The 72089-nt window shown below is 37.6% G+C and overlaps 1 protein-coding gene across 2 annotated transcripts; it reads right to left on the minus strand.

Annotated features, from left to right (window-relative positions):
- Positions 1 to 6501: 6501 nt before the first annotated feature.
- Positions 6502 to 58506, minus strand: LOC117972808 (protocadherin-17-like). Of its 2 annotated transcripts, none has more exons than XM_059030278.1 (5): positions 57966 to 58506; positions 54336 to 57155; positions 38913 to 38971; positions 38614 to 38783; positions 6502 to 8380 (listed from the first exon to the last, which is right to left on the minus strand). In XM_059030278.1, the coding sequence occupies exons 2-5, from the start codon at positions 56817 to 56819 to the stop codon at positions 7716 to 7718; spliced, it is 3378 nt and encodes a 1125-aa protein (XP_058886261.1). In that variant the 5' UTR covers positions 56820 to 57155; positions 57966 to 58506; the 3' UTR covers positions 6502 to 7715. The 2 variants fall into 2 exon arrangements, with proteins under 2 accessions (XP_058886261.1, XP_058886260.1); XM_059030277.1 differs by having other exon boundaries at positions 38614 to 38786.
- Positions 58507 to 72089: the final 13583 nt, after the last annotated feature.

Genomic DNA, 72089 nt, shown 5'->3' on the forward strand with positions numbered 1-72089 from the left:
TCACTCCCAGCTGACACGTAGTATTACACCAAAGGTAACTCGCTTAAGGACTGATTCCACACTCCTCAAAGAGGTCTCTGAACAAAGGAATCATCCTGTATGTGGCAACGCACATCTGTGATATTGTGAACTACTGGGAGACTGAAGCCTTTAGCAAGAAGTGCAAATTATTTATTTTGATATGTTTGCAGCACTCCACTGCATTTTCTTTTCATCCCACTTTGTGATCCTTTATAGGCATCAAGTTTACAAGCTTACTTGTTCTTTAATCTAAAGATGTTAACATGCCTAGTTAAGAAAGACTGGGTTTTCAGGGAGAAATGCATGCCACTCAAATCCCTTACCTGTTAACACCAAAAATGCAGATCAACCTTACACTATATAGCAGTCCTGAAAGATGTATGTACCTTTTAGCTTGTTATTTAATATGCATTATTTTCATTTGTTCAAGGTTGTACCTTATGTCTGTGCATTGTATTCTTTTCAGTTGCCTTTGCCTGCTATCTTGAGACTCTCTTGAAAATGAGATATTGTAGGTTTATCCCAAAAGATCTGTCCTGAAAACAACATTTTCACGTAAATAAATAAACAAACACACTCCTTTTTACCCAGGTGGCCTGGGCTTACTTTCAGCAGACATGAGCTTGTCTTTAGTTATGGTCCACTGATGTCAATGGATATTAAAAACACAGATTTTGAAATGTAGCTTCCATGATATAGTGCTCTTTAAGATGAATCAGTGTTTATTACTAAACACTGTAAATTCAGTTTTGGAAATAACACTGAGCATAGAATGTCAGGGGTGAAAACCCGGGGTATTAAACATCCAGTACCATAGTCTAACCTTCATAGTGTTGTAAAACCATTCTCTCTCTATTATAAACAATGTCACCTTACCTGATAACGTTTTCATGCTGTGTTTTGCCTTTCTCTTGTTTCCCCACTTTGGAGAGACCCACCATCCTCTGTGCATTTTCCATTTCAGTCCCAGAAATAAAATTCCAGCCATCAGTGGGCTACTTAAAAATAACACCGACTTGTTTTCAAAAGACTGCAGGAATCAGGATGTACGTGCTCGCTGCATAGAAAGAATACTTTGCTTCCACTTTGTCAGTGGAGGAGAATGACACATGGTTAGCTTGTTCTAAAATGACTGGTAATGATATAAGTTCTCAGAATCATGTTTATTATAAACCTTCTCAAATTATTTATTAAGAGATGTGTTTTCAAGACCTGTGGTCCTGAGTCGAGAATAAAAGGATAAATATAGGTAAAATACAATATAAAAGACAACGTCTAGTCTACACATACACATAAACCAGAAGTTATTATAATGCTGTAGCCCTAATAATAAACACAAAAAATGAATGAATGAATAAATAGCCTACGTAGACAGCCAGAATGACTGTTCAGAATAAACATTTTACTGAATTTTTGAAGTTTAATGATTCCTAAAGTTCTGTAATGTGTCAAAGCTGTACAGAATTGTATTCTTTGATGATTTGTAAAGCTTTGTAATTTGTACGCTTAATGTGATAAATAGGTTACTAGCTATATACCATCAGAAGTACTTGTGTATGTTAACTTTATTCTATACATTATTAAAGGTACAGTAATTGTTATTAATACCTGTTCATACAAATTGATTATGCGAACTAGTATCTAAAAATACATAAAAACCTCTGAAATCGATACATCCCAGATGACACGGCCGCATGTGTGTGAAAGTCCGCTCGGGCGAACTCAAGAGTTAGAATGATTGGTGCATCTACTGACTTTTATCAGGGTGCACCATGCTGGAAAAAATGAAGATGCTAGTTCAACAACTACAGACAAAATGTCAGCAACAATACTAAGCTTTGGGATAGATCACAGGTTCCCAAAGCAGGCCAAAAAAGTACTGAAAGTTAAAGTGATCCGGGGAAGATAGAAAACAGCACGGCAAAGTCCAGTAGATCTTACCGGGATTGTTACAACGTATATGGACGTGACACTGGCTCTTTAAGCTAATTATTTTATACTCAGCTGTACAATTACAATATATGTTAAAGGCATTTCATAATGCCAGATGTGCACAACACCTGGCCTCACCTTCAGTGTTCCCAATGGTGTTCATATAATCACAGGTATTTTACTCTGACAGGTTAAAACTTGTCCCAACATTAAAAGTTCTTCTTAATAACTGCTAATAATAATTTATTATAATCTTTATATGCAATAACACACTCCCATCTGTAGGGCCCTATTCACAAAACCTTAGGGAATGTTTTGCTAAAGCCTATTTTGATAAAGTAAGTTAAATTTCCTCTTCACAAAACCCCTTTCAAGTGTTTAGAAGGCTAATAAATATACCCTCATTTTTTTTTTTAGCATAGATTAACCCAGGAGAATGTTTACAAATGCTCTCCCAAAAATATTCCTTGTTAATTCAATATAATCTCCCCTTGCAGCAACCTACGCTTTGCCACTTTAGGAAAGTACTGTACAATTAGATAGTTGTGGATCCCCAGCAAAGATTGGCAACTTTTAATAGGGGAGCCACTGGGGACACCAAGATCAATATGAACCTCTAATGAAACCCTGTTCATTGTAATTTGAGAGATATGTTCAGCCTAAATCCCACCTATTTACAATGCAAACAACTGCTAGATACATATCTTAGGCAGCATCCATCACATGCACCCACCTACAGCCAATAATATTAGTTCTTACACCACTATAACACAAACAGACAGAATACAAAGATGGAAGTGACAAAAATGGGAATAGCTTTGCAATCAATTTTACCTGTTTAAAAATTCAAACAATTTGAAATTGAAGCACTGGAGAGTTTATCAGAGGAACAGTACATAGTTTCCATTCATTGTTACAAAGATGTTTTGAGACGCTTTGAGAATGCTTGATGATCCAGATGTATTGTGACAATACTGTCTGTCCCGGCTGGATTTGAGAAGCTAAATGCAGTAGCTTTATCAATGTTTTCCATATTCTTTATCAAACAAATGTATTACCATCACAGCATAAATAGTATACCAGATCAGAATTTACCTGTTCATAATGTGGAGCTGTATTTTGAAGCTCTGTTTGTGTTATTAGTGCTTAAAAGGCCCTTTGATGTTCTCTACAAAAAATAATGTTCTAGGGTAGCCTAACAGAGTTTTCTCTGCCATTATGAGCTGATATGAGCTGATGTTCTACTCCCTCTTGTCTATGGCATAACATTGTTTTCCATTGGAATTAAAGGGAGCACATCCATTCCAGGGAAAGATTGCAAACCTTGTTGTAACAGTATTACCACAGAAAGGAATGAGAATAACACTTTTAGTTTTCTTGTCACGAATCCTCCATTCCACCCTTGCTTAGGTTTGACAAAGTCTGAGATTTATTGGGGAGAAGTATAAAGAGGTCAACTGATGTGGAAAGACATTTCCTTACCCAAGGCCACACAATGAGTCAGTGGCTGAACTGTGATTCACACACAGGATCTCAAGGCTCATGTTTCTCTTTTCCTCCAACCACCAGACAGACCCAAATAGTTTGCATACTGTACATTATTAACATAGGCTAATCTGCATAGTTGAACATTGGTGGAGCAGGAGCAGACAGCCTGTTTGCCAATAATAGGAAGATGCCTCATCCCTCATAAAAGAGTCCCAGAGTAAAAGCTCAGCAAAGTGTAATAAAGCACAGTGAAATCATAGTAAAGTGCAGGTAAGCATTGTGAAGTATGGTAATGCAAATTTTAAAACATGGCAAACCAGGGTAAACTACAGTAAATATATCATATCACCATGAGAAAAACATGGCCAAAGTGCAAACATACCTCAAAAAATAACTCACTGCTTTAAAGCAGCTGTCTCTCACAGTACAATTACCCCACTAAAATATCAGTTCTGTTTCATGAAGTCTTCAGTAGTTATTGTTTACTCTGGCCAAAGAAACAGTAACATCTGAAAGGCAAACAAACTTCGAGCTTTCATTAATATACTGTAGTATGGTACCAGGTGTTTTTTTAAATGGAAATATTTTGATGTTTCTTTCAATTGCACATGGCAGACCTGCAAAATGAAAGTATATGACAAGTATGATTTATGGTATTATTCATTAGCCATTTAAAAAAAGGAGTTTTAAAATGTCATTTTTCTGTACAGAAATATTCTACTGTAAAATGATTGAAACTATGCATTTAAAATGAAACACATCCTTTCTGTAACAAAGTGGCGTGAGTGTGTTACAGGAGACTTATTAAGTTAACCATGGAAATGTGGTTTGACGTTAGAATGCAGGACAGATTGTTTCATCAATAAGGAAGGATCTCTTGTGCATGACTTGCAGAACAGCATTTAGCTTATTTAGCATATATTAGCTTCAGGCAGGGATGTTTGTTTGGTGGGAGTCTGAACTAATAAGATAAATTCAGACTCATCAGCCAAAACACACGTGTTAAAGGCTGTACTATCGTAAATAACGTCTCCATCTCCAACTTTAACACCTGCTGAGCGAGAGATGGCATATTGTGGTATCGCCAGTGATATTAATGCCTCCAGTAACATAACAGTATTTTCTGGTGTTATGGCTTTTCATTACATTGGCCTGTTAAACAATACGACTTTTACACTTCCCTGATGAAACATAAAAAGATATCATTCTTTGGCAACCTGCTAACTAGCTGCAACAACTACCATGCTACAAGTTGCATTTCAAAAGTAATTACTATCAGATTCCCAGTGGAAAGTAGTATTTAACACATATCCTCAGTATTAATGAATGCAAGAGCAGGAGACACCACCATTAGTAATTGCTTTTTATTCATAGTCTTCATTTTCCAGATAAATCACATTAAACACAGCCTTTAGACAATAGCGGTTGAGATAATCCATACAATGTATGCCTCTTTGTTTTCACCAGTTGCCTGGTGTAGCGTAGAGCCCTATGGGGTGACAAGGGCTGATAAATGTGGAACACCAGCCCCCGGACCAATAGGGACTGTAAGAGTCAAGACCCTAATCAGGTTTCATTCAATTACACTCCAAATCAACAAACCCTGATAGCCGAAATTCCCTTCTGACTAATGCTGATTAATGCCGATTAATCCTGCCTGATGCCAAAAGAATGTAACTAGACAATAATGGGGAGGTGTATATTATGCTGGATTTCAAACTACTTGTTGACCTCAGCAACTTATACTCCATTAGACAACAAAAGACTAAACGTCAGCTATAATAAACCATGTCACATATACCACTGGCACCTTTCTCTTTTTTCTTGAATTAAATTAGTTTTATAGGACAACCCACTGACTCCAATGACTCTAGCTTGTGGCCAGGAGAAATGGTAGGGTTTTCATAATGCCACTGTGTGAAGCACCTGTGAATTAGGTGAACTCATCTGGAAACATTATGGTTGATGTCTGCTGCAAATCCAAGCTAAGGAGCATGCAATGCCCAGAATGTTACACTTTTGTATTTCTGTTTTCTACAGGATGTCAGATGTGCCAACTCTTTAAAATCGTATTTAGTAAGAAGCATCTCTGTTTTCTGAAGCGATGCACTGGCAGGACACTGACACATACCCTCTCTGTTGGAAAACAGGTGCAAAATATCTGCTTAAAAAAAAAGGTAAAAACAGAAACAATCCCGGCTCTAGGCGTTGAGAAAAACAAGGTTGTAAGCACTGCCCCTATAAAAGAAGCGGCCTGGCTTTATTCTCTTCGCTCCTTGAACAGCCCCCTCTTCTACTATCACCTCATGTTTGTAGGCTTGGTGAAACAGAATAAAACAGTGTCACAGGAATGTCTGCTTATCATCAGTAATACAGCAATGTCTTACAACTCCCTGCTTGAAGGATCTTGGACTCGGAACAGCTGGACAGACTAAGCCAAGTTCTTAAACCCTAAACTAGAACAGAATGGATCTACTGATGACTGGTCTCCTCATCACAATTCAGTTTCGCATAATTCTTCGTTCAAAAAAAGGTCTTTAAGAGCTCTTTTATTTTTTTCATTTCAGCCATACTGTGAAGAACAAACCACTGTCTTATTAATAAATAGTGTTTAAATAGATTTTTTTTTTAACCCCCAACAATGTTAACAGTTGTATATGTGTACAAACCTTTCAGAAGAACATGTCCTGGTGTTGGGTTCACTATTCCTGATAATAAGGACCCCTAAACATATGTTTTCTAACTCTTTGTTCTGTTTCTACTGTTGTCATAATATGAATGGTTTGGTTTGGTCATGTTTGGTTAGTCTTGGAGGTTTCGGTATTGAAATTAACAATGTAATAATACGCACATGAAAACATTCTCATAATACATAAACTGCTCAAAATAAATGTTGTTTTGGTCCTTAATTATAAAACTGTACCTGAACATACAGTACATCATGAGATGTCAAAGTCCCCAACGGCCAGGAGCACCACAGTCCACTCTTAGAACATGGTTAAGCTGCTTGTAAGGCAGAGAGCTATTCTACAGTAAAGCAACACTGCTGTACAAATGCCAAAATGTTACAGATTTTATTTTAAAAAGAAAAAGACAACACACTGTAAATTACAAATTGAGCTGCCTAAATAAATCACATCTGCTCCTGTAAGGGTTTTGCTTTGTATTAGCTGGCGTGAATCTTTGAACAGTTTATGTATTCTGTGTTTTTTTGGACGAAACATTAAACAGTTAGACTCTGAGGGACTGCTCCCCAAACCCCAGAGAGACACGAGAGCAGAAATAAATGAACTTAAACTCATAGAGTCTGACAGCTACTAAGGCAACAGTTGCCAAATACAATATAAGCCCAAGTATATTGCAACACAACTATATATTAATTTAATAAAATACACAATATAGCTCTTATACACTTAACAATTTGGCTCATATGCACAGAAATTGCAACAAATCAATAAAAATATGTCATTTGATGTAAACACATTAAATATGATACATGTGCACATTAGATGATATTGGGTATAGTGGTAATGTGAAGGGACTTTTCCTTTTTTGTCGGTGTCCTCTGCAGTTCATAAATACATAATTATTTCACAATTAACTGCACTTTAGAATTTTAAAGCTTTTTACAAAATTATAAATATATTTTTTTTAAATGTTTAGAGACTATTTCTTTTTTCACAGTACAAGAAAAATGTCCCCAATTACAGGATTACGAGTGACTTAAGGGAGGCTGGACATTACGATACATAAAAGGGTCTGGAGTTCATGGAACATGAGGTGTTCACACAATGATAAGGATGTGTTTTACTGTTTCACCGATTTGGAATGTTCTGGCATATAAATATAGGGGGTACAGTTAACCACAAGTAACAGCTGATGACAGGTGAAGGTCTATTTTATCCCCCCCCCCCATCACTATCTCTTATACACTTTAATATTAATGTAATGACATCCACAATGCTATTTTTGTCCATCTTGACATACCGTGATTACCGCGTCGAGTCCAATCTTTGTCAACCAAAAGGCATTTATTTATTTTTTTTCACCGATTGTCAAAATATCACCTGCTGTCCATTTTTCGAATTGTGACTTTGTGAAAGATGAACTGTAGTGAAAAGTTATTAATTGGTGGGCACTTGAAATGCTTGCTAGAAACGTGAAGCAGCATCTTCTGTCGTTCCAGGGATACAACTGTCCTCAGGAAAAGTCCTTTCTGAATCAGCCTTCCTTTCTTACGAACACGCATTACAATTGCCAATGTGTCCCTTTTTTCACTTTCTCACGGATGTGGCTTCACTTCCACGGCAGTCCTGTAAAAGCTTGTCGATTTCACGCACAACCTGTTCGGCATCCAAGGCCTCTCTGCCTAATTCTGGGTTGGCCTGGTCTAATTGTTCCAGCACACAGTCCATCTCACTGGAGTCTCGACTCACTCGAGAATGCACATCGCAAAGGACTTTAGCCATCGGATCTGACGGAGGGTACGGGGAGTCTTTCAGCTGTTTATTGGCTGACAGGTAATGGCCGCTTGATTCTGCAAAGTTGCCAGATTTCACTTCACAGCCTTCTATCAGTCCTCTTGTGGATGTGCATGCTGGGATACATGTCTTGTTGGGGCTGTTTGAAGCTGAGGGAAGTTCTTGCAATAAGGGGCTCAGAGCACGCTTGGCTTTCAAGTAAGGTTTGACGTTGGCAACAAGAATGGTGTGATCTCTTTTCTCTTTTCCGAAAGTGCAGAATGTTTTTTTTCCATTGGTGTTCACGGTTTCATAACTCTCAGTCTCGACGTTCACTTCAGCACCTGCTGGTACAAAGAGGTTTGTGCGATAATCTGCGTTCTCTGCCTGGTTAGCTGTGGGGAACTGTGGCATCCAGCACCTGTCAGAGTGTCCTAGTACTCGACACTCATCCGTGCAATTAATGCACTCTTCTTGCTCTGAAAAAACAAACAAACATGTTTTCTCATTAGGTTTACTACCTTGGGCACAAATCACAGAATCCGTAACACTCTACGGTACATTTGTTGCTCGAGGGGCTTGCTTGACCCATTGTCTCCTGTAATTAAAAACAAAAACAGAATAATTATTATTATAAAAAAAAAAAGCTGTCATGAGAATTAGGGAGACCAGCTGGCTGCTGTTGTGTTTTCCACGAGTATCACCAAGAGGCTGGTGTGTTGCATGACACTCATATTGCAAAAACATCAAAGCCAAAATTGGCAAAAGCGTGAAACTTTATGATATGCTGATGTAATTTAGGTATTTGAAGCTCTCCCAACTCAAAATCACAATATACTACTGCCAAGTGCTTTCTACATTTCTAAATGTGTGTAATTATTCTACCCTTTTGTCTCAAACCATAAGAAACTATGATAAAAGTGGCACATTTAATTCAATTACAATATGGGTTTCTTTAAATGCACACATTGTGTTCAGCTCATTGAGGCTCGCCCCTTGCTTGAGTTGGAAGGGATGTTTATGAGACAGCCAAAAATCCTTAAATATGGGAATATCTATAAACAAAGCACAGACTATAATAGGTGCTAGCTGTTCCTTTGACCAGGAAATGTATCCTGTATTAAAAAAGATCACTTGCCAATGATAAACATAGTTATCCATCAGAGAAATACACTCGTGCTCCAATACCTAAACATGTTTATCAAGAAAAGGGTTGCACAAATGTTAACTCTTTTAACTAACAACGTGGTTTAAAAAAACAATATTCTCCAATAATCTAGTATTTTTTTTTTTTTAAAGGTGATAAATCCCACGTTACCATGATTCCTAAATACAACAGAATGTATTGCTTCACGGGTCCTGAATTTCCATCCTCCTTTGCAGGATCATAAAATATGAGAGCTATTCTGGCAATATTTCAAACTGGTACTTAGAACCTGTATTAAGTTCCATGCATAAAATACCATGCAATCTACATTACTAGGAAAAGTTAACCATTCATAATTGAAAAGGAAGGAACCGTACTGTATAACTGAGTAAATAAAAATTCTCTAATGTACTTATACGCATTTGCTTGGCATTTATGTGGTGTTCTGTAGGCTTTTAAGAAATAGTTTTGTATGATACTTAGAGGTTAGTGTGTGATGGTGTTTGGTTCTGCTAAAGTACTGTTATAGTAATATAAGCCTCTTTGGTTATGCGGGTGTCTGTAGCATAATGGGTGTAGTGGTACCCTTTCTGAAATTAAATGAAATGTGGATGGTCGAAAGCCTGTAAGTCATCAGCTTTGCTCCTCTGAGTGGGGCAGATCTGAGACTAGTTTAAAATCCAAATGTCTTCTGAAGCATGTTCAGTGATGCATTGCACTGTACAGAACGCACGTGTTTGTTATGGCAGGCCATGCAAGTACAGTATATAGACAAAAGTGCACATATAAATGTGGCAGACTGGTTCTGGGGTGCAGTATAAATGTGGCATTGTGTCACTACACATACTCTCTTTCACGCTCACATACTGTACATATACAAGCATTTCATGTTAATTTATTAGTAATTTATTGGTAGCTGACCTTGAGATTCTCAGCTACTTGCTATGAATAAAGATCTGAAATATAATGCCAACAGTCTGAAGCTTCTTCGTCTATTCTATTCTCTTCTATTGTTGTGTCACATCAGAGGAAGCAGGCTTTGAGTATTGATTATCATACATTATAAGCACCTCTCCTGACTATTAGCCTGCATTTCTGAATGCATTCACCAGCTGACAGGGCGGATCGAACGAGTGCTGTAATAGAACAGCAACAACAATAAACTTAAAATAAATCATCAGCAGTATGAATGAGAAAAAATAATCAATTTTCATAAAAAGAAAAATGTTTTAGTCAATGCTATGCAGAACTAAAAGAAGGGGAGATACCACTCCAGCTTCAGCAACTCATCTGTATTATTCCTTGTAAAAACCCTGATTCATTAGAGACAAACACATGTAAGAGGCTGGTAAACTGTTCATAAGCAGCAAATCTATATACCACAAATACCCAGATACCACCCAGTGAATTCAAGTAAAAATAGAGACACAAAGGACAATAATGGCATTATAAGGTCATTATAATTTGCTAACTGTTTGGGGAATTTATGAGCTGAACAAGGTTTTATGAGTCATTCTTCCAATGAAGGTCGTTAGGATGTAATTGGTCCTCATGGCAACAAGAACGCTTGCATGAAAACAGATACTGCTGGTATCCAAATGTCATTCCTTTTAATCACTCATTTGATCCCTCGCAGCTCCTGCTTGCTGTACACGAGTTAGCTGCCACCAGACAAACCACTCGGAAAATAGAGCTCTGGATACTTTGCCAGTGAAACAGAAGGTCCTACTGGTTTAGTCAGGGCTGGTTTATACAAGATGTTATGCATTACAAATACAGGAGCACATTCTATCTGGGTCTGCAGGTGAGTAGCACTGTAGTACTGCACCATGCAAAGATGGAGATCTTTTTCAATCAACATTCAGATGGGAACAAAATGGAATCAATAGAAGACATTTGTGTTGTAGTTTTCTTGGATAAATCAAATCACAGAACACAAACAATCCTCATCTGTCTATGGAATACAATATTTTGGATACTAGATTCATTATAATTAGGGTCTGAAGTTGACACTTTTATCACTTAACTGCAAAACCCTGAAACAGACATGCTTTCAGAAAATATATTAATAATGGCTCTTTTTAAGACGGAAGACTGTCAAGGCTCTGCCACATTCGGAGAGCGAAGTAAATTTGTGTCAGATAGGTCCTAATAACTACAAACTAACAGGCCAAAGACAGGCACTCATGCTGTGCATCTTTTTCAATAGACATTTTGTGTAAATGGAACAAAGGTGTAGTATCCTGAGGATGCATATCATAGTCATCCACTCATTTCAGAATAACTCTTCTAATAGATAAAGTTCACAGTCAAGATAGGGTCCACATAAAACCATGTCTAATCCCTGGCCATCAAAGCTTAACTTACATGATCTAATTACAATTACTCTTATAGTAGACAAATGGCTAAATGAAGGGCTCATGTGCATGCCTAATGTACAGACAGCTACATAATGCGTTGTTGCCAAAGCTTTAATAACATCTTGACTTTCACTTGCCTTTTCAGCCACAGTATGTTAAATAAAGTATAGCACATAGTCAATTCTGTTGTGTTAATCATTTGATTTATTATAGTGTGAGGGCAGCCAGGACAGGTTCCCATTAACTTCCCACTTGTAAAATGTTCCATCCTGGTGTACTGGTAATGTACTGCTGAATAATAAAAAAATTAAAAAACACTGTTGTCTGTCATTATGTAATACACTCAACAAAGTTTAGTTTTTTCTATTGATAGTAACAAGGACTGGGTGTTCAAGGGTTATTTTGTGGCCTCCTCGTAGGCCACATGTGATATAACCACACTACTGGGATGCTGATATCCTTAGTTACAAGCACATAACCATAGCTTCTGCCTGTCAAACTTTAATTACAATTTCTGACATCATCACAAAGCAGCCAACACAAATGATTTCTAATGGTCATTGGCTGCCAAGCAAATGCAAAAGATTTTAATTTCCTTTATTGAACAGAGGACTAATTTTTCTGCAGCACCTTCGAAGATACTAAGGGTTAATGGTGATATTAAAAGTGCACTCTTGCCATACCGTCATGACATTGGATTAAAATAAAAGGAAATTAATAACAGCATGATTACATTTAAAATAGCTAAGCATTTTAAATGTATGCAGTTTTAAAGGTCCTATGTAAAACAATTGTGCCTAATAGCCTTGCTTAACAAATGTTACAATCGTAACTAGAGCGAGTATCCATTTAGGTACAGTAGATAATGGGACAATATTATGCACAGGATCTGTATCCCACACTGCAATCGAAATCAAGAAACACTGCGACATATTTTCAAACGTTGGCCAGCATCACAGAAGCAACAACTGTTTGATTAACATGCATCCAGAAGCGACTGCTGACTGATGGGGCAAGTACTGTAAAAAGCTGCAAAGGAGTCAATCAATATACACAATAACCCATACTCAAGAAGTGAGCAAGCTGTGTCGACCAGAACAATGTTTTCACCAACTTCCAAATAAAGCGGCCAAAACCTGTTTTGAATGGCGTGTGCTTGATGCAACATGCAATTGTACAGCCGTCACCTCGGAAACTGGATAGTCACATCTCAGCTGTCTTAATGGAGAACCATGCATTATATTAGACAAACAAATCAATGAATCAGCAGCTACTCAGTGTTTCCAATCCCAACAACAGGGCCTGGATGGTATTTATGTTGTGAAACACTTTTTCGATGGCTCGTAACCCTCTCATGTATCAGTAGCACATGCAGTGGACAGCTAAGTAAAGGCTTGACTCTTTTACCCTGGGGGGGTGGTTTATGATAGAAACTAGACCGAAACAGCAAGAAAGGTTGATGGACTAAATGTGGCACTTCAGTTCTCCAGTTCTCTCTTTTTTTTGATTGTTGGTTTCAAATAAGAACAACACGAGAGCCCTGAAAAGAGTAGCTGTAAAATACAGCCTAGAAAGCAGCGTGCACCTGTGTCACACAACTGGGTACAGTCATCATAACAAGCAGGGCTGCATTAACTCCAAGCGAATTCAGTGGCAGCTGGATTCAGCCCTGAGCATCTGTGACAGACTACAGTACACCTGCACGCCTTGGGGACAAGCTAGCAATGATCTGAATAAATCTCTCTGCAACACACTGGGACTCCTGCTGTACTTACAATGTGGTTTGCATAAGCACAGTGCTCTCATTACGAAGGAATTATGAGTATCTACTCTGACTGTTTTTTTTTTTTTGGGGGGGGGGGGGGGGGTTGCAAGCAGTTAGTATTCATGGCAAATAATGTTGTTAGCAGAAACAAGACAATAGAATGACATTGAACACACATAACAGGGCAACAAATAGGAATTGAAATATTCTGAAAATGTAAATTGGATTAAAAAATGCTTTTAAGTATAGGCGGTTTCCACAGTGCTGTTTTGCACATTCACCGTCTCCTTTATCATTCCCCCTTATTTCTGTCAGTCGCCCGGCTGCTCAGTGACATGGAAACTCAGTGGGATGATATGCAGAATTACAACGTGCTTACACTGGTAATGACACATGTCTGCTCTTGAAATAGTCCTTCAACCAAGAATATCTTATCTTTATACAGTGGCCAGCCTGGCCCAATATATTCATTTAAACACAAACAGAATCAATAATTATTGTGGAAGCAAGCCTAATTGCATTATATATTCACATTACCAACCTCATGCAGGTTGTCATGTGTTGCCACACCAGCTGGGAAAATAATTAAATAAAAAACATCTTTCATTTAAATAATGTGTATTTTTAAACAGTAGGGGAGCCCTTTACTGTTAATAACTGGTTGTCTGATCAAGTCAAACCAAGAAGACATTATAAAGAAATAAATTAAAAAAAAAAGCTTTTCAAATAATAAAAAAGATACTTCATCGAAATCATCAGTCATTATTTACATAAAGCCCTGTTGCTTTGACTGGAATATGGTGCATACTATGCAGCCTTGACTATGCATAATTTAATTACTAGCCCCTTTCCTATTTCAAAAGACTCACAGTACTGTACCTGGTTTACATCCAAAGATGTCAATGGCCCATGATTAGTCAAGAAGGCTTTAAGACAGCATGGCATTCATTTGTACCCAGTGGTTATATGAATAACCTTAAGCTGAAACACAGGTACATTTACGGACTGCCAAAGGGCTTTTTTTCCAGTCTAAACAATAAGCAAGTGCATCTCCGGTTTCTGTTGCCAGCCTGCCAGCAAGCTGTTATCCAGCTACTCTTGAATTTCAGCGAGGATTCAGTTACAGGAAGACATGGCTGATTTCAGTTAAATATGTCTTTGTTTGTTATTGTGTCGCTACTTTGGAAACATTTATGAAGAAATGTAGAAGGGGGAGGGTAGGTAAATAACAGAAAAGGTTATTAATACAATAGCCAAGTTTCCTTAACCTAATATAAAATGGGGACAAAAATCAATTTACTACAGGTCAGTCCTGTAGTGAGATAAAATACAATTATATGTGTCCCATGACAGCCTATTGTGCAGATGTAGATAATCCCTGCACTAACATTACTCAGCAATCAATGAGATTTATGGTCCCAAAAGATGTGATTTAGAAGGAAAGGGTTAACAGTCAGCAGGTCCAGTAATGGAGCCCTCCTACTGTATGCTGAGGCACTGACTTTATTGAGGCTGATTCTGTGCTTTCAATGAAGGTTTTCAACTAGATGGAGGCAGGAGGAAGATGAGCATTATTAAAGTTAAACTAACTAGAGCAAAGAGCACTGGGTTTAGGTTTTGAACCCCTAAATGATTCACTACTGCTCTCCACCTCTTTCCCTGAACTCCGTGAAGCTTGGAAAGCACTCCTCGGTATTGCTACTGGTTTTCCTATTACAGCAATCGTTTTTCAAAGCTAATTTGCTCTATATTGCTGTGAAAGCTCTAATAAAAACAAGAATAATACATCAATTCATCAATAAATAAATCAAAAAAGATAATAAAAATGGTCCTGAACGTGCTTTGCAAAGCAAGAGTTATATATGTGAAAAACAATACATATACTCGTCAGCAGTCCCCTCCATTTATCAGACTGTTCCATTCACAGCAATCACCAGAGGGATGCTTCGTAAATCAGGAGGCCACCTTGCGAGGCAAGAATCTCAAGGAATGAAGGGTCTTTAGATCTACTTCATTTAGAGTGCAAGTTAATCTGAAATAATGCCATGTAACTACAGGATAGTGTGATATATTTATATAAACATGAGATATAAATAAATTACAATGATAAAATACCACTTTTTCAGTCCTTAGTATGAATGTATTTAATGCTCAGCTTCCCCTTACACCCATTGCCATTTCGTGCTTAACTGGGTGGTGGTTTTGTGATGTTGACTAATGCCTACTGGGGACAAGTTTGAGACTTCCAACATTGTTTCACTTGTGAGCAGAGAGGAATCCAGCAGTGAAAGGCATAAGAGGCTAGTGAATGAACCTCTTGTGTCAGTAAACAGATATCACTACCAGCAGTGTAGGCTTCCAAAAATGTCTTTTAGGTTAGAACTGAGGCATGGAAAGAACACAACAATTATCTAAATAAGGAAAGATCTTTTTTTTAATCTTAGATTCATGGTGAAAGATGTTTAAGGCAGGTATATTGTTATTGATTATGTAGAAGAAAGTGAGTGACATCTGAGGCTACAATTGTGCCATATCTGTGAGGCAAGATAAGCATCGGCTAGCTGATTCCAGGCTATTAGGAATGATATTTACCTAATAGAGCAAATACCCTACATGCGACATGGTTTAAATAACGTTAAAAATGATTTTTCATGGGGAGCTAGTCAGTGTTTTATGCCATGGTTCTCGTTCTCTTTTATTAGATATGATTTTTAGCTAATACGCTCTCAAGCAATGCAAGTGGTATAATGTAATTTAAATTTCTAATGGCCACTAACAGTTCTAGGACTACTTGAAATATAAGCTATAACAGTTATGTAATTGTGCAGCAAAGCCTACTGCCAATTTATTAATAAATACAGAGAATTTAATATAGTTTACACAATTCCAGAGTTCACATCCCTGGACAGGCTGAAAAAAAAAACAATTTACTCAGAGACCATTTTTCAACTAGGCTGTGCCAGGCTTACACCTGCCTTCCTTTGTGGTGAAAAAAACAAACAAAAAAAACCTCAATGTATTACAAAAGTCTCAGCGTGTCTCTTTTATCTAAGCAATATATATATATATATATATATATATATATATATATATATATATATATATATATATATGCAAATCTAGTCTCTTTGACCAGCAGTGGTGGGTCCGCACAGGTGCATGTTTTACCTGGATAAGAGCTATGAAAAGAAGCACATGAAAACAGCAAGAGGCAATTTCCATTCCAGCTAGAGACTGTAATAAGCACAAAGGGTATCAGGTCTCTGCTTTTTTCCCACCTCACCACACTTGGGTTTAGATTTGCTCCCTCAGGCATAAACCTATATTCCTACACAATCTATAATTAAGAGCTCACAGCAGGTGACTTTCTGTACAGAAATGGATTACTTACTCTACTTATACACTGCAACATTTACTGCAGAGTACAGTATTATGGTGAACGAATAGTAAAGGAGAAAAATACATGTTAATATTACAAAATGAGAAACAGAACAACTTGAGAGGCTGAAGAGACTACATGAAATCACTACATTGTAGAGTCCTAGTTTAATAAAACAAAGATGTGCTTTTTCATGTTAAAAATGCCCCTTCTTATTTTTAAGCTTTACTTTACATCACAAAAGCTAGATAATATATACTATAGATTTTTTGTCATTTTGTCATCACCCCATTTCTTTTTTTCCCTTTTACTTTTCTATCTAATTCATGTCTCGTTTCTAAAATTTGTTTATTCAGTCGCTCTGATCTGGCAAATTTTAAGAATCCCAAAACAAATGAAAACAGGGAGAAAGTGGGGAAAATGGAAGGATGTATAACATTTTAGCCAGACTGCAGCCTCCCAAATGCATTGGCCCTTTCCATAACTAAAAATAATGAAATGCCTATGGCTTTAGTGCAAATTCCAAAAGCCACTGTGGGAACATTTACTTGAAGACAACTAATAATAATGCTAATAAAAGGCTCAAACACCTGAAGCAATGGTACAGTGCAAGAAATAGATTTTCTGAACAAGCAGCTCAGATAGACAGGTCTGAGTGGTGAATAGCTACTGCCTTTGTTAGCATGTAAAAGGACAAGTCAGCACTGTAAAGACAGCATGCCTTTCATAGTTTCTAAAACAAGTCTGTCTGGTTAAAAAACACCTCTGGGCTATTTTGGTGGAGCAGGGTTTTATGTCACATCTAGATTTATTTGACTGAAAATGAAAATATGCTGCATTTAAATGTATAAGAAGTTCTACAGAATTATAAAAAGCATGTATTCATTGGTAGATACAGCCCCACAATATGTGTGCTGATTAACTATGCACACATATGTTTTTATAACAAACTTGCTGACTGGAAGGTAAACATATCAAAGGAAATATCTCTGAAAATCAATAATGTTTTTTTTGTTTGTTTGTTAGTTTTTTTTTGCCAAAAAGATAACAGTGAATAGTTTAAAATGATCTAGTTATAGTACTATACATCCTCTATTATTTAATTTCATTTTAGCTTATTTTTTCTTTTAACTAACTCCAAATACTAAACTGTATGGATTAACCATCTGTAATGCTGTAATGAACGCTATTTATTATTATTATTATTATTTATTTCTTAGCAGACGCCCTTATTCAGGGCGACTTACAATTATTACAAGATATCACATTATTTTTACATATAATTACACATTTATACAGTTGGGTTTTTACTGGAGCAATCTTGCTCAAGGGTACAGCAGCAGTGTCCCCACCTGGGATTGAACCCACAACCTTCCGGTCAAGAGTCCAGAGCCCTAACCACTACTCCACACTGCTGCTGCTGCTATCCTCAGACTGATCAAGTTTAGTAATATAAAGATGCTTTTGTCTATTCCACAGATGTTTTGCTCTTTTGGCAATTGTCTTTGAACCTGGAGTTGTTAAAGGATGTTGTCTTTTCTACAATATCTTCTGTCCAGATCTCACGCGGTGGAAGGATAACTAACTCGCTCAAAGGCTTGTTTGCTATGACCACGTCTGCTCTGTTCATGACATACCCTCTATGTAATTTCCATTTAAAACAAAAATACACATACAGACCTATCTATGCTGTCAATGATTTTTTTGAATGTAAATGATGCACAAAACACATTTGACAATCTAACTATCAACACAGTGACATAAATGTGTGTCAGCCCCCCGAATTCCACAAACATGGCTTTGTGGTGGTAATCACCCTTATCTTAAAATAATGTACAAGGGATTTTTACATTACAAATACATACACAAGTGTTATAAAATCCTATATAGTTTCAGTGTAATACTGATTCATATTAACATTGCAGCCAAACTGTTATTTAACATTTCATAAAGATGATTTAGCTCATGCAATATCACATTGTAATTTGATTAATGTGAATACAGACTGCAGCGACTCTGTCAGTGCAAAGTGTCACCTTTGTTTGTTATTAGAGTACACTGAATTTCATGGAGTGTAAATAGGATGTTAAAATGTTGCTGCTAAGGTATTTAGTTCAGAATCTCTGCGTTTTCAATTTGTTTTTTGTACAGATCACAAGATTATTATTTGAGGATCTCCATGTAAGAATTTGGTTATTTTATTTTTTTGATCTCCATAAACCACTATGAAAACAATTGCTTACTCAACAGCAGAAACTAAATTCCATTCCATGCTCCGGCCCACAGGGTGGGGATCCATTTTTGAAAGCTGACTCATTGGCACATTGGGGAAACTGAGTGTTACAAAGAGCACACAAAACCCTACCTTTTACCACTTCATAAAGCTAAGGTATTTGTTTATTGTATTTGTAAGTATTATTTTTAGACTTGTGGCTTATGTAACTGCAGAAAAACACAAACACTCATTTTAATTCCATATTTAATATGCATCGCTCCCTATTTGTAACCAAGGCTGTTTTTAATACAGTATTTCTTTAAAACAAATGCTTTCTCCTTTTTTTCCCTCTAGCGCACATTAGGGTTTATTGTCTAGACAATGCCATTTTATATACAGTTTCATAACCATTATTGAATTAAACCAGCATTTTTACTCGCCGTAATGTGAGCTTATTAAGACATCAGATGAGATTATAATTATAAATTCTCATATCAAGTTTACTGGAATTAAATCTGTACATCTTTCCACTGACATATTTTGCTGCAGGCCATAAACTAAAGGAACCTGTCTAACATTTATGAACAACTGCAAGAAACAAAAAAATCCTTAAACATATCGCTGTGCTTTATTACTTTCTGATAGAAGTAAATCTGAACAGGCTTTTTTTTTTTTAAAGCAGAGAAAAAAGATATTTAAACCATTACGTATACTAAACCTGCAAGATTAGGGTCAAAGATTAGTAGGCTTACATAGGATAAGTAATGGATTACTGAACCTTGATTATGATAAACAACTATCAAATGGGATGCTCATTTATTGGATGACCACAGGCATACACTAAGATATTTCTCTACATCTTAAATCTTGCCATAAAGAAGGCACAAATCAGGACACTTAATGTAATTGAGCTGGAATTGTATCCTACTCTGGGATTAATGTCACAATGCTCTTGAGGATTGGAGGCGAGCATTACTGCCTGTCTTGATCATTGTTACTGCTCCAGATGACCAGCTTCTTAGAGACACCAACAAAGTATTTGTCTTGGCAGGTTTCTACTTGAATTTATGTCTCATTCGCCAAAAGTGTAAATAAGTTGAATAATGCATGATGCTTCATACCTGCACATTTTATATCAGGCATATACAAATAAAGTGTGACACATGTTACCATTTGTTGTAGCTATGACCCAATTATAAGTGATTGTGTTAAATCAGGAACATCTGAAAATGTATCAACAAAATGTGAACTAAAATAATGCATTATTAAGTGCTAACAAATGGTTTTAGAATCAATTTATTAGCAACACAACACCTCTTGTTTCATTGCTTGTATATATTTCAAATTTGTTATATATATATATATATATATATATATATATATATATATATATATATATATATATATATATATATAGTGCTGTGCAAAAGTTTTAGGCAGGTGTGAAAAAATGCTGTAAAGTAAGAATGCTTTCAAAAATAGACATGTTAATAGATAATATTTATCAATTAACTAAATGCAAAGTGAGTGAACAGAAGAAAAATCTAAATCAAATCCATATTTGGTGTGACCACCCTTTGCCTTCAAAACAGCATCAATTCTTCTAGGTACACTTGCACAAAGTCAGGGATTTTGTAGGTGTATGATTAAACAATTATACCAAACAGGTGCTAATGATCATCAATTCAATATGTAGGTTGAAACACAATCATTAACTGAAACAGAAACAGCTGTGTAGGAGGAATAAAACTGGGTGAGGAACAGCCAAACTCAGCTAACAAGGTGAGGTTGCTGAAGACAGTTTACTGTCAAAAGTCATACACCATGGCAAGACTGAGCACAGCAACAAGACACAAGGTAGTTATACTGCATCAGCAAAGTCTCTCCCAGGCAGAAATTTCAAGGCAGACAGGGGTTTCCAGATGTGCTGTCCAAGCTCTTTTGAAGAAGCACAAAGAAACGGGCAACGTTGAGGACCGTAGATGCAGTGGTCGGCCAAGGAAACTTACTGCAGCAGATGAAAGACACATCATGCTTACTTCCCTTCGCAATCGGAAGATGTCCAGCAGTGCTATCAGCTCAGAATTGGCAGAAAACAGTGGGACCCTGGTACACCCATCTACTGTCCGGAGAAGTATGGTCAGAAGTGGCCTTCATGGAAGACCAAAAAGCCAAAAAGCCATACCTCCGACGTGGAAACAAGGCCAAGCGACTCAACTATGCACGAAAACACAGGAACTGGGGTGCAGAAAAATGGCAGCAGGTGCTCTGGACTGATGAGTCAAAATTTGAAATGTTTGGCTGTAGCAGAAGGCAGTTTGTTCGCCGAAGGGCTGGAGAGCGGTACACGAATGAGTGTCTGCAGACAACAGTGAAGCATGGTGGAGGTTCCTTGCAAGTTTGGGGCTGCATTTCTGCAAATGGAGTTGGGGATTTGGTCAGAATTAATGGTCTCCTCAATGCTGAGAAGTACAGGCAGATACTTATCCATCATGCAATACCATCAGGGAGACATCTGATTGGCCCCAAATTTATTCTGCAGCATGACAACGACCCCAAACATACCGCGAAAGTCATTAAGAACTATCTTCAGCGTAAAGAAGAACAAGGAGTCCTGGAAGTGATGGTATGGCCCCCACAGAGCCCTGATCTCAACATCATCGAGTCTGTCTGGGATTACATGAAGAGAGAGAAGCAACTGAGGCTGCCTAAATCCACAGAAGAACTGTGGTTAGTTCTCCAAGATGTTTGGGTCAACCTACCTGCCGAGTTCCTTCAAAAACTGTGTGCAAGTGTACCTAGAAGAATTGTTGTTGTTTTGAAGGCAAAGTGTGGTCACACCAAATATTGATTTGATGTAGATTTTTCTTCTGTTCACTCACTTTGCATTTTGTTAATTGATAAATATAAACTATTAACATGTCTATTTTTGAAAGCATTCTTACTTTACAGCATTTTTTCACACCTGCCTAAAACTTTTGCACAGTACTATATATATATATATATATATATATATATATATATATATATATATATGGTCGGGACAGTCCTGGTTTCTGAGCAAATGTCCCGCGACCCGATGCATAGGATGAAAGTCCCGCTATTTATCCTTGGAAATTCTTAAATTCTTAAAAAAAAATTCTCTCTCTTTAGCGGCTGCTGACCCTCGTGCACTGCGTGGCAGGGATTGTTTTCACATGACGAGATCATAAGTGTGTCATATCCAGTCTATTGGAAAAGCATGTTGCTTCATCACTGCTGCTGCAATATGATTTGTGTAGGATTATGAGTAAAATGTGGCAGCCAATGGAACGCGATGGACTGGAGTTAGCTACACCCATCATTTTCATACACCATTCGTAGTGATTGAAGGTTCTGAGATGATTAGAAAGTAAGTTTACCACGTGATAAACTCTAATCACCCTGTATATGAAATTATAAACCCAGCCTGTCGGGTCCAGTGAACAAAAAATGGCATCTATCAAATCAACAAAAAAAAAGACAGTGCTTGTTTAACACACTGGAGAGTTAGTGAAAATCACACGTTCTACTCTTCCTGCAGCTGCTGCATTACGTCTATTTTTACTATCATGATGGTTATGTGGTGTTTAGTTGAGGGGGGGGGGGGGTCTGTGGGTGTATGTGTGTTTTTATGCGTATAACCCAACCCCCCCACCCAGGGGACGAGTATCCTGCTGAACAGTTTCCAAATGTTGGCAAGTATTCACTACAGTAAGTAGAAGTTGCTGCAATTAAGCAGATTTTAAAACTCAGTTAAAGCCTGTGCATAAACAATTTCATAAACAAGTGTGAGTCCATTGAACTTCTTATACCCATACCACAAAGTTAAACCAGTAGTTTTTAAATATATAGTTGTCAAAAGTAGTGCGTTCTATGAAGAAAACTAAACTAGTTAACAGTGGCAGTAATGAATACCCAGTCTACCATTGATGGCGACACAGTAATTGTGTTTATGTGAGCCTTGGTTGAAATTTGACAATTCAGTGTTGTCATAAAAACTGTTAAAATAGCAATAGTAATATTAGGCAAGAGTAATAAAAGTAAAGAGCTGGAATGTCACGTCTGTCTTTGAAATATGATTTTTGATTTTAAATGCCACTAAAGAACATTTGTTCAGGTGTTGTTAAAAATAACAAAAAAAACTTTTACACCAAATGCAAATTCTCTGACTTTTCTTTTGAAACAGTGTTTTGTTTTGAAGTGAGAGATGAAGATGTCACGAAAATTGAGATCTTGTGGAGTCACCAAACACCCAATTTCAAAGCCACCTTGAAACTGCCACTAAGTTTACAACTGTTAATTTGACATCTCTGAGATACTCAAATGTCGTGAGGTTGGCAAATGTACCTCAGTAGGGTGCACAACTGTAATCGACAGGGAGTAAAAGTAAGGAATACTGAAAACCATAATAAGATGTAGAACTGACCTACAGCTAGGCAGAGTGTTAAAAAAATGACAAAACATCTGTCCTCTAAATGTACAGAATAAATGTATTTATAGTATATTCTCAATGGAGGTGTCAAGGCTGAATACAGCAGATCCTACTGCATATTAATAGTTTTGTGTAAACGTCTTCGCTGACAGTGCTGCAATGGCCTACTCTAGACCTAACTAATAAAATAAAATTCATTTAGCTTTCATTGTGCTGCTCAGTGGTGTTAAGGGCTAAGTTTCATTTCAGGTTCTGGTCTGCTTGGTACTGCTGTAGTGTTTTCTATTCTTTAATCTAGTAGGATTACGTTCCTCAGCAGGACAGATGGCCAGTCTATGGAACTGCTGAATACTCTGAATAATAGATGAGCCTCTTGACCAAATCATGCTCCTCCATGACTACAGATCTCTGAGTGTTATGCTCTAGTTCAAATCCATGCTGTTAAATGAATGATTCTGATGTTTTAATGCTTAGATTGCATAGAAGGTAAATAGGTAAGGAAAGAAACATATTATATTTGAATGTCCCCAAGTTCTCTAAATCAGACTTTTGCACCTATACATCTCACTGCAGTAAGAGAAGAATGTGAGAACCTCCTGCCTTTCATTATGGAGCATGGAGGTTTTACAAAAATGATACACACATGTGTTATGATCTTCATTAATTGCTACTTTTTATTAATGCCTGCATGCCTTCAAATGAGTTTGTAGCAGTACCTGACAGCACTAATCATGCAGTAATGAGCCTTGCAAAAAAAAAAAAAAAAAACCTGTGAAAACAAGGTTTTTGTGAACATTTCAGATTTTCTCTTTCACACTTCTCTTTATTCACAGCTGCCTTTTTTTTCTACGGCCACTGCTGAAACTGTAATTGCACAGAGATCCAGCATAAAAGCCAGGATGAGCTCTTTAAGGAAACTGCTTGCCTTTTCCCTTTAGCTTCAAATTAATTTGCCTCTAAAAAGACACACTTAGGAAACAGATGGAAAATCTGAAGCATGTTGTGGTGTACTTTTTTTTCTAATTAAGCTGGAGTTACTTTCTGACAGTTTCACAACCCTTAAGCCATTGAATCTGACTGCTCTATTAAGACATGTACAGACGTGCTCAAATTTGTTGGTACCCTTACAGCTCATTGAAATAATGCTTCATTCCTCCTGAAAAGTGATGAAATTAAAAGCTATTTTATCATGTATACTTGCATGCCTTTGGTATGTCATAGAATAAAGCAAAGAAGCTGTGAAAAGAGATGAATTATTGCTTATTCTACAAAGATATTCTAAAATGGCCTGGACACATTTGTTGGTACCCCTTAGAAAAGATAATAAATAATTGGATTATAGAGATATTTCAAACTAATTCGTTTCTTTAATTAGTATCACACATGTCTCCAATCTTGTAATCAGTAATTCAGCCTATTTAAATGGAGAAAAGTAGTCACTGTGCTGTTTGGTACCATTGTGTGCACCACACTGAACATGGACCAGAGAAAGCAAAGGAGAGAGTTGTCTGAGGAGATCAGAAAGAAAATAATAGACAAGCATGGTAAAGGTAAAGCCTACAAGACCATCTCCAAGCAGCTTGATGTTCCTGTGACAACAGTTGCAAATATTATTAAGAAGTTTAAGGTCCATGGAACTGTAGCCAACCTCCCTGGGCGCGGCTGCAAGAGGAAAATCGACCCCAGATTGAACAGAAGGATAGTGCGAATGGTAGAAAAAGAACCAAGGATAACTGCCAAAGAGACACAAGCTGAACTCCAAGGTGAAGGTACGTCAGTTTCTGATCGCACCATCCATCGCTTTTTGAGCGAAAGTGGGCTCCATGGAAGAAGACCCAGGAGGACTCCATTTTTTAAAGAAAAACATAAAAAAGCCAGACTGGAATTTGCTAAAATGCATATTGACAAGCCACAATCCTTCTGGGAGAATGTCCTTTGGACAGATGAATCAAAACTGGAGCTTTTTGGCAAGTCACATCAGCTCTATGTTCACAGACGAAAAAATGAAGCTTTCAAAGAAAAGAACACCATACCTACAGTGAAACATGGAGGAGGCTTGGTTATGTTTTGGGGCTGCTTTGCTGCGCCTGGCACAGGGTGCCTTGAATCTGTGCAGGGCACAATGAAATCTCAAGACTATCAAGGCATTCTGGAGTGAAACGTACTGCCCAGTGTCAGAAAGCTCTGTCTCAGTCGCAGGTCATGGGTCCTCCAACAGGATAATGACCCAAAACACACAGCTAAAAGCACCCAAGAATGGATAAGAACAAAACATTGGACTATTCTGAAGTGGCCTTCTATGAGTCCTGATCTGAATCCTATCGAACATCTATGGAAAGAGCTGAAACTTGCAGTCTGGAGAAGGCACCCATCAAACCTGAGACAGCTGGAGCAGTTTGCTCAGGAAGAGTGGGCCAAACTACCTGTTAACAGGTGCAGAAGTCTCATTGAGAGCTACAGAAAACGTTTGATTGCAGTGATTGCCTCTAAAGGTTGTGCAACAAAATATTAGGTTAGCGGTCCCATCATTTTTGTCCATGCCATTTTCATTTGTTTTATTATTTACAATATTATGTTGAATAAAAAATCAAAAGCAAAGTCTGATTTCTATGAAATATGGAATAAACAATGGTGGATGCCAATTACTTTTGTCAGTTTCAAGTTATTTCAGAGAAAATTGTGCATTCTTCATTTTTTGTGGAGGGGTACCAACAAATTTGAGCACGTCTGTATATGTAAGCTATCTGTGTTTAATTTCCTTTACATCCCTGTAACAAGTTGGAGGCTATAGTACAATAGACTGAAATGGTCTTGTTCCAAAGCTTTCTGCTTCCTGGAATTTCAAGTACCTCTTGCAACAAAATCATTATTCCTGCTCAGGAAGATTCCCTTTTATCAGCCTATGCCTCAACTCTGCTTCCATAGCACTGAGCCATATCTCTATACAAAGGTGTAATTGTGGCATCAGATTGCAATATTGCAGCGTGCTAAGTCAGAAAACATGCATCTGCCGTCAAATAAAGCAGGACCTGTTTTGAATATCAAGTCACATAGAAGTGATTTTGTCCGCCTTCCCATCTATGGTTTCCTTCAGTAGTCAATGTAGCTCAGATTGTTGGTAAAAGCTGGGGGAGGGAAAATGCAAGAGCTGACATCCTTTAGTTCATTCCTATTCTCATATTTGCATATATTTTCATACATTGAAAGCAGTATGCCTTCTTTTGGCAACATGTGTCGCATTTCTTATTCCCACACTCCAGAAATGTTCTTTGAAAAACACACTGCATCTCATTCTCATGTAAATATGTTATGTATCTTCAAAAGAACACAACTCTGGTGGCCACCGCAGCAAGACTTCACTTCTATAAAGGAGAATGTTTTTTGTGAGTCAAAGAGAGTGAGAGAGGGGGTATCGCTGAGCTTGGCACAGTGCTGTTAGGGGCAACAGGAAATCTCAGGCTGCGTCTTCCAAAACCTGTCCGACTAAACTATAATTTCATATATTTTTGCATGTGAATATTTTCCCTTGCAAGACAATCTATCTGTGCAACAGACGGGTGGAATGGAAAATCAACTAAAGTTTAGAATAATCCCCTTTTGAGCTTCAGCATGGATGTGTTGTGCTCTTCAACCGATGCATGAGAAAGGGCAGAATTCAAACTAAATCACTGAACCATGTTAGCTTACCCTTCTTAGGGAGGGAAATCCACAGGTTACCTGGCACTTTTTTGTTTATTATAAGTCAATTACAGATGAATAAATAAAGTGGCTAATACACAATCTTGCTGGCCGAGGCGCTGGAATGGAAAGGCATGCTGTAGTTATTAATCATCTTCACACTAGACCTGTTGGTAGAGTAAACGTGTCAGCCCTGCTCTGAAGCACTCCATAGAGAATTCATGGGGATGTTAGACTTTCTTGTGCTGCTACATACTGTTTGAGTGTACAGTTAGTTGTTGAGCATTCATGTGTGTCTGCGAAATTGGAAGGCAGCAAGCGAACCAGGCTGTAACTTTATAAAAAAAAAATACTGAAGCTAACAGGGTGTAAAATGGTAACATCTTATCATCTAATCTAACACAGTAACCCGATATATATTTACCAGGGTAGGTAGCTCTGGAAATAGCACGCTTATCAAATAGTTTTTTAAAAACTACATTTTAGATTACAAAGGCACTGTACTGCATGTGAACACACAAACAATTCTATCTTTTGAAAATGATTCTGTTCAGTTTCCGTTTTCTTGAAGTGTCTTTTCTTTATACACAAGGGTAACCCATTGTTGCTTAATGAAAATAATTCCAAGCTGTCACAATAGAATCATTATTGCTGGTCCTGATTTCATGTAAAACAACATCTTATATATTTGAAATATAAAAAATATGGCTCTCAAGATACAGAAACTTGTGAGATAAACACATTTTCGTAAAAAAAAAAAAAAAAAAAAGCTGGTGAGATTCTCAATAGACTGTATTATAAATTTAAAACGACCACCAATTAAGTATCCTGATTAAATTAAATATGTTATTTTTGCTCTATGCTTGTACACTGAAGAACTCCTGGAGCACTGTCACAAAGACAGCCGGAGTGGGTGGCGTCAGACCAGATCCAGGAAATAAAACGACAGAGACTTGGGGTTTTGGTGAAGCTGAGTGCGTGATCGCGCTCAGCATTTAATAATTAATTGACAGAACAGAAAATAAAAGGTTTGAACACAAAACAGGACACGGCACTTACGCCAAAATAAACAGATAAACAAAACGAACAGACACTGACACACAGGGACGAACACTAAACAAACACGTACCACATAGCAATTCGCTTACTTTTTACTTTATCTCCTCACTCTCTCCCGTTCCTTCGCACTGAACACACAACCCCGAGTGAAAGAAACGTGCATCTATATATACTGTTGTGCTGGAATTCAATTACTAATTAATTATTCACTTGAATCCCAGCACGTGAATTAATTCTGTGCAACCCCGTGCTCACATACTATACTTTAAATGCACGTGCAGTGATGTGCAATCCCGTTCCTAAATACAAATATACAATTTAAATCACACGTGAAACACAGACCCGTTTATATCCCGTGTACCAATGACTATACACCAACATTTACACACACAACATACAACACATAACACACACATGCACACAGGGGCGGGGCACATTGCCACAAGCACCTTCTCTAATCAGTATTCTTCACAGCTAACTAATGAACTAATGAAGCACAGCACAATTAGACACTTTAACAATGTCTTAAAGTAAAAGGTTAAACTAAAATGTCTGATGTATTGCCTTGAGGATAGATACACAAACTTAATTACTCACACGTATGTATCCATATCATAGCTGTGATGTATTTTTTTTTTACATTTTTTTTAGCAGTTTTTCAAAATACTGTACTGCATACCTCAACATGAAGTATAGTTGCAAAGATGACTCAGATCACACAGAATAAGACATTTTTAACAGGTTGCAGGCAGGTTTTGATTGTTTCACTTTCTCAAGACCTGAGATTAATCGCACTTCTTTATTGAACCCTCTACCGTTTAATATCAGTTTTATTGTACAAACCTTTGTTTGGCACTGTGACGTCTATGGATATCATAATGCTACTTTCAAAGGCTTAAGGAGCCACGGTTAGCTGCTTAGTTCTGTAACTTTTCTGCTGGAGAGAAGAATGGCTTCAAGCAAAATAGACCTATTACAATGAAGCATGTAGTTCAACTCAGGGCTGTGGATGCTGCTCCACTATAGCAATGCAGTGACGCACTAGAATGACTGAAATGATTTGCCATTTTAAATAGTTTCCTTTTTCATGTGATAACTCACTTATACCAGTATTTTTCAAGGTAAATCAGACCTCAATATCCAAACTGTATATGCTAGAAAATAAAATCAAACTGAATACAATAAAATGAAAGTTGCATGGGCAATTTCATTAGATATTTCTCTTAATAAAAAGTGTATCTACTCTGTGCATTATTGAGACAGTGCTCAGTAAGATTGAAAAATGAAATATAACACATCACAATGGATTTCAGTTATTTTTTAATAAATCTACAACAACCTTGAAGTTACAGTTACAAGTATGATTTCAATAAAGCTCCGTAAGAGCTACGTGCAATATTGAACCGTTTTATGTTAGTATACATTATAGTGCAATGCGTTACTCCTTGAACAAAAAACAGCCGTCTGCTTTATCAGTGTTACTGTATTCGGCAACACACACACAATAACAAATGCTTACTAGTCTGAATATATTTGAATGAAATCTAGTCAAAATGAATTGTGTGCTTTTATTTCAGTTTCTTTTTTAGACATAACATTACTACTTTCAATTCAACAATCAGAAAGTCAGAAAAGAAAGTTGCACAGAAATGCCATTTTGTAAATGAGACATTTCATTTCAATGTGATTTTCCTGGTCAACATTTTAAATAAAATATTCCTCTTCACTTCCATGAATTCACATGCAGAAACTGCTTTTTGAGGGGAAACTAATTAAAAAACATGAGGCCAGCTTTTTTTTTTAAATCTATTGCCCAGTACATTACAATGAGAAACAGTATATGAGCTTAACTTAAATGAGAATGTCTAAAGTGATTAAACCCCATTATTACAGAAGTGCAAAAATCATTAGAATGGATAAAATCACTGAAAATGTGCAGCAGTGTGTTACAAACTTGTTTATCACACACTAGAGGACTTCTGTGCAGAGATCTTTTATCATTCATTGAATTACACTAAAGACACAAGATAGGTAAAATAATGGAAAAATATGAGATACTTAAAACCACAATTATTAGTAGCATTATGTTTAAACACTATGATAAATGCATCTGTGATGGCATCTCAGCATGCTTAATAGTGCTTTTGCACCAGCATGTAAAACAATATTGGTACGCTTTAACAGGTCATTAAACACATTCCCTTTTTCAAATGTTCACTTACTGTAGATATCTACTGTTTGTGCTTCAAGGAACAAGTCATGTATTCTCCGAGTTAAGCTTTGTGCATATTTGGTCATTTTATTAGGTATGTGAAATTTAGTTTACAAAATAAAATCATTACAGCACAGAATTATTTTTCACTCGCTATGAGAGAAAAAAAAATCAGTTTCCACCCTCAGGTCTGTCACTGAGCCTTCAAAAATTCAAATAACAACATAAACATCAATACATAATGCCCTTTATAAATCTGAGAAAAGGGCATGTTAAATGAAAGGCTGCCCAGTACTTTCCATCACTCAAATACCTGCAATATAATAAAGGCTCTGATGTAGCTGTTTGCAGTTGCACAACCCTCTTCGAAAGCTACTTCACTGCAAAGCAGGCTCATTCAAACTAACCCTGTTAATAGTCTTCAATACTGTGTGAAGTGCCCCTTGGCAACCTCAACAACCATGGGAGAAAGGGTTCCAAAAAAACTGATTATACTTGTATACGTTATAGCACATAATAACTTCATCAGTCACTCAAATGACTCTCTTTATTACCTTAATGTGCGTTATATAATTACAACAGAGAAGGGTCATAAAACAAGGTTATATCCCCTAAAGAAACACTCCTGTGATTCTGTGATCAAACAGAAGATGTGTGGGCAGTTTTTGTGTTAATCTCAATTTACTTCAATAAGGTCCGGCCATTAGTACTTTATCTATCTACATAGAAGGCTTTTTCAAGAAATCAATCTAAGCCTTTACCTTCTAGGTTGCATTGATACGTTTCTATCAGTGACTCAGGCAGGATTATTTGTCTGCAAATTAACATTCCCTTCAAATCCGATCGTTTGTCTTTTTGCAGTTTCGCCATTTTCCTGACAAAACCTGCTTTGACGAATACGTGTAACTAGTGCGTTTCTCTTGGCACTTTTTATAAACAAAGCCCCTATAGTCAAGTCTATTTATATCCCTGATTCATTGCAGAACTTGATTTTTCCAAAATAAAGCTTGTTATTATTCAATTACATTTAACCACAGAAATGCATTTGTCAATAAATTTCATAAATCATGAAATTTGTTTAAAGCATTTGGAAATTTCAGCTAATGATTTGTTACATTCCTGCCAGTAAATGTATTGGTAAAAGCACAACATTTGTTAATCCTTCAATTTCTCCACACTCCATTCGTTTCCATTTCTGCTGACTGTAAATCGATCTTATGTTGTTGTAATATATTTCATTGTGTTTTCGAAAAAGCTGAAATGCAGCAGTTGCATACAGCTGAAATGTCATCCAAAAGAAAAGACAAAGTGACGTGCTATATCTCTTTTCACTGGCTTGCTTCTTGTGCTGTCATTAATTGTGCTTGCCTGTATTTTGGCATATCAGTTAATGACTTCCATATTTTTATCAATATTGCATAATATGGTTTTACAGTTATTTAAAAAGAAAAGATTTGTACGTATATACAGCAATAATAAATGTATTGACATTATTAAAGAGCCTGCTGTTTAGTATTAGTAGAATGGTCTGTATTAAACCATGCACGAAGAAAAAAATTGGAAAGCAATACTATGTTAAAGACCTTCTTTGGTATAAAAATGGTTTGTCGTATTATATTTGTTTCATTGAACATCAAAGTAGACAAAAATGTTTGTGTCACATATAGACTTTATGAAATCAATATACAGGCATGTACAAGGCTTTTTGTGGTTTTATCCTAGTGATGTCTAAGTAAACCAGAATATTCATTTTTCTAACAAGCTTTTACATGAACACCTTTCCTTTTTCTATTCAAGCCCAGTGTTATCAGTGCACCACTGCCACATCTCTGCAAAGTGTCTTTTTTTCTTTTTTAAATTTAGTCATTGCCAATGGTTTTTACCCTGGTTTTCTCCCCAGTTTGGAATGCTCAATTATAATTTTTTTCCCGGTTTATCACTGCAACCGCCCTGGATTCGAAGCTGTGATCTCCAGGCTATAGGGAGCATCCTGCACTCCACACGGAGCGCCTTTAATGGATGCACTACTCGGGAGTCCACGCAAAGTGGCTTTTTAAAACCATCCCTTTAATTCCACTGTGCCTCGAAGGGGCTTCACGCTGTTACATTTAAATTACCGGCACTTGTTAGATACCTGCCACCCTACTGCGTTTTCTCACCTTCACCCTCATGTACATTTTTTTTTAAATGACGATATTTGTAATTGATGTTTTATAATACGTCAATGCGCTTCATCGCCGTTGGCTATATAATATTTGCAATATTATTAAGAGAATACAGGCCAGTATTTGAAAGTTTAGTAATGAACATATTCAGAAATGTTTCCATCCCTTGTGCATTACATGAGACATGCTTTTCCAAACCTATATAAAATAATTGCAGTAAGGGAGCAAAATAAATGGTTACTATAGCAACATATATTAAAAGACAGACAGTTCAACTCTGCTAACATATTTATCCTTTGAAAACAACCTTTTTAATTAACTCAGTTTTAGGATTTACAATAGTTTAAGATGGAGATGACAAAAACATGAATTCTTTATGCTTGACATTCAAAGAAAGTTTCAAAGGCAATGGGACTGTAATTCCATAACACCAGAAATGCAAAATACTGAAATATGTGCACTTTCCATCAAAGCTACTTAAGAATTAAGTAATTTTAATTTGGTCAGACAAAGATGTGTAATTAAAAGAATAATGAAACAAATACATACAGATATACAACCGATGGCTGGGAAGTTTGATTTTATTTTTATTTTTTACTTGTCACATATGCAGATTAATCTAATCACGGTATAGAACGGTTCATTTTTTAGACCAGCATGTTGCACTTTATTTAACCAGAGGAAATCTATGTATCTGGAGGAGGGTCGGCAGGTCAAGAAAACAGTAGTTCTTTCGACAGATTACCATGCACAAAATGAAGGCCAATTGGCTGAGGTCAGCCTGAACATTCACACAGTATCAAATGTATTTCCCCTGCACTTTTTTTCACAAAGCAATATTTTATTGCTTTCTCCCAGGCATTGTATGACAGGAGAGAAAGAACTCAAGCGTGTAGCTGCTGATGAATGCGTTTCAGGATTAGTTTGTGCTGGAGGCAAATCCTTGTATCAATTAATCACCAATTAATATAAAGCTTCTGATATGTCTGCTTAATTAATATAGAGCAACTAATTTGGAAAAGATGAATTAATCCATTTTTAAATACCTTTAATGTAGTAAAACCCATTCTCATAAAACTGTGGTAAAGTTAAACAAAAATTACTGCAAATGACTGGGAATTGCAGACTAATTTCCGGCCCCCCTTACTTAAATCTAATTAGCTTTTAAAGTAGACTAATGTTTTCAATGAATTATACTGACCGCAACACATCTAGGATTGTGCACAACAGGGGCCTAATTACACCCTGCTTTTTAACATGCTCTGAATATGCATAAGTTGTAACTAACGTGCAGTCACACTGTCAATAGGATGTAGGGTTACCAGGGTAGCTGGGACAGTGATGACCTGATGTGAGCCAGCAATGACTGCCTCAAATTACTTTAGGTTAGGGGTGGGAATCTGGAGTAAATTCTTTTCTCTGGAACCCGCAGAATCATCACTTTTGAGACAGTTCTTTGTGTAACTTGTGGAAGCCCCTGCCAACCACACTGTATGAGTTTACCATCACTGTCACCTTGTCTGGAACTGTTGTTCAACAGGTAATCAGTGTGATGACATTTGCTTAACAAACATAAGCCACATAGAATTGTGCACTACATACTGCAGGGGTTTCTGTGTGTGTTTTTTTTTTGTGTTTTTTTTTTAAACACCTCTATGTACATACTCACATATAGTGTGCACAGTTTTGCAATATTTCTAATTGGTTGGCTTGAGACAAAAGGATTAAGCCTGTTGCTGAGCTGGGATTTGGAAACAGGATCTTATGGCTCCCTATCCTCAGCTCAAACCCCCTTTTATCTGTATAAATGCTTTTAGCATGTCTTTAAATCAAATCAGTCAGGTTGCTCCTAATATCAGATCTCTCACTTTAGGGTTGTAGCTGATTAACCAAATGAATTAAAATTATGACATAAAACCAATTGCCCGGCTCATTCAAGCTAAAACTAGATGATGATGTAACAACGACTGTGACAGGGAACACACTGTGGTCTACTTGAAAACATTATAATTGAAATAACATGTAACGAGGCATAAAGCAATTGGACACCGCCAGGTAAGTTCTTAGCCTTAAAAGGGACAAAATGACATGTGTACTGAAACATCTCAGCACTCAAACAGAATTAAAATGAAATTCATACCAGCCTAGTTATTGTTCTACTCATGCCATATGTAATTTGTCTAACAGCTGCAGTTAAAATAATTATTCATTTTTAATCAAACCGAAGATGTTACATTGCCAAGTGTATGATAAGTCCTTTCCCATGTTCTGTTATTAAATTTTTAAGGAATCATCCTCAGTACAGGTCCCCAGCTTGGACTAAATGGAAGGGCTAAAGTGGTTTGGCTTATAAAATCATAATGGGCTTGTCTAGTTTGATAAACTGTTACTGTGGCTGGCATGAGAGAGAGAGAGAAAGAGAGAGAGAGAGAGAGAGAGAGAGAGAGAGAGAGAGAGAGAGAGAGAGAGAGAGAGAGAGGGAGAGGGAGAGACTTTTAAGATCCTTTATTTAAATATTCCAAATAAAATCCATTAAAATTCAAATAAAGGTAAAACACAACAAAAGTTAAGATTCCTACTGCCTCAGCAGAATTAAAAAAATCCTAAAATACATAATTTTCTCCTTAAAAACAGATTTTAAACAAAATAAAAGGATCATAAAAAATCAATATAAAAACAGTGTTTTTTCCTTGTTGAAAACAGATTAAAGCCAAAATAAAAACACTGTAAAACAAAAAATTAAATAAAATTAGAACAAAAACTGGAGCTCCCCCTCCTCACTCACAGCACACAAGGCGTCTCCCACACACCACCTCTCCTGGAAGTCCTCCAGGTTACTGACCAGTTTAAAATACTCAAACTCTACTCTTATCTGGCTGACCACGAGCACTCTGAACTGAACCACTAAACTGGTCAGTCCAGAACCAGAGAGTTGATTTTTCCTTGTCTTTAAAATAGCCAATTTTGCCTGTCCAATTAAAAAATTAATAAGAACACACCTGTTTTTCATTTTAAAACTGTACAGAACCCCAAAAATAAAAAGCTCTTACTAAAAACAACCCCTAAATTATTCAGGATTCCGTGCAGTAAATTAAAAAGTGGCCGCAGCCTCTCACACTCACTGTAGGCATGAAAGAGAGTTTCCTCTGCTGAGCACAAAGCGCACTGCTCACTGATACTGGGGTCCACTCTATGGAGAAACCTGCCTGTGGACACAATGCAGTGTAGAATCTTCCACTGCAGGTCCCCCATTCTCTTGGCGAGAGGCGGCTTGTACAGCACCCTCCACACCGACCTGTGCCCCTCCTCTACAGCCAAGTAAGCTCTCCACTTGGAGTCTACCAGACCCCTTAGCCTACTATACTCTGTGGCTTTAACACACAATTTGCATATATGTTTGCTATTCATTGTGTGAAAGACAATTTCCTCCACATTCTGCAATTTAAGCAAAGTCCCTCCATTCTCTCCACCCCCCTCTCCTTCCTCACCTACTGCTGGTGACACAATCATCCCTGGAAATAAGGAATGCTGTCTCTGCTCTGTGCCTCTGGACAGCTCCTCCCTCAGGACTGCCTTGAGCTGCAAGGAGAGGCAGCCCCTCAACTCACCCATTAGACTTTCTGCAAGCCTCTCTGAGTGCCAGACTAGCTGTGCAGTTAACTGGGAGGCAGTTAGCCAGCAGGAGAGCTCAAGATTTAACAGGTGGACCAACCTGGTTACAACTGCTTTTAAAAAACTGGCACAGAGCGTCATTGACTGGAGGAACTTAACTGGAAAGAGAGGATTAAAAAATAGGGGCTCCTCAAACAGGTCCTGCCCTGTCAAGGACTCCACATCCCTTTCCACCCTCACCAGCTGCCAAGCATTTAAAATACTTTGGTAAAAAGGAGGAAGTCCTGCTTTACTAAAACAGGTGTTTTCTTAACCCCAGCCCCCCAACTCTATTGAGAAGGAAACAGGCCAGCCTCTTCCAATGAGCCTCCTCCTCAGTGTACAGGAGTCTCTGAACCGCCTGCAGTCTGAAGGCTGCCACCCTGCTGAAAATGCTGACTAGCCCCTGCCCCCCCTCATCACTAGGGAGGTAGAGGACTGCCGGCCTCAAACTGTGTCTCCTGCTCCAAAAGAACTCCAGCAGCACTCTCTGGATCTCCTTCACCAGGCCCTGGGGTGGGTCCAGGCATAGCAGCTTGTGCCACATGCTAGAGGCCAGCAGATTATTAATAACAAGCACCCGGCCCTTGAAGGACAGTTGGGCCAGCAGCCCCTTCCACCTCTGCAGCCGCCCCCTCATCCTGTCCAACAAACCCTCCCAGTTCTTTTTCATGTAGTTCTCTGTTCCGAGGTGCACCCCCAGCATTTTAATGCCTGTTCTGTTCCATTCCAGCCCCTCAGGCAGGACAGGAGGAGTGCTCTCATCCCAGCTGCCTGACAGGAAGGTGTCACATTTTGCCCAGTTTACTTTGGCAGAAGATGCTCTCTGGAACTCATTGTTTGTGAACCACTGTTAAGATCTTTCTTAATTTTCTGAACAATTTTTTTTAATCTATAACGTTTTGACTGATCAAATTCTTCTATTGTTGCTTTCCTTGTAATAACGTGAGCGGAGTGGAGAAATAACCTTAAAACAGGGAAAAAACTCTATTTCTACTCCCCTTTTCCCTTTTGTTTCTGTCATAAAATCATTTACCTGCTCAAGCGTGTATAACTTTTTCTTACTGAAGGGTTGGCTGTCATGGATGTCTGAGATAAGCGAGGAGTCAGAGAGCTCCTCCTCCATCTCTTCTGTGCTGTCCTCTCGCTCGCCCCCGAGAATCCGCTCCTCCGCAGCTCCCCCCCGACTCCTCGACACCGGTCTCTGCCTCAGCCATCACTGTTTCAGGCGGCTGAGATTCAGCCAGCGGAGAATCTTGCACCGCGCCCGGCTCACCCTCCGCTGTGTTCTCTTCCTCCGCATTGGGAGGGACTGCCTCCCCGTCTGGAGCCCGCAGTCTCCTTGTCTGCACGGGTTCGGAGTTCTGCACTGGCTGAGCTCTGCCATCCGGCAGCTCTGCAGCCTTCTGTTGAAATCGTTTCTTTTTAGCTACTATCTTGAATGGTTCTTCACCATTCTCAGTAGTAGCTGTATTATCCTCCGAACCCGTCAGTGACAGACTACGGCTGGGTCTCTTTGTGCGAGGCCGTGGTGTTGGTGGTTCTGCTCCGGTTTCCTTCTGGATCGCTGCCTCTTCGGTCAGCACGGGCTCGCTCTGCGGCTGCGGTGCAGGAGCCAACTCTTCCGCCCGCTCACCCCCAACACCCCCGACTTCCTCCCCGCCAGCATCACCCTGATCCTGCCCTGTTTCTGCTCTAGCCTCCTTTCTCGGGCAGGCTTTCCTCTGGTGTCCCTGTTCTCCACAGTAAAAACACCTCATCATTTCAGAACTGACAAACACCACACAATTCATCCCTTCCACATTAAAATTCCAGGCTACAGCAATGACTTGATTAGGATCATTTAGTAAGACAAACGCCTGCCTTCTAAACGACATGACGTGCCTAACACTGTTATTTTTGCACCCCAGCGGGATTCCCTTAATCGGGGACACCAGTTTACCAAAATGAGCTAAATTCTTTTCTAATGGCTCATTTTTTAAAAACGGAGGCACATTAGAAATAATAACTTTCGTTACCGGGGTTACTAGAGGGGAAACCTGAACAAATTCTTCTTTTACTGTAAAGCCTTCCTCTACCAGCTTGTTTACCAGAGACACCTCCACTAAAAAAATTACCAGCGCTTTATTCATTCTTGACGCTGACATAATATTCTCAAACCCCACCACCTCTCCTACTGCCAGCAGACACTCCTCCACCGAAACCCCGGGGTCAGGCAGGCAACAGACCCCGTGTCGGCGGGTGAGAGCCCCCAGCCCTCCTGAATGAGACCCCATTACGGGATCTCCAAACACACACCACCACCCTACAAACAAACAAACAAACACACACACACACCACTAACCTACGAACAAACAAACACCCAAAAAGAACAACTAAGTAACTATCAAAAATAAATAAATAAATAAATAAATAAATAAAGTTTTAAATTTCCCGGTCCTACCGCACCGGCGTTCCTTCCACCTCACTGCATGCCCTTCCCACAATCCTCCACGAGAGAGAGAGAGAGAGAGAGAGAGAGAGAGAGAGAGAGAGAGAGAGAGAGAGAGAGAGAGAGAGAGAGAGAGAGAGAGAGAGAGAGTGTCTAGGGTCTAGTTTTGTCTTGAAGATGCCAGAGCTTAAACTCACCTTGCTGGAGAGGCTGGGGTTTAACGGCAGTTGATTTCATCTTGAGGGCCTCCTTGGCTGACATGTCACAGCAGGAGCCTTTATTGGTGTCCTGGTCACTGTCAGCCTGGTCACTGTCCCCATGACCGCTGTCTCTAAGGCTTGCACGTTCAGGGTCCTTGAATGTGGAGCTGCTAAAAATAGAGAGGAGAACCAAAGTGTCTCTTTTACTGACTCTAATTTGAGTAATATAGTCTGAAGGAGCAATTCTGACAGGAATGCAAATGCGATGGCTGAGCAAGTTATTTAACAGCCCTTACCTTTGAACAAACTGCTGCCTGCTGCCCATGTAATTGGGCTCTGCGGGAAAATTGTCTGTCTGTGAAGGAGAAAGGAGAAAATTTACGTATTGTGCTACACAGAAACGCCTCCTGCCGTGCAACAAGATTTCCTGGTGGAAAAATGATTAATAATGCAAAGTTGTCTTTCATCTTTAGATTTGTATATTTTAATTACACAACACAGGACACGTCAATTTTGCCTTCCAAACAATTCTGTAATTCCAGGTTTCAAATGAACGGTCATCATAAACAGCAGACCCTCTTGAAAAGGGCAACCTCCTATTTTTAACTAGACAGATCAAATGATTAATGATTCGTCATTCAAAATTATATGAAAACAAAGTCTTCAGGAGGAAATAATAAATAACCTCAATTATTATAATAACCATTTTAATCATTACATGCATCATCTATGAATACTAATTTAGACATTGTTACACTATGGAACCAAAACAGACTGGTTAGGATCCAACTTCCCACAAGTCTTTTCATTGAATGTAGAGTAACTGTTTAAATGCACACTATGCTTTATCCCTCAAATGAAGTGATGTTTACTGTGGCTCATACACAGTCTTGTTCTGGGTCTAGTTTATAATTCTAAGCTCCATTAAAAACCTATGAGTTTATGAATGCTTCCTCACAGCTGGAACCCATTGACTGATCAGGACAGAAGATGAAAGGCCAACCTTCGTTCTTGCGATCAAGCCAATTCTCTCATTTCACTGGCAAACCTAAGTTATGGGTGATACTGTGCTAGTGAACCATGCAGGCATGGGCCCAACCCCAGACATTTTCCCTGGACTCTTCAGGAGCCCGAGCAGCAGTGGTTGCTGACGCTCAATGAGGTGAACTAGCCCCAGGGAGAGCAAAGGACAATGCCCTTGCTGTGGATCCCCAACCAAGAATGACAGCTTGGTTTGAACCACGTTTACATGACACCCACTGTACCAAAAAGGGCGGTGCTTTCACTAGGGATTGCCACTTGGGATGCCTGCAACATCTATTTAAATGGATATAGATACTGAGGAGGATCAATGGAAAATCTTCAAACACTTTATTAATACTGTACAACATGTACAGTATACTGACTCGATTAGACAGCTGGACAGACTCTGCATGATTTCCAGTATCCCTAAATAGCCCGCCCCCCCCCCCCCAATCTGATCCTGTGCAAGAGCTAAGAAGGTATTTAAAATTGCTTGATACTACTGTATTTTACTTTCGATTAAGCGATTACTACCTTTGTGGGGTGATTTATTGATAATAAACTATTGCATTGTTACGTTAAAACAAAAAGCAACTGCAGCTCATTTTTCAACCCATTTTAAATCTCAGAAGAAACTACAGAAAGAAAATACATAATTAAATTATGCAATCAACTGGTTTCATGGAATTAAAGTTAATTTAATATGAACATTGCATGATATCTGTCTACCACTTGAATTCAATTACACTAAATTTCTCTTCCAACAATTGGCAGTGAAGTTTTAGCATTAAAGAGTCCTATGAGGATAATGCTACCATTTTACCTGAGTGCTTCTTGGTTTTACATAAATTCCATTTCAGTAATAACTAACTTAGTCTTGCAAAAATATTGTGGTTTTTGAATATTATATATCTTCAACAACAGATACCAGGCACTTCATCTACATTTTGAATTGAAAACAATATTAACAATACCTAATTGTTTTTCAATGCTACTATAACAAGTCTATACATATTCAATTATCTGCTGTTGTTAAACACAAGTTTCTGGTACAGCACCGGAGAAACCTGCACAGGCAGTGAGCTGGCAACAAACACAATGAGCTTGACTTACTGCAATTACAAAATTAGCATCACAGCAATAATGAGTTTATAAAACTAAAACCTTGCAGCAGTTCAATTCTGCAAAGCAGTTTTCCTTTCTAAATGCTTTAAATTTACAACAGTTGTTACCTTGTTGGATGTATTTTCAGTAAAAGTTTTGCAGCCTGATATTGCAGAGCTTGAAGAGGTACTTACTAAATACTTTCAGCTAAGGGCTAGTGAATTTAGAAAGGGAGTTACTGTATCTGTGACAAGGACTGACACACTGCAAGTGGGATTGTAAGAAAACTGTGATGGAAACTCTGATATGGACTCTCATTACAAAACAAACACAGGCTTTTTATTAAAACATTTGTCCAAGTAAAAAAGTGCATTTTTCTTTCTGCAGTATATCTTTCAATGATTCAGTGTTTGGAGTTATATAAGAGACATTCATAATAGCAGAGTATCCATTCATAGAAAAGGTGTCCTCGTGGTTTCATGAACATAGTTGTATTTTTTGTATTCTTTTATCTTGTTTGTACCTTTTATCCAGTCCTCTAGTCTCAAAATTTCAAAAGAAATGAGTCTCTAAAAAGGCTTTTCAGGTTAAAGCCTACAACAGCCTGTAACATGATACAATTTAAACAATAACAAAACAGAATATGTAACACAAAAATACACTGCAATCCTGTGATGCTGTTTTATGAAGATGAGAATAATAAAAAAGATGGGAACATTTGCATAACGCACAATTATGAAGCAACGGAAATCACTTGCCTTCATTTTCTTTGAACTTTGGTGGCACTCACATCTGTTTTGCAAACCCAAGACTGACACCAATATGCGTGCAGCTTGCAATACATTAGCTTTACCCAAATGGCACTGTGACATCTATAGGAGGCTGTGTGGTCCAGTGGTTAAAGAAAAGGGCTTGTAACCAGAAGGTCCCCGGTTCAAATCCCGGCTCAGCCACTGACTCATTGTGTGACCCTGAGCAAGTCACTTAACCTCCTTGTGCTCTGTCTTTCGGGTGAGACGTAATTGTAAGTGACTCTGCAGCTGATGCATAGTTCACACACCCGAGTCTCCGTAAGTCGCATTGGATAAAGGCATCTGCTAAATAAACAAATAATAATAATAATAATCTTAAAAGCATAGCCAGATAATAAAGCACGTAAAATAAAAAGCACACAGCAAATAAACAACACTGAATTCCCAATGCTCATTATCTTACGTATTCAATATGGCCTATATTCATCAAACAAACAAACAAAAAAGATCAGTAGATTTAAAATAACATACTATCCATCCCGCATGATTACACTTTTAGTGCTGATGATAAAAAGATCTTGCTTTCCTACATCCAGCTTCTATCCATTCACTGGCTGGCACTGTAAAACTCAGGGGGCAGTAGTGGCACTGGTACAGGACAGCAGTGCAGCATCCAATATTTACATCATCCTAAAATATGTACTTAGCATGAGCCACACTGTCAATAAAAAGCACATTAAGAATCTATTGAAAGGGCTTCCCTGTCAATTAGAGTGCAGATGGATTCTATCGCCCGAGTTTTCCTCTCAATTTAATATGCTGGGTCATATTAACAGCAGAGCCTTGTCAATAAGGCGGATCTGAATCCTAGTAATGGAGTTATCCTGCCAATATAATCGGGTTCATATTTATCGAGCTCTGCAGTGTTTGGAAAAGCTGTGAAACAGGATTATAAGGTTACCCTGTGTACATCTGGCTCCCTGGCATAGAAATAGTTTAGTAATTTGATCGTACTGAAGCAGAAAAAACACCTGTCTAATCACATTTCCCCCATAACACAATCTCGGGACAATGGAGGATCTCTCTTGGCACCAGACAGCACTGAATTATCTGAACACATTTTCTGTTTGCTGGCCATGCACCTAAAATCTTACAGGACAAGCCAATTTGCTTAACAAACGTGAACATGACAACTGCTCTAAAATAGTTCTGATCCACTATCCTAATTTAACATCTGTGCTCGAACAGCAAGATCACTTGCTGGTTTGAAAATTAAATTCCCATCTCCAGTAAAGCTTGAAAAATGTACTAGGCTCCTGCAAAGTTCCACTTGGTAAGAACTCATAATATCTAGTCTTACTGTTTACATGTTACACTCACTGCTCAGTTGATCATTTTGCTTCGTGCTGATATGTACAAGTTTTGTATTAACTTTTTTTTTGGTTATACAGATGACCAAATAGTTTCATTACATATGAAGCTACTTAAATGACTATAAAGTTAAAGGAACACAATTAATGATAATAAAATTGAGTACATGTTAACAAATGTAATACGTAGCTACCCCCTCCCCTCCTCACACACACACACATTCGGGACCAGAAACAAAACAAGAATGGATTACTGAAGTATAAAACTGCTACTTAAAATGATCCACGAGTGGGAATGTTTTTTTTTTGGTTTTTTTTGGAAAAAATATAGCGTTGATTACATGGTGCTTTATGCATGGTTAATTCACAGAAAGTTAAATTTTTTCTTCACTATATGTGCATTATAGAGAGGGAGTTATTTTATTTTGTATTTCAGTCAGAAGTGTCTTGTTATGTGTCCCGCGCGCCCCCAACCCCCTCCCCCGTTTATATATATACACATGTAAAAAAAATTCAAAATGTAAAAGCTTGTATAAAAAAGACATATGGACTATACTGAGCCACTTCACTGAGCCACAAAAACCCTATTAAAACAAAATCTTGCATGCATGTAAATAGTATAAGGGGTCCAGCTGCATGTCACTTCAAAACTGGGTCTGCGTATGTGTCCATACATGTGTGAGATTTCTTCGATTTGCTCTACCAATCTTTTGTCATGCTTGGGCTTCTATTCCTTTTCATTCCAAATTAGTTTGAAAAAAAGACACTTATGTACTAGAGATATTTGTGAAGCATTTCACAGGAAGGAGACAATAAGGAAATAATTGCATTCTAGTCAGTGCCAGTGGTTAATTATCAAGACAGGACAAAGGGTTGTAACAGGCCTTGCAGTACATGCTACAATTACATGGTCCTCTTTTAAAAATAAAACACATTGATAATTGTGCAACTGTAGGTGGTGGAATGGAGAGACTGCAGTGTTGAAAACTGACAAAACCCCCACCTCAAATCTCATTTCCTTCTGCCTAAATATGCTTGCTGATTTACCTGAAGGTGTCTATACAGTGCAATAGAACAACATAGTAAAGACAGCTGCTTTCAGTTTACTAGGAATTGAATATATGGAGAGAAGCACAGCAACATATTACACCAGAAACTCTTAAATACAGTCCTGAATTTGACATTTTACCAGTAAGAACTTCTTAAATAAATAAAGAAGTAAACCCACAGATCTGGACAAGTAGTTGTTATTCATATTGACTACATTCCCTTTGTTAATGCTGAATTCATGTTAGGTTTTGGGTTTATTAATGAATATTTAATGTCTCAACTGAAATTTGACAGGAAAAAAATAAATGCAAAAAATAAATAAATAAATAAAAGCAGAGAATACAGTGTGCAAGTCAGAGCGTATAGCATATAAGAATGCATCTCTCTATCACAGACAGACTCACTGGCATTCTGCCTGTTTGCTGGGGCGTTCCAGGTGTAACCTTTATATAACTGATTCAACCAACCGAACTCTTAACAGGCTATGGTTTATATCCAAGCACAAAGCAAATGTCCAGCTGCAGGCGTGTCTACCCCACACCCATTCATTCAGGGAAATCCATCACGGGCAGCTAATGTACTGTACTGCTCCTTTCAGGTAAGTCTCTTACTACTGCACTGGATGTTCACACAAGCTGAGTTTTACGCAACACTAATATGCTCTGCAATTATCCAAACAGGATGTCACTCCAACAACCTATAGCCTTTACATTCATTCCATTTACATTTTTACAGGGAATGTTGTAGGACTCACGGCCCTTATTTATTTCCATGATGTCTCACGGAGAGCATCATAGAACCGCACAGAACATTTAGCTAAGCTGTTTAGGTCTAGAACCTACAGGCACTGAAAGTGACAGAAGATTCTTTGATAGGCCACACAAGAAAGTAGCTGGTATAAAAACAAGTGCAGCACTATTAAAAAAAAAAAAAAGACTAGAATGTTTTCTTTGCCAGCTACAGATATTTAACGTATTTATGTTCATGCTGAAAATGTGCTGTTTATTGCACTCTATACTTCATTTCAATGCACTAAACAGATCAATGTGTGAAACATAGTGATACTTTAGAACTGTGAAAAGAAAACGTGATTGTATACCCGCTGCCACTTCAAAGTCAGCATCTCAAACTATATTATTTAAAATGCTGTGAAAAAGTGTATTGCGTGGCTAACATAGGTTAATGGTAATTTAAGACTGCAGTCAAACTACAATTCATAACCCTGCACCTCTCCCCCTTCCCCCCTAATTTCTCTATCATTCTCTATATGCTCAGTGATCAGTAAATATATTCTAAGTAGTACTTACATAAAAGATCCATCTCCCTGTTGCAGATACAATGCAATGGTCAAGATAGCAGGTCTGTCAGATTAAGACACTGTGCTGACACGTGATTCCTTAACACAGTCTACAAATGACTGATTTTTCACAAGGAACAAACCCAAAGTGGCTCTGTTATTGGTACATATTTTGAGGAAAAATTACATTCAACAACACACATCAGAAAGTGGATATATGTTATTCTTTGGCAAAAAACAATGGGATTTGTTCTTTATAGGGGGAAACAGCTTCCATATTAAGCAGCACACTCTGTTTTTACTTGCAGTGTTTGTCTTCAGGGAGACATGCCTAAGCAGCAAAAAGATACAAAACAGCTAATGGCAGCTTATATTTAAATCTGAAAGGCATTTTGCACATACAGCGGTAACATCACAGGAAGAACACAGTACAGCTGTGATAGCAAGTCAACGCCTTGTGTTAAATACAAACATTAGCACACATGCCCAGGTTGTAACTATTCAGCAGGTATACTGTGAAGAACAAAAGATGCAACAAGGAAATGCCACTAGCGGAAGTCTTTCCAAGTGCAAATAATAATAATAATAATAATAATACAACATCTATGGCAAACACTAAAAAATGCATTACATCTGCAGGGGTTCAAATAGCTGGCTCCTCTTGAGGATTTACAAATACTGCTTTAAGAATAGCTTGTTGCTCATCTGAGGACCACTTGAAACGTAATACCTTTTGTTTCACAAACAATGCTCCTAAAGCAATCCAGGTAATCTATTTACCCTGCCTGCTGTCACCAAGGATTTCTTTACACAGTAAGGACCAACACAGTATGATTCACAATGAAGAAATGAGTTTCTTATTAAATATTCAAAGCTGTGTGAAATAGCCAACAGGAATAGGTTGTCAACACTTGGATAATGTGAGCTTAAAGTGACCAAATTACTTATGGGCTGGGATAGTAGCGGTCTGATCCCCAGGTAGGTATAACTCAGTGGATCAGCATGTCTTTATAGCAGGCTGCATGTCTTTGGGGGCAGGTAAATCCTAGCAGGAAACAAATTGCTATTGCAAATCAGACATGGGTACTTTATCCCATAATTTTGCCTATAGAGAAGACCAGTGCCACCAGCAGAATAGTCATTCAACATGCAGTGATGATAAATCATTGTGTTGCAAATAAAAATGAAAAGACGTGGCCTTAAACTACTGTAAAATGTTAAGGGGTCGTCCAAAATTATCGTGAATTACAGCAAAAGTACATAGCATACTCTTTTTTTAAGACTTGATGTATTTATATATTTTTTTCCTTTAAAAGAAGCTTTTATGCTTAGTACGATGTATTGTATGAGAAACAGGTTTTAGACATATTATTATTGTATGTATTATATTTGTGCACGTATTTGCAAACTGGGGAAATACGCTAACAAATGAAAACATTTATGTACCATTTGTCATTCAAACAAAGTTTTCAACGTATGAGAAAAATAAGCAGAGCTTGCTGTCACTTCAGTGCCTTTTGTGCTTTCTCTTGAGCTGCAAAGGAAACGTGTTAACATTAGAGGATCCTTTCCTCAACCAAAAGTCAAATATCAGGAACTGTGACAAAAATGACATCTCTGGTGGCTACAGTTCTTTTGCAGTAAGGCATGTGAATATTTCAAGCTACATAAAAATGTCATCATTTTCTTTTTTTTTTTATCAATAAGCACACACTGCACTGCGACCTCTCCCTCCCAGCGCACACTTTTTTGTACGCTTTCAGAAAATGCTGATCATTTTGCACGGCCCCTAAGCAATTTCTGCAAGCAATGTTTCAGCACCAAAGCATTCATTGTACAGTAATATATAAAACAAAAATAATAACACAGCAGTATTTCTGATTTGGCAATGTAAAACAATGGAAAATGCTACTTACTAATCGTCATGGGAAATGTTAGTGGGTATGGTAATGACAAGCAGTATTTGCAGATTTAATTAACAGTTTCCTTTCTTCCTGCACATAGTAAATATTGTTATAGTATTCTTCTTTTAAAAGAATGAGACCTGTGTGGTTTTGTACAGAGTCAGAAGCACCTGCTCAGAGAAATGAAAGTCCTCTCACGTGGGAATACAGAGCTCAGATTGGAGAGTGATGACAGCGCGATTTAATATATATTAGACATGTAGATATGGGTTTCTTGTTCAAAGACATTCCAATAATAAATAACACAATAATAAATAATATGATGTTCTATAATGATTAGGGCAGTACAGGCATTTTGGGCCCTATTCATAAAAGTACTTGCCGGCTGCAGTAATAAAACAAATTTTGTTTAAAACTAACGAAAGTCGTTCATATTGCTATTCATAAAATGATCTGAGAATACAGGCGACTGTCGCAAAGCACTTTATGAATGGGTATACAGTCGTTCAAGAATGAAAATCTGCTTCTTTCTGATGACATCATCAGCATTATTAATGTTCCCTGGGTGGCGTCGGTAGCTGTTGCAAAAACAAAAATGGACAGTAGCCTACTACCGAAACCCGAGTCTGCAGCTGCCAGTCACGGGCAGTTTGCAAAACCTGATTCCGATGCCCCTATCACGTCTGCCAAAAATTCTGGATATGTCAGAATTTAGGGAAAAAAAGTATTTTTTTTTTTAAATAAATACTTTGTATTTTTGTTTTGTTTGGCAACGCTGGTAAAGACATTTCCATACACAAACATAAGATTTCCATTATTAACTGCAGGACCAAAAAAAACAAAAAATAAATAAACAAAAGCAATGTAGGAGGACATTTGAATAATACTGTAATTCTAATAATAATAATAATAATAATAATAATAATAATAATAATAATAATAATAATAGTTGGGAATTTTGAAAACTTTTGGAAAACTTTAAACGTTAATCTTACAAATTAACTCAACTATTATTATTATTATTATTATTATTATTATTATTATTATTATTATTATTATTATTGATCAGGGCGTGTATGTTTTGAATCAGTGAAAGTTGCACACCGTATTTCACACTGTACACAAAATGCATTGTTTTCTGGTGCACGAAAAAAAACAAATTCCGTTCGAACACTGATCGAGGCTCGCACTGAGGCTCGCACTGAGGCTCGCACTGGGGCTCGCACTGGGGCTCGCACTGAGGCTCGCACTGAGGCTCGCACTGAGGCTTGATCAGTGTTTTTTGCAATGCCAAGCAAGCACAAATTTCCCACCGACTGCATCAGCAGCACTGGTATACTGTATATTGTAACGCTCCATGAAAATAAACAGGTTCACACAGGCGGTATTCATCCAAACTGTTTATTGTGAACACAGGTAAAAGAAATAAAAAGAAAAGTGTCAGCCGTGGATCACGGCAAAGAAATAATAATAATAAAATAACTGTCTATTCTCCAACTCTCACCTGCTCTCCGCTTCACAGCGCTGTTTCAAAATGATTATGCCAGAGAATGTGTTCTTGTGTGAATATATATTTATATTAAACATTTTTCTATATATAAAGCTACAGATTTTTGTTATATTTTTTTTCAATATAGGTAGTGTTAATCACGGGTATGTCAAACTGTGTAACTGAGCAAGTGTAGTAATACAATATGCTTTTAAAAAATAATCTGCCGAGGCAGTCGTTAGTTTAGACTTGACTGCAGAAAGCGTTCAACAACTCCTAGATATCAACAGCATTTTGCTGTCGTTCACTCTTATGAATAGCAGGTTGATGCTCAGGACCGATGAAAACTTTATGCTAATGAGGTAATCGTTAACCTTTCTCTCAATTCGTTAAAAACATGCCTTCATAGACGAAAATCGCTGGGGCTTAACGACGCATCTGAATGATCTCTTATGAATAGCAACTGCCATGAAATCCGATCACGTACTCTCATTTCGACAGGCGTTAACCCTTTATGAATAGACCCCGTTGAGTTTGAAAAAACAAGAGAAACGACATTCCTTTAAAGAATGTAGCCTAGTTTGTGTAGCATTGTACTCCATTGTGTGTTTGGACAGTCTTAAAGCCCAATTAAAAGCATTTTTTGTCATACACAATGATCACACAAACTCTTAAACTACCTTTTTATTTGCCAAACAAATCAAGTGCTGTTATTCTAGGTGCTCAGTAAAGTGTGGGTGTTGTTTCAATACAATGTAACTACATGGATAACTACAACACCAGTAAACACAGTATCACTGGTGCTAGAACAGACAAATGTGAGACTGTCACACAAATATAACAGAGCATCTGTGACAGACAGTCTGCTGTGTTTTCTACATGCTTAGAATTTACAACAGAATAAAAACAGATTTTTAACCAAAAATAACGCGGCAGGTTTTTTTTTTCCTTCTCAGTAGGTTCACGGCCAGAACGACCCATGCCTCTGCATCTGCACACCCAAAGAGTAGTACTAATTCAATGAAGTCACTCTGCAGCACAGAGTCCGCTTTTTATTTCTGAAAATATACTGCTGATATATCACCCACCAGAGAGCCAGACTCCCACATCTGACAAAATAGTCAATTTAGTGATACGGCCACGGGAGAGTTCATTGAAATGCTGATAGAAAATGGCAGCGCGAGCTAACTGAGAATGATTTCCAACATTTTATCGATCAAAATGTAATTTTAAAAAATCATCCCTGTAAAATAGCCTTTTCTGTGTGTATAGCAGTATGGCACTGAGAAAGTGATACTGTAATATGATTAAATAAATAAGTAAATGAACAAATAACTAATACATACCTACTTATGCCAAGTTGATTTGAGCTGGTGGATGTTACCTATACCAATTGATTAAGACAGGGAGATAAATTCAATAATGCCTCCTAGATTAAAACTAATGCACCTTTTTTTTCACAATTTTATGAAATCATACACGAGTTCCTCCATTTCTAAAAGCGCAATATAAAATAATGGATTGGAGGGAGCGCATACCCGCGATTCAAGGCTGTGACTCACTCTCAGGGTGCTATTGACCTTTATAGATGATGTGAGCCGAGCCCCTCGAGTGAATTACTGCCCTGCCTGACTGTGTGAACTTCAGAGAGTCGATTGACCTCCCTGTACCTCAGCCCAGCCTGCTTGATACATGCAATAGAGGCAGCAGAACCCCACTTAATCGGAGAGTCGTATTTCAGTTATGCTGGTTAAATCATTTCTAAACCCATAAAGAGGGTTACATATTCCCTGTCTTTGTCTCCGAGTTCTGCAAAACAGGTTAAACAAACGAGATCCGTGGAAGAGGCAAAACAGGTTAAACAAACGAGAACTGTAGAAGAAGCAAAACAGGTTAGAAGCCCTGTGGCTCATTCCAACTGGTGTCATGTGCTCCGAGGTGGTGATTATTATTATTATTATTATTATTATTTATTTCTTAGCAGACGCCCTTATCCAGGGCGACTTACAATCGTAAGCAAAAACATTTCAAGCGTTACAATACAAGTAATACAATAAGAGCAAGAAATACAATAACTTTTGTTCAAGTAAACTAGCTCTTACTAAAAGAACAATGTCTGTGCACTGGTACCAAGTATTAACACAGACCAAATTGTGCCATGCATGAGGTAGACTGTCTCCACCTAGAGGAGAATGCACAGGATATTGTTCAGAAGCTTGTATGGTATGCAGATGAGTCAGAAAGATTATACTGCCAGTTTCATGGCTTGAAGGGTTTTAGGGAAACGGGAAAGTGTTTGGTGACGGAAGAAAGTTTTTTTTTTTTTGTAAGGTTCAAATCTTAAAGGTATAGTCTTAAAAGTATATTCTTGTTTAAAAATGTGGACACATTCTTATTTGCACATATTTCTAGGTAATTTATAAGGTGCTACAACAAAAAGACGATCCATGATATATTTTATTTGAATGTGTACTTCATTATCATTTATGGCTCTGATGATAATAAACATGTCTGTCATATTTATTTGTATCGTACCATTGTGAGTCCCATAAGGACAGGTAACAATCTTTCCTAGTAATGAAATTAATCTACACCTTCAACAAATGTGTATATGTTTTTAACTTGTTATAATGTTTTTAAGATTGAGTTTTATATTTAAGAAACAGTCAAGGTTAAATAATGGGCATTTGTTTACATTAGTTTAATATTAAGTGATAAAGCCTCTATAGCCTGTACCTTTTTTGAAACTTATCTGCAATTGATCATTGAGGCTGGATTAAATCAAAAGTATGGTGCCATCATAGCCAAACTAAAGTACAGACATGGCAGTGCCATAATATTTAATTAAAATCAGGAACAGACAGCTTTAATGATTTCTTTGTTGCAAGCATTATTTACAATGCAGTACAGAACTAAAAAAACACACACATTTAAAACAGCTAAAACACAACAAATGAAAGAGCAACAAAATGATGTTACTGCTCCTTTAAAGTCTAAAGTGTGTTAAAGTAAATAGTCATTCACTTTACACATTACATATACAGGGCTCACTATCTTGAGGAATAGCAGACTAGCTTCATGTTAACCTGTCTTGAGATGTAATACGATTTAACGCTTTTAAGTTGAATTAAGTATCATTATGTGCCATCCATCTTCTTATTCAAATCAAATTACAGTCTTTGTTTTCCTATGCTGATGCTCCTCGTAGGATTTTGCATTTAGCAGTTTTCCTGCAGAGACTTACTTAGAGCCAAGAGACAGAACTTTTTGATCGGTGTAAAATGAAATGATTGCTTCAGTATTATTGCGTGTGGTGCTAGACTCATAAAAGGCTTAAGGTGACCTTGTGACAGAGGTCTTTTTCTGCACTTAATGAAAGATACAGCCACTTCAGATCAATAAAGGGAATCCTGCCTTTGTTTCCTGCGATATTCCAATAACCACTCAGCTCAGATTTAGGTTACCCACTTCAGCACAGGGAAGAAAGAGGTTGTTTTTTTTTTCCATCAGAAATGCGATACAGGGTATCTTCCTGTATTGCTTCTTGTAAATAATAGAATGCACATGTTCATTATATGATGGGAATCCATGCTGGTATGCTAAAGATTATGTTTTGTTACCCACATAATGAGAGAAGACATCAAAATCACGAGTAACTGACTTATAGTGGTCTTTCATCAGTTCAATCACACCCATCTTTTGCATTTTTGTTTGCTTAGGAGCTTGAGCTTCATCTCATCCAAATGCTTACAATGCTAATGATAAAGGACAGTTTTCTATTTATTTTCTTTTGATTCAGTTATTAAAAAAAATAAGCGTAATTAATGGACAGACCTGCAAACTCTAATCCAAGTTCTAAAGCTAGCTTGCATGCATTTTAATTAGTTATTTAAACAGAAAAAAAGATAAAACACACTCAGTCAAGAGATTTTAAAGCAGGAAAACAAACGTTATTAAAAAGGAAGTACCAGAAATTTAAATGCAGACTGACATTTTAAAGTATCCGACTTATTCCTGAAAGACGACGTATTTTAGTGTTCTTTCTGTGGCAGGAATGTGATCCTTGCTCTGCAGTTTCTAGTTAACATGTTTGTGGTTCCCTAAAGGTTCTTCTCACCTTCTAACTGGTCATGTAATAGTTTGAATTATTACATTACAGAAACAGAAACCTGCCTATATTTTTCTAGATTACTACCAGTAATATAGCAGGTTGAATATGATTAGTAAACTGTACCTAGTATACAGTGTTTAAGTAAGACTTTAGCCTTGTCTGACATGACAGATTTCGAATTGCTTAAAACAGGCTTAGCACAACAGATATGCAGTAGTTGTCAGGGGCTTAGTGGAATAGCTCCTCACAAAGAAGTATTAACTTGGGATGTGGAGAACAAGTATACCCCCGCAGTGTCTAAGCACGATACCGTATTGTTTACAGTGTGTTCTTACACATTTAGTAATGCTTCTTGTTCCTAAAATGTGTATATATATATATATATATATATATATATATATATATATATATATATATATATATATATATATATGGACTGGAGAGGGCTTTAGTGGAAAATTACTGACCCGAGGGACTATTGTTACCGACAGGGGGCTATAATGACCGAAGCCGCATTATAATCTTCCCGAAGGGCATTTAATTTTCCACTATGGCTGAGTCTGCAGTACATATTTAATATATGAATCAGTCAAGAAAATAAGTGAGGCAAGGTTGGATAGTAAGTATGACTTTGTATATTTTGTTTAAATAGCTGATACAGTGTATATAAATAAATATTGACTTATATATTTTGTTTAAATAAGTAAGTATATAAATAACATAATTAAATAACAGAGAATGTTTTTGAAGTTCATACCACATGAATTAGTGAGGCTTGCCGACTGCTGCATAATCCAGTTTATATCCCGGCCGTCATATCTGTTTATATCGTCGAGTCAGAAAACAGTGACATTGACGTTTTAATCACTATTTTAGTGTTTGGAGCATCTTTCTTTTGTAGTATGTTTTGTAATTAATTTTCTGTTAAATCACAGAATCTGTGTTCAGCCATTTTCTCTTGTTGTGAGTGCAAGGGAGAAGGGTGTTCCTTTGAAAAGGGGCGGGATGGACAGTGATTTGAATGAAAGACTATTGCCCGGCGGGTGTAAGGATATCAGGTCAATAGTTCAATCTATTTTTGCTCCGATGATGAGGTTTTAACCAATCACAGGCCAGAGTTTCATTTAAAACACATACGTCTCTCTTCAAAAGATTTGCATTTACAACTGCTGTTTACATGAACCTGATTCTACTCACTACATTTGTATTGCTTTTATATGGAAATGAGGGTACTGAACAAGCAAGCTCATTCTGACAAAGAATATTTTAAAACACAATTTGACAAAACGCAATACTCAGAAGTTAACACTAAGTTCTAATCTGCTCAATGTTTTCATTGTAATATTTATCAAAGACTAAATTAACACATAAATGACCCAAAGTAAGACAAAAATTACAAGCATAACCTTGTGAATGCGCAAAAGCCCAGGTTTCAGAGAGAAAGAAAAAACAACAACAACCCAGTATGTCAACCCTTCTTGGCACTACATTTAGCAGCAGACAATCCTTTCCAAACTGTACCATTACCTTCCATAATGTTTACATATTCAACTGGAACAAGACGCAATGTGCTGAACTGAGGGGTTACAAGACAGATGGATATAAATTGGGTTTCCTACCTGAATTATTGACATCCTATTAACTGGTGTTTCCGTTGTATTTGTCACCGGTCCTGTGAAGCTGGTGTGACAGCCAGCATGTCCTTGAGGAACAGTCAGGTTGTTAGAGGTGGGTTTCAAGTACATAACCTCTGACCTGGGGGAACTCAGGGGCAATCTAGTCTGGTAATCAAAATACATGGGGGAAGTGGCGAGGGAGGGGCTGCTAACCACATTCATCACATTCATGGCATCCCTCTCCTCAACCTCGCTTTGCACCAGCATGATGTCGTTCTTATTAATCTTTTTCTTCTTGCTCTTGCCTAGCTGTGGATGAGAATACTCGGCAATCCGGCAGTTGTAAGTTCTGATCTCTTTGTTTTCTCTTTTGCACTTTACAGCTATGGTGATCATGGCTGCAAGGAGGATGATGGAGACGATGCTCAAAGTGACAATCAAAGGCAAAGACATGTCCCAGTGACGCTGCTCCTCGTTTATTCGGGGCTCCCCTTCAGGCGGAGAGCCAGTGAAAGCCTTGATTATCAGTTTTGACACCGCAGAAAGTTTTGGTTTTCCATGGTCTGTCACCTTTATTATTAGCTCTGCAACTGGGGTAACTTCTTCCCAGAAAGGATGCACTGTTCTCACTTCACCAGTGACGGAGTCCATCTCAAATAAGTGCTCTTCATTCCCATCTGTAATCTCATAAATTAGCCGGCCACTTTCTCCATAGTCATTATCAACTGCCCTTACTGTGGTTAGAATATATCCTACTCCAACATTTCGGGGGACATGAATTTCAGCAGTGTCATTCTGTAGGAGAGGTAAGACAATAACTGGGGCATTATCATTTACATCTAAAACACTAACCCGTACTGTTGCATTGCTTTCCAAATGAGGAGATCCCGAATCCTTTGCTAGGACTTTAAACTCAAAAAACTTCGTTTGCTCATAGTTAAAGGATCGTAACGCGTAAATTGCTCCGTTTGTGGGGTTCACAGACACATATGTGTAGATGGACACATCTCCTACATGCGATGGTAAAATAGAATAAGATACAGTGCCATTCTGACCCAAATCTGGATCATGTGCCAAAACTGACCCCAAATACTCCCCAGGGATGTTATTCTCAGGCACCTGCAGAAGGTAAACTGGTTTGGTAAAACGTGGGGCATTGTCATTTTCATCTAAGATTTTAACTGTAAAAGATTTGGTTGAATTGAGGGGAGGGATCCCATTGTCTTTGGCCACTATCGTCACATTGTACTCATCCTGAACCTCTCTGTCTAAAGGTCTATCGGTAATTACGGTGTAAAAATTATCATAGTTTTCCTCCAGTTTGAAAGGCACATTGCCCAGCACTCTGCACTGGAGCTGTCCGTTTCTCCCTGAATCCTTATCAGTAACCCTTACCAGGGCAATAACAGTGCCTGTGGGCGCAGACTCACTGATGGCCCCCTGGCGGACAGACACAAAACCAATGGAGGGCCAATTGTCATTTTTATCAATTACTTTGACAGTTACTTTACAGTGGGCAGGAATGGGGTTGGGTCCTAAATCTTTAGCCTGGACATCAATCTCAATAATCCCACTTTCCTCATAGTCTATTTCACCCTGAACCTTTATAACACCTGTTTTAGAGTCAATAGAGAAAAGCTCACGGATCCTATCTGGTGCATAACCACTAAAAGAATAAACTACCTGTCCATTGGTGCCTTCATCTGGGTCTGTAGCATTTAAATCTATCACTACAGTGCCGGAAGGGGCATTTTCAGGTATTTCTACAATATAAGAGGGCTGGTCAAACAATGGACTATTGTCATTAGAATCAATAACTTTAACATTTATTTGCACAGTCCCTGATCTGGGATGTTCTCCACCATCCAATGCTGTTAATACAAGTGTGTGATGGCTCTGTTCCTCCCTGTCTAAAGGTCTCTGAACAACTAATTCAGGGAATTTAGTCCCGTCTCCTCTGGATTTTACGTCCAATGAAAATATATTATAATCGTCTCGGGTGATCTGGTATGTTTTTAACCCGTTTTCCCCCGAGTCGGCATCGTGTGCGCTGGCAATTGGGAAGCGTGTCCCCGGTGCTGCGTTCTCAGAAATGTCAATATCGATCTGTTCTGAAGGGAAACTGGGAGAATTATCGTTTATATCCTGAATTTCCACTTTAATCATGCAGATCTCTTTATCGTTGGCAAACACTTCCAAGGAGAGCTGGCACTTGGGGTTTCGCCTGCACAGTGTTTCCCTATCGATCCGCTGCTTAGTATACAGCAGTCCGCTTTCAGGATCCACATCCAGCAGATGTGGGGCTGAATTTTCTAAAACCCGAAAGTTGGATTTCCTGTTTCGCTCTCCAGATGCAAGCCTGGCATCTTTGGCAATGTTCCCAATCACAGTCCCGGGCCCTTGTTCCTCTGGGACGGAATAATTCAGGTTTTTCAGTGTCAGGGCTTGAGCCCAGAGCAGCAAGAAACAGAAAATAGAAAGGTACATCCCCTTACCAAGTGCGCGCTGATTATTATTCAGATTGTTGTTGTCGTTTTAAACCTGTTGATATTTGCAACAAAATGATAATTCGTACATTTAAATATCATCAGGAAGAAAAGTCGCTTCACAGTGATACAGAAAATAGAGGTGTCCTGCACAAGGACAGTAGTCTATATGTATATGATTTTTTTTTTTTTTTTTTTTTACAAACGATGGTGTTGTACAGCGCTAGAATTCAAATGAAATGTCTTCTTGTTCCACCGAACGCCCAGAAACAGCCTTGTTCCTACAGGATGCCACTTTGCAGGGTCCAGAAGAAATTGCTGTGGTATTTGTGTCCTTCTGAAATACAAAAGAAAAACCAAAGATTCCCCGATCAGTAGATGAAATACATTAACAAGCAATATATTAGTCAGTGGTTGCTGGTTTAACGAGAGGTACTATTTTCATTTAAATAGATACAAATTGTTATTCTTGGTTTATAAGTGCACTGCATTTACCGCCAGTAATTCTTAATGCAATACATTCAAACCGGCGCCTTGATTCGGGGATTTGTGTGATATTCTCCAAGACTGAAAAGCAGCTGGTTGATCAGTCTTGACCGGTATAGTACACTACACTTGTCTGCTAAATTTTGTATTTATTTAGACTGTACAAATGCATCCAAAGGAATGCTATCAAGTAAGACAATAGAACATAAAAACAAATAAACCGCAATCACATTTCTTATAAACTGCAAAAAATGTATATTTATAGTAGCTTAATTAGTACTGCATTCAAAACGCTGTTCTGTGGCCATCTCGGTTTGTCTTTTTTAAAGCGACATCCAGACTGAGCTACATAATGGCAATGCTAGTACTCTAGCTTTCGTAACATACGATGGGTAAACAGTTTGTAACGAAAAATCTACACAAAACAGCTACACAATATCACATGCGTGTATGGATAGATTAATTTTGTATTCGATGCTCAGAAAAGCCGAGGGCTCCTTCAACTGCTAAGCTGTTGCATCCACTTGGACTGTACTGGCTAAGTCGTTTTTAACTCAAATTGCAACACATTCCAGCAATAAATCCACTTTGTTTTGTCCTGTTTTTAAGTAAATGTATAACTAAGGTTTTGTTTTTCTATTAAATGACTTAAGACACTCACGCAGATATGTTTCGATCCAAACAGCATCAATGTTCTCTCTTCATTTATCCTTATATCTTTGCAGAATCTGAAAAGCCACAAGACTCGGCGTTAACACAAAGTGCTCCTGGTAATACCAATGAGCGGAGCTCTCAATTTCTCTCAGTTGATTATAATGCAATCGCTTGCCTCGGCTCACGGTGTCTTCAGTGAGTCACACAATTCCGCTGAAGAATGCCTATTAGAGTGTGAAGATCCAGCTGGAAAATACAGATCCAGAATGGATATTAACATTGTGATCAGCCGTTAATGTCTTGGCTTGCGTGCTGCACTGATGCAGGGTAAATAAAACACCTCTAGTCCTTGTCACTTCTTAATTAGTCCAACATATATTATATAGCATATGAAGTCAGGGATCCAATTTGTGTAGATTGCACCATTCGTGAATCAAAATGATTTGAGTATAATCCGTGTGCCACATCAACATTTGGAGATCCTAGGACAATTATTTAACACCACACTCCTCCAGCTCTCTCTCAGTGCCTCTCACTGACTAACTCTGTTCACCTCACATTGCGTTAAACATTGTTACTGATCTCCTGCCAACCAATGAGTAACACGGAGACAGAACCTGCCTCCGGGTTCTCCTCCAATGAAGTTTCCAGCTGGAGCGTTGAGGGGCGGGGTTTAGACAATCAGTTCAGAGAGTATGTGATTATAGCAGTTCGTTTGACAGAGTACTGGAAGAGCGATTGTAGAATGCCTTACTCCAAAGTCACAAATATGCTCTGCTTCGTTTCGATTAACTTTCAAATCCTGACTCGCTGAGACATAGTACTAATTCTAAGTATGTCTCGCAATAGCTAGGACGTGAAACAAAATAGTGTTGCAATTCTTTTACTTTTTGTCTTTCTATATTATACCGATACAAACGAAGTGCACGCTGATGTAATTTATCAGCTGCAAGTCATCAGTGTTAGCATATTTTATTTATGCATTTCCTTATTTTTGTATGTAAGCATGTTTGTTTTGTTTTGTTTTGTTAACTCTTAAACTGCCATACTGTCTGCTGTTGTGCTCGCTGAGGGAGCAGGTACACCAGCGTCCTTCTCCGGTGCAGCAACTGGCATAGCAGACTTTCTTGTTTATCGAGTATAAACAAACTGGATTTACTTTTATATTGCCACTGCTAACATTAAACATTTTGTTTTCATGAAACTACTACTTACAGAGTTTACCAATGCACCACATCACCCTCCTCCCACGCCTGCAAGCAAATAATTGAAGTGTGTTTACAGCTGGAAAAGACAGGCATGGGTATCTTATATTCTTGTTATGAGTAGATAGAGATGTGAATATCTGTATTTACAAAACGAATCCCCGTGGATTTAGGCTATCGCTGTGTTTACTATGCAAGTTGTAGGCGTATATAGTACATTTAATAATAAATAAAGCCAGTGTTCCACGACCCGGATACATCAGTCCTGCTCATAGTCTTAGTGCTGAAACCTTCTGCCTGGAAAGATTACGCACGCTGTTTCATTACGGGATGAGCAAACTAACAGAGTTTGACAATAATGGCGTGAAAAGAGACAGCCCACGAATTAATTACTGCACACAGGGTTTACTAATTTAAATAAGATAGTCAACTACGACCTGTTTTGAAATAACTATATTTTAATATACTGTAGCTTTTAGGTTGCTGTCGGAAGCATAACAACTGTTGACCTCGATGTCGCGTTAAGGCAATAGGGAGCGGGGGTCTGGGTTACACTTCTCTGTAGATAAATAAATATAGGCCCTATTAATGATTGGGAAGGATGCTCATTCCCTACATCTCTCTAACATTGCCTGTAGTGTTTCTCTTGTGCTTTGACGCTTTGACCTGATTGGTCTGGTAAACTTGGTTTTTGCTAGTAGAGTATACCTTCTTTTCTTTTTTTTTCTCCCACTGCACTCATTACATTAGGATAGAGTAAAATATATAAAGCGTATAGTCTGCTCATTTAAACTGTTTATAAAACTGTAGTGATAACTGTCCGGTATGTTACAAGAAGATAGTGTTGTTTTAAGATACTTAATAGACAACCACACAGAGGTGATTTCTTTCCTCCCCAAATTAAAATATATTCAATTTAATGTCCATTAATTCCATGCAAGTTGAATATTACTGAGGGATTATAGATATACTGATGCTAATAACCATAAAAACAGTTGTTTGTAGTTACAAATACATTCCTTTGTTAGTCCCACAAAGATGTTTATTCCTTTGTATATTGAACCGGCAGAATGCACGCAGATTCAGTGTAAGATGAGGTTTTCAGCACCACAACATAATCACATTTCCATAAGATAGGCGCAAGACAGCTTTATTCACCTTTGTTCTCAGGTTTCCATTGTCTGAGTAATTTGGTGATTTTGTGGTCTAAATCCCACAATAAAACTGTTGCCAGTAGAGTTTTTGCATCCTTTTCTACATGTGTATGACACCATTCTCTACCCCACTCCTGTTTAATATGTCTATGATACTGTTTCTCATAATGCCCTGAAGAAACTGCTGTTGTGGTAGTTGTCCACATGCATATGTAAAATGTTATTCACTTTTATTAACCTTTTAAGTCCCAGTGCAGGTGAATACGGTCAGTTTCTAAAATGACATTCAGCTATTAAGAGATAACAGTATTAATTATTAAAGACAGTACTTCATAGTGACAGAAGAATGAAAGGATTTCCAGAAAGTAGGAAGACAGCAGCTCCAGATTTAATGGTAATCAGAGGACTTATTTACCATTCCCCTTCATACAATAGTTGGTGACTGTGTGATGACAAAAGTCTAAGATGAATGGTTACTGCCATGGGTTGCAGTCACCTGACCTGGTTTTAATGGTTTACATGAACTTACTGTATACAGTATAGATGTATTATTGTGACAGTTCTCATTATGTGACTTGATAATACCTGTCCCTGTCTCACCCCCTCCCTGACACACCTCAGCCTCAATAAAAGAATGTTTCAAAATACCAGAGAGGCATATGATAGAATTGCACCTTTTAGCAGGTACAACGTCCTGTTTGCCAGAATGTAAACTATATGGAGGAGCATTCTGTGTGTTAAGAACCCAAATGAAATGCCTTACACCTGGTATTCTTTTTGTTTCCTAAAAAAACAACAACAAAAAGGAACGCACAGAGCAAATAAAACTGTAATGTGGTCTACGCCTAGATTGCTTCATTGTAGTGCTTCACCTCATTCTCACTGGATTCCGGACTGAATCAAGTTTCAATGACAAACACACTGTGACACTGCTCGATGCATTGATTTGCCCCTAATTAGCAACTGCACTGTGACTTCAAACCAAAATCTTCTGTCACCTCCAACCTCCAGCTCTGAGCAAACAACCGTCAGTGCTTTACTTTACAATTGAAAAAGACAGGAACTCCAACTTCTATACTGTAATTTGCTATCTCGATTGTAGAAAGTGTGTAAAATGAAGTGAGCATTTAAACCCAGTGCTGTCGGATAATGTGCCACACAGGCTTTCATTCAATTAGAGATCCAGGAGGTTCACTGCCTCTTCTGTGTGGCTGGAAAAGTCCACAAGGGTAATGATTGTCTTTTTTTTCTTAAATGTTCTTCTGTCACGTGCCATACCAGCACATCTCTAGTCAATGTGTTGTGTTATTTATAGTTTTTGTTGCCAATTCACCACTAAATCTCATTGCACCACACCTTCATCAAATTTAACTGGAAACAATAGTCTTTTTATTGTTCATTAGAAGAAGGATATTTTAAAAATATAGTTAAAATAAATACTTGCAGTTATAATGGGAAATAATAGGATATCTGTTAGCAATGTGTCAGAAAAAAAACAAGTTAACTGTGGCTAAAATAACTTCCCCTTTAGGGTGTTATTATTGTTATTTTTTAACCCAGTGCTTATTGCCACCTAGTGGACAGATATTGTAACTGGAACTAGAATTCATATTTTTTTAACACTAAATTACAATTTCAGTTCTCTGCACACTGCTTATTTCCACTTCCCAGGAGGGGTGTGCAGTTTTTTTTTTTTTTTTTTTTGTTGCTTCTACATTCATTTGTGTGAACATTCAGGAGGCTGCTGCAAAATAATGAATTAAACATGTTGCAGGATAAAGGCAATATCTATATGAAACCTAGTGCTTGAATCAATCAATTAATCAGATTTCTTAATTCTATTCTATTACTGTGTAACTTTAAATTTATTATTATTATTATTATTATTATTATTATTATTATTATTATTATTATTATTATTATTATTATTATTATTATTTATTTCTTAGCAGACGTCCTTATCCCGGGCGACTTACAATTGGTACAAGATATCACATTATTTTTACATACAATTACATTATTTTTTTTTACATATTATTTTTACATACAATTACCCATTTATACAGTTGGGTTTTTACTGGAGCAATCTAGGTAAAGTACCTTGCTCAAGGGTACAGCAGCAGTGTCCCCCACCTCGGATTGAACCCACGACCCTCCGGTCAAGAGGCCAGAGCCCTGTTTGTTCTTGATTTTGAACTGTACCCAGAAGCTAGCCAATAAGTTAAGTTTTTTCACTAAAAAGGCTACTCTCACAATGAAATAACAGTCAGTTAATAGAAAATATTACTGGCATACTGTATTGGGGCAATAAAAGGCTTGTTTTAATCATTGGATGTATACGTTTACACCTTACTCTTATCAGTTTTAAATATGTTATTACATTTGAATTCCAATCATATACCCAAGGATTACATTATAATTACGGTATCGCTATACCTAATGAAAATGTCATTAGTTACCTATATCACAGTTTTTGTGTGCTTTGTTATTTTCAAAATGCACTATCAAGGGTATCTGCAGCATAATTAAAATGTAATGCTAGAGTTTGTGTAAAGTGTAAACCTTTTTTTAATGAATATACTGTGTTTTAGTCGACCCAGTTTGACAACTGATCCTCTGTTGCTAGATCACAAAACCAAGATTAATTCAATACAAACACGACAGCTTTAATGGTGTATTATAATTTTATATGAATGAACAAAAATCACTGTGTCAGGTAACTCCAGTTTGACTCTAATGCATTCAAGCTGTCCTTCTTCCTGCTAATCAGTGAGATATGACTTGTACATTTGTTAGACACATGCATTTGTGAGTCCCTGGGGCAGGTGACTTCATAGAGTCTGAATGCTCATCTCCTGTTATGAATCTGCAAAATGGCAACAGGCTAGAGTTTCTATTGAGAGCTGCCTAGATCCCCCAGCTTGATATCTAATCATCAGCAAAAACAATAGCAGATTTTGTTGGCTTTACATCATGGGGCTTAATGTACTTGGGTTGGACAATAACCAGAAACACCTATTAAAATGCTGTCAGTTGGGTTGGGGGTCACCATTGGCAGCCAGGACTGCACTGATCTGACGAGACAAGCTATTTAAATTGTGCTAAGAGGAAACATGACTATTCATCAATATTTACCCCCTTTGATTCCTCCAGGGCAGTTGGAGGTTAAAATCTGCATTTAAGTCTTTTCTCCAGCAAGAGTCATCACTTTGGAGGCGGTTCCTCATAAATCACCAACAATCTGTGCATTCTTGATCAGAAAATCACCTGCCAATACAGCTCCAGCTCTCTTGCTAACAGTATAACTATGCCACACCTGCTATTTGCCAATTGTGAATGAAACTGACTTGCAACAGAGAATTGCTGTAAAGTTGCTTTATCAAGTTAGTCACTTGTCATGAAGGAAAGCACATTACAAAGTCCCTTAAAAAGTGCGAGCTACAGAACACATTTCTTTTTTCTTTTTAGAATTCTTTATCCTTTCACTACCTCAGCTGATAAAAGCTGCATTTTGTAGAGTTATATCTCTATTGATTTTGACATTCAACACTTTTTAAATAAAAAAAAAACAACAACATAGTTCTCTACTACATGGTGTATAATGTTTTATACAAGGCATCTGTTTTACAGACCTCTTGAAACCTGGAGTCTGCCCCTCCAAACACTATCCTCTAGAGATGATTCATGTAACTTGACATGCGTATTAGGCTCTCGTCAGTGAATAGCTTCATACTGAATGCCTTCATACTGTGTTTATGTATTTATTTATTTATTTGCATTATAAACAGTGTTGTAAACCTCTTGTCATTTCCACTGCAGGTCTTCTATAGTATTGCTAGTATTGCTTTGATTATCGGTGAAACTTGTTTGTTTAGTATTCCAGTTCTGTTAACTAGTTTTCTTTTTGCAGGAGCCAGGTCTGGTATCATTGACCTTGTAAGCGCCCTTCTTACTTGATGAATACTTTTGGCAGCTGGAGCCGATCTTGTCATCTGCTGATCAGCTCTTCAGTCTGATGTATTCAGTGTTTCTGCAGGCGGCTTTGTGATGAAATGAATTGCTGCCCGAGAACATACACTGTTTATAAAAGTGATGCATCTATTCCTATTACAGGCTATAATGACCGTTTTTTGATTAGATGAAACTGATTATTCATGTGATGCTGTTTTAACGAGGAAAGATGTGCAGTGAAAAAGCAGTGTGAACAGTGTGAAGAGAACTAACACGGAATACCTTTTAACAGTTGATTAACTCCTTGCAATGTACAGCTCTGGCCAAAAGTTTTGCATCACCTTATATAATTAATACATTTTGCTTTATAAAGTTGAATGGAACCTGCTGCATAATGTTATGTTAACAGATTGAATTTCATACTGTTTTGTAATGTATCCATATACTTAATGAAAAACTGACACAAATGGAAAAATGTGACATTTTCGAAATCTAACATGATATACTGTACTACTATTATGGCTTCTGCGATATCATTTTGTTGTTTCTTTGATTACATGGTGTTAAATAAAATATCTAAATTATGTTAATTTAGATATTGGGCCCCGTGTTTTGAAGCAAGGGCAAAGGCAACATTTCTTAAAAAATAACTTTGCTTTTGCACGTGCTTTAAAAATAAGGGCCATTGTGTGTGTTTTTATTTTCCATTTGAATTAAACGCGTCTTTCAGAGACTTTCAGAAATTAAAACAACTTATGAATTAAAGGTCTGTAAATGGGGACCTTTGTATTTATGTCCTTGACATCGTAATCGGATTACAAACTATATAACTGGCAGAAACGCAATGAGTGCCTAATGTAAGGGTTATTATTATTATTATTATTATTATTATTATTATTATTATTATTATTATTATTAAGACTGGAAGTGCTTTTGAGAGTCAAATTCAGAACAGAAACAAGATTCTGACATTAGCTAAGAGTAGTTTTTCACGCTGCTCATGTCAGATTCATTGCGTTGTTGACAAAGCAAGCGACTCTGTTTTATTGTCAATGTGTGTTTCAACACAGCAAGACGATACAATAGTTAAAAATATACTGAACTCTTAAAAAACAGTTGTTTGGCAGCAGGTGCATCTCGCAGATTCTATATTTCTCTACCTCTCAATTGTTGTAGAGAAATAGCCTGAATAAATCCTGTAATAATAATAATAATAATAATAATAATAATAATAATAATAATAATACAGTGCCTTGCGAAAGTATTCGGCCCCCTTGAACTTTGCGACCTTTTGCCACATTTCAGGCTTCAAACATAAAGATATGAAACTGTAATTTTTTGTGAAGAATCAACAACAAGTGGGACACAATCATGAAGTGGAACGAAATTTATTGGATATTTCAAACTTTTTTAACAAATAAAAAACTGAAAAATTGGGCGTGCAAAATTATTCAGCCCCCTTAAGTTAATACTTTGTAGCGCCACCTTTTGCTGCGATTACAGCTGTAAGTCGCTTGGGGTATGTCTCTATCAGTTTTGCACATCGAGAGACTGAAATTGCCCATTCCTCCTTGCAAAACAGCTCGAGCTCAGTGAGGTTGGATGGAGAGCATTTGTGAACAGCAGTTTTCAGTTCTTTTCACAGATTCTCGATTGGATTCAGGTCTGGACTTTGACTTGGCCATTCTAACACCTGGATATGTTTATTTGTGAACCATTCCATTGTAGATTTTGCTTTATGTTTTGGATCATTGTCTTGTTGGAAGACAAATCTCCGTCCCAGTCTCAGGTCTTTTGCAGACTCCATCAGGTTTTCTTCCAGAATGGTCCTGTATTTGGCTCCATCCATCTTCCCATCAATTTTAACCATCTTCCCTGTCCCTGCTGAAGAAAAGCAGGCCCAAACCATGATGCTGCCACCACCATGTTTGACAGTGGGGATGGTGTGTTCAGGGTGATGAGCTGTGTTGCTTTTACGCCAAACATAACGTTTTGCATTGTTGCCAAAAAGTTCGATTTTGGTTTCATCTGACCAGAGCACCTTCTTCCCCATGTTTGGTGTGTCTCCCAGGTGGCTTGTGGCAAACTGTAAACGACACTTTTTATGGATATCTTTAAGAAATGGCTTTCTTCTTGCCACTCTTCCATAAAGGCCAGATTTGTGCAGTATACGACTGATTGTTGTCCTATGGACAGAATCTCCCACCTCAGCTGTAGATCTCTGCAGTTCATCCAGAGTGATCATGGGCCTCTTGGCTGCATCTCTGATCAGTCTTCTCCTTGTATGAGCTGAAAGTTTAGAGGGACGGCCAGGTCTTGGTAGATTTGCAGTGGTCTGATACTCCTTCCATTTCAATATTATCGCTTGCACAGTGCTCCTTGGGATGTTTAAAGCTTGGGAAATCTTTTTGTATCCAAATCCGGCTTTAAACTTCTCCACAACAGTATCTCGGACCTGCCTGGTGTGTTCCTTGTTCTTCATGATGCTCTCTGCGCTTTAAACGGACCTCTGAGACTATCACAGTGCAGGTGCATTTATACGGAGACTTGGTTACACACAGGTGGATTCTATTTATCATCATTAGTCATTTAGGTCAACATTGGATCATACAGAGATCCTCACTGAACTTCTGGAGAGAGTTTGCTGCACTGAAAGTAAAGGGGCTGAATAATTTTGCACGCCCAATTTTTCAGTTTTTTATTTGTTAAAAAAGTTTGAAATATCCAATAAATTTCGTTCCACTTCATGATTGTGTCCCACTTGTTGTTGATTCTTCACAAAAAATTACAGTTTCATATCTTTATGTTTGAAGCCTGAAATGTGGCAAAAGGTCGCAAAGTTCAAGGGGGCCGAATACTTTCGCAAGGCACTGTAATAATAATAATAATAGGTATAGACATCAGGGTCAGTAAAACTTCTAATTAAGATGCAATGTTTTCAAATATACAACATAAGCTGCATGTTCTTAGGGGGTAATATTTTAATCACTGCTGTGGCTGGCCCCAGTACATTTAGTCGAATTTGTTACTGCCAAGAAGGATGTCCTGTCACAGCGCATTCAGCAGTCTCTGCAATGCCAAGCTGAGAAGGAGGCAGTATCTTTCCATTGAACTATCTCAGGGGCAAAACAGCACAAGCCCTGGAGTGTTAGAACCACACTCACCAACGGTTAGCAGCATGTGGCTCCCTGTTGCTTGGGATTTAGATCAATTAGAAATGCTTCAAAATGCAGTAATTAACTAATTCCACATGAGACCTTGCACTCGGGTACCCATAGGCAGCTGCAGCGTGTTCCTTTGTTAAATAAAGACCAAATGTACCTGTAGCCTTGGACCTGATGGATTCAAAGTGTTAATATGATGACCCTGCTCATGCAGCTTAATGTGATTTCAATGTCAGCACTGCATGTCTTACTTGTGTGATTCTAATCTTGTTTTGTTGTTTCATACATTCCTATACATACTCAATGAAAGGACACTAAACACCTGAACAGTTTCATGTTGAATCTGTAGGATTACATGCTCTGATGCTTTACCCCTCAATCCCAGTTTAGATCAAGATTTATTGTGTAAAATGACAAGACATGGCTGCAATTCTGATGAAGTTATTACCAATTTCTCATAAAAGGCCAAACTTATTTATATGAACAGTCTTATTTTAAATGGTATTAATATAATTTAGTTGTAATGATGTTGTTTATGTTCTCCAGACCTTTTTGCCTTAACATTTAGTATACAGCTACATTTGCCAGTCCAGTGCAAACACACACACACACATGCACACTGACACACACACACTGACACACATGCACACACACATGATATGCACACACACACACGCATACACACACGCACGCACGCAAGCAGACACACGCACGCAGACGCACGCATATGCATGCACACACGCACACAAACACACATGCACATGCATGCACAGGCACGCGCACGCACGCACACACACACACGCACACATGCGCATGTGCACGCACACACACGCACATAAATGCACGCACACACACGCGTACACACACACGCGCACACGCGCACACACACACATTTTTGTAGTCCTCTGCAGATAGCACAGTCTATAAACTCCTACAGCTTCTGAAAATCAATGGGGTAGTTTCTAATAACTTTGAAAATGCAGTTAAAAGGGTCCCTGGTTACCCTTACTCTTTGGTTTCTTCATTAGTCATGCCACCAGCTATCAGTAAACTCCCAGTGGGGCTGAGACATTCATATCTGTCTGTACCTACACTAGGACAATAACAAAGTAAACTGTTATGACCATTAACATGGTTATGTTTCTATAAGGTAAATTCAGGAGTGGAAACACTTTTCTAACTAAGATAATAGCATATATTAAAATACAACTCCCAGATTAAATCACCAAATTAATTAGTTTGAGACTGTATTTGCAGAGGGTGCTCTGAAATGTACCAAATACTTCAAGTCATCCACTCTCTACTTCTTTTCATCTCTGTCTGTTGAAAACGTTGGTTTGTGAAAGGAAAGTGGCAGTGGCCTGCCAGAATCTTGGGTGGTAATTAGCATGTCAAGCCAAGCTGTGTAGGCACAACATAGTCAAAAGGGAACCCAGAAGGACCCCTTTCATACAGAAAGAAAAAAATGAAACTTCTCTGCAAGTGTTCGATATTTTTCTTGGTTCAATAGTTTGCAGTAACAGTTTTCCACTGCACCAGTGAGAGCTTGTACTGAATAGAGCCATTATTATTATTATTATTACTATTATTATTATTATTATTATTATTATTATTATTATTATTATTATTATTATTATTATACAGACCAATCATTTGCTTTATTTCCAAACACTGGGTTTTGTACTGAAAATAAATACAGTACAACATGTGTTGGTTTGTATAGTAACCATAAACTATCCTGTAGTCGTGGTATTCAGAGACAGCAAACACCATCATACAGTGGCATCTACACTGTGGCTTTCAAAAAATGGCAGAAATGAAAGTTATGTTTTATTATATCCTTACCTAAAAGAGTACTTGTATTAAATTGCCATCCGAATCTGATCACTGGTTCCACTCTTACTTCGAGGAACACAAAATCAAAAGATGGGCCTATTTTTGTTAACTGTTATGATCCACATCAGATCATCGGTTAACCAGTCATAACATCGTAAACAGAGGATTGCCCTTGGAGGTCAAAGGTAAAAGGTTGTCCACAATCCTTGTGTGACACTTAGTTTACCTGTGTTACAGTAACCTCCATGACTTACTTAATCTATGACTCACACAGACGGAAAGCATAATTTCAGTATACTGCATAATAAACATGGATAGTATACCAGTTTTAACTTTGGGATTTCAAACATAACATTGACAAAATGAGTCACATCCATGCAGTTCAGGACAGAGGATCTGACTCCAGCCAGTGGCTGTGGTCAGTATGCCAGTGGCCATGGGCCTCACAATCATCCAACACCTTCTCTTAATTTGTGCACATACAGAAGCAAATGCCCTTTTTACAGTTTTCCTGCATTCTTTGTATCTGTCAGATTCCTTTCACATTATTGCCTATGCTTCCAGTGTCAAAGGGGCTTTTCAGAAGTTGGGCAGGTCATTTAATAGCAAAGCTGCTTTTTCCCAGCGATTGTTAATGGTAATGATCTCTCCTACTGTCCACTTCTGGTGTATTAATGGAAACAAGCTCTGTGTTATTATCTTTGGCTAGAAAGAGACTCAGGCATGTAACCTATTTTATGTAGTGAAACGTGTCATCTGTGGCACATTCTCTTTGAAATTAATTAATCAGAAAACAAAGAGCACAGTACATTTCTTTTCTATTTTATTTTTACTATTTACCTTGAAAAATGCTTTTGTAGTTTAGCAATTTTACAGAACATTATACTGTTGATTCCCATCGCCTGTTGAAATCTACAGTATTTATCTATCTATCTATCTATCTATCTATCTATCTATCTATCTATCTATCTATCTATATATATCTATCTATATATATCTATATATATATATATATATATATATATATATATATATATATATATATATCTATATATATATATATATATATATATATATATATATATATATATATATATATCCCTGGTCTAAACAAGATCAATATTTTGCATTGCAAGGTAAAGGCAGTTTTACATCATCAGGATTTTGCAAAGTCCTAAGATTGCTTCAGACATATATCTTTGTTTAGTTTTATTATGGAGTGTGAATTAATACCCAGAAGAACTGCAGTAAGCATTTTTTTTTACCTGTTATATAATATGCCTTAATGGTCCCATAAACCATCTCCCACTTTAACCAAACAACGTGCAGTTCATTCAATAGCCTTTGGGTTAGACTGAGATTTACAGGTACAGTGACCCACAATCATGTTCGATTTACACTAAATCATTCCGGGCTTAATGCTTATTACATTCTTCCACAGTTTAACATCCTATGCAGTTTGCTTCTTCAGAAAACTTTTAGCTTACCAGTTTGCTTTCAGTATTACGATTTTAGTTGCAGACAAGCTTCTCTCCCTTATCATATAAGCTCTATTTTAGCTCAGAGCAGTAAACCTCTTTCAACTAAATGCTGGTGCTAAATTGACAAGCATTTTATCTCTTCTGTGTATACAGGGATTGCTGTGACTGTGTTGAGTGAAGGGAGAATTTGTGCATGGCAATTCACAGTGCATATGTAATTTCCCCCATAAATAATTGAACTGATAGGGTAGATTTTCAAGCGTTTACTTCATTGACTAAACCCAAAAGGAGAACATTTCACATTAAAGACACAACATTAGAAACAAACAATATGGATGAACAACTTAGCTGTTTTTATTTTTTCAAATAGGGTTAAAGACTTAAAAACAACGTCTTTCATTGTCTTTTAGTTTCTGCCCTGATAGTGGTTAGGGCTCTGGACTCTTGACCGGAAGGTTGTGGGTTCAATCCCAAGTGGGGGACACTGCTGCTGTACCCTTGAGCAAGGTACTTTACTTAGATTGCTCCAGTAAAAACCCAACTGTATAAATGGGTAATTGTATGTAAAAAAAAATAACAACAATAATAATAATCTTGTAACAATTGTAAGTCACCCTGGATAAGGGCGTCTGCTAAGAAATAAATCACTTTTAATGGGAGATTGCTATGGCTGTTTTTCTTCTTCTTCTTCTTCTTCTTCTTTTTTGCTCCAGGATAACACCAGAAACCACTCAGCACAGCCCTTCTCTGCAGTGTGGTGAGTACGTTTTAGTCAATTTCTGAGAAATAGGTTTAAGTTTACTGTTACCCATCTTCTGATAAAAAAAGGTAAAGGTATAGAACACATAACAATAAACACAAATATTGGCTAATTTTATAAGCTACTACATTCATTTTGATGGCAAAAAAACATTTAAAATGTTTTTTAAATTGTTTTTATACTAATCAGAGTAAGTGGTAATACCAGGCTGTATTATTTTAACAATTAAATGTGTTAAATGGCTGTGTTTGGATTTCCTTAGGAGGAGCTTTTTGAAGCAGAATATAAGAAATATTGTGACTCATTTGCACCACCTAGTGGAGAAACCGGTGATTCACGGCCGTTTAAAACAGGCTATGTTGTTTAGTACTGATAGGACTGATAGTGTTTGAGAGTATGATTTTCCTTTAAAATCCTCCAGATGTAACATCTTAAAATAATAAAACATAAATAAATCCATAGTCATATCTTGAGTGAACATTTTAAAAAATACACATTGTGTTGTTATGAATAAAGTATCCTGTTAAAATACTGCTTATCTGTACTGTTTCTTAATATTTAAAGCTATGTCTGAAGCTTT

This window comes from Acipenser ruthenus, chromosome 9, assembly GCF_902713425.1.
Source record: "Acipenser ruthenus chromosome 9, fAciRut3.2 maternal haplotype, whole genome shotgun sequence".
NCBI lineage: Eukaryota > Metazoa > Chordata > Actinopteri > Acipenseriformes > Acipenseridae > Acipenser > Acipenser ruthenus.

Excerpts from the sequence above, each read along its gene's own strand:
- LOC117972808 (XM_059030277.1), bottom strand. The coding sequence starts at position 56,819 with ATGTACCTTTCTATTTTCTGTTTCTTGCTGCTCTGGGCTCAAGCCCTG. Across the intron at positions 38,972-54,335 it reads ATAGGATGTCAATAATTCAG|ACAGACAATTTTCCCGCAGA; the intron begins GTAGGAAACCCA and ends TCTCCTTCACAG. Across the intron at positions 38,787-38,912 it reads AGGCAGCAGTTTGTTCAAAG|CAGCTCCACATTCAAGGACC; the intron begins GTAAGGGCTGTT and ends CTCTATTTTTAG.